Here is a 72,089-nt window from a genome sequence, read left to right as displayed (position 1 = left end):
TCTCATTCCGGCGATGGTGTGATTGGTTCTTTGAGCACAAAAACAGAAGGTAGACCATCTGGTCAAACACTTACCATTTCTATTCAAACTTCAGATGCATCTGATAACACTCTTGCTTCCGAAATTGATGTCGTGTCATCTGACAAAGGCAAGAATGAAAAGAAACCAGGAAGAAAGAAGAAGGGGAAAAACAAGAAGAAACAAAATAATTCCCCTCAAGAGAAATCATCTAATTCCTCTCCTTCGGCTAGGAAACCTCGTTACCCATGTTTGATTTGTAACGATGAGAATTTTACGTGAGATTGTCCTCACTGCTCCGAAGTCTCAAAGCTTCTGAAGACTTTTAATACATCTGTGGTATTGACTGATCCTTTTCCGAACCTGGAGACACATATGGTTGCTACAGACCATGCTTCCACTTCCCAAGTGCTTATGTTATTTACCTCTAAGCCGAAAAATGATATTTTGGTGTCAACACGAAGTAAAGATTATGGAAATCAACCGTCATCGTTGAATAACGAGGCTAATCAACCTAATCCTTTGACTTCGACTTCAAATGATCCTATCCACCACCTATGTCACTATAGTTAACAATAAAACCGCCTATGGGAGTTGTACATAAATCAACATTTAACCCTTGAGCTCGAGTTGCACAAAATTATAATATAGTAGAGGATTTGGTTCAGTCACCTTCTGCTATGTCTACGCTCAAGGTAATTCAAAACTGTCCCTCCCAAAAGCAGGCTTTGTTGTCACCAATTGGTGGAGTCGATCCAATTGATTCCAATCTTGTGGTTTTCAACCATGCGGGTTATATGCCACAGTTACTAGCATAGTTAGCATTCATGATTCAAGTAAATGCCTTGAATAAATTTGTTCATCGAACCATTATTGATGAGGGGGCATCTACTTGTATAATGTCTATGAGTTGCTGGAAAACACTTGGCTCATTGCCTTTGTCACGTTCACCAACAACGTTAAAATCTTTTGACAGTCACATGTATACGCCTTATGGGATATTGAGTAATCTGGAAATCAAATTAGGAGGAAAAACAATAACTATTGAAGTTGAGGTTGTTGACGGACCCCTTGACTACAACATTTTGCTAGGAAGACCGTGGGTTTATGCTATGGCTGTTGTGGTTTCAACATACTTTTGTACGATTTCATTCCCTCATAAGGGTGGAATCATAGTTATCGACCAACTCGCCTTCTTCGCCTCTAGTTCACAGGCTACTGGTAGCATTCCATTGATACATGGACCCCTGCTATCTCTCCAAAACATTGGTGTAGGTCTCTTTAAAGATTCTTCCCTAATGGGTACTTTTTCACTACCACCACCATCAAACTTGGTGGAAGTGGCAAAAGTTGAGACTTGCAACATGATATCTTCCACTTCATCTGACTTAAGGAAGATTACCAATAGTTTTGAAGTTGATAGTAGTAATGAAATCATGTCGCTAAGCCCTATTGAGCTAGCATAGCAATCAATATTTCTGGCTTGTGCGACAAACCCAAATCCATCTTCGTCAATTGTATGGGTATATCGTTCATTAGAATATGGTACTTCCTCCGATCCTTTTTCACGTATATTTTCTAGTGATGAAGGAATCATCCAATCAATGATGATAGAAGGAGAACCATGGGAAGATTATCATCATCGTTCCCATCTTCCAGATCACATAGAATATTATTGAAATGAACTTAATCACCCTTCAGTTGTTGATTTCCTTTCGAATTATGTTTTCATAGATATAGTGGATTCCGAGCGAAACTTGTAAAATATAGAAGAAACTATTTCTATCAATATTTCGACCAAATCTAACATTGTAGAAAACATTTATGTTGGAAAATCTTGTTCTCCATCAGAACTTGATATTTACCGTGCTCTCTTTCGTGAATTTCAAGATACATTTGCATGGTCATACGAGGAGATGCCAGGAATTGACTCTAGTATAGTTGAACATGAAATCAAAATATATCCTGATGTCAAACCAGAGCGACAGTGCCTCCGTCCTGTTCTTTCGAAGAAGGTAGTTGCCATTAAAATAGAAGTTGAAAAACTTTTGCATGCTGGTTTCATTTACCCTGTTCATCTTACTGATTGGGTTTCCAATATTATTCCTATCATGAAGGCACAAGGGACAATACGAGTGTGCGTCGATTATAGGGATGTTAATCAGGCTTGTCCAAAAGACAATTATCCCACTCCCTTTATCGACTAGATTATTGATGAATGTTTCAGATGCGAAATATTCTCATTTATGGATGGTTCTTCTGGCTATAATCAGATCAATATCCGCTCAGAGGACCAATCTAAAACTTCTTTTATTTGTCCATGGGGCACATTCTCTCCTTTTTGGTTTGAAGAACGTAGGGGCAACATTTCAGCGGGCAATGAACTATGCCTTCCATGACATCAAACATATTGTTCAACCATACCTTGTTGATTTACCTTCTCATTCATGAAAGCGGTCTGATCACCCGCAACATTTGAGAGCTATATTTTTATGGTGCCGATACTACAAAATACGACTCAATCCACACAAAGGTGTGTTTTGTGTTGGTTCTGGTTATTTTCTTAGATTTGTAGTGTCTAAGGAAGGAATTCGACTTGATCCACTTAAGGTTATGGAAATCCTTGATTTTCCTCCACCTTCCAATCTACTACAGTTACAGAGACTCCAAGGGAAGGCTAACTTTCTGAGGAGGTTCATTCCCAATTATGCTGAAATGGCAAAAGGATTTACTCATCTTTTGAGAAAAGGGGTACCTTTCCATTGGGATCAGGTTGCGCAAGCTTCGTTTGATGCTCTTAAATATACCTTGATTAGAGCCTCATTAATGTATTCTCTAAATTATTAAAGTGACCACTTCCAGTATCTTTCCACTGTAGATACAACCATTGGAATGGTTTTAGTCCAAGAAGAAGATGGAATTGAACATTCGATATATTATTTGAGCCACAATCTCAATGATACAACATTTAAGTACTCTTACATCAAAAAGTTAGCTCTGGATGCTGTTCAAGTAGTATAGAGATTTCGCCACTATATCCTGCTCCGAAAGACCACTGTCATTTCGGATTTCAACCCTATGACATATATTTTGTCACATCAATTGCTAGGGGGAAAATACTCAAAATGGATCATCATTTTGCAGGAGTTTGATTTGGAATTCATCAAATCCAAATCAAAGAAATCTCTAGTCTTCGCCAAGCTTCTTTGCGACCTTCCCTCGAATACCATTGATTCAACATTAGAACCATCAATTCTGGACGAGTCTCTGTTCTTGATTTCATCATCTGACGCATGGTATGGAGATATACTGATTTATCTCTAGACCCGAACTTTCTGGCCAGATACCTCTTGATTGTAACAATGACATATTCGATACCAAGCCAAAGATTATCTGATCGTTGGCGACACTCTTTACCGTCGTGGTATCGATAGGATTTATGAAGGTGCCTCAACTCACGAGGAAGCCGATAAAGTTTTGAATGATTTTCATTCAGGTGCTTGTGGTGGACACTTATCTGGTTATGCTACCGCACATAGAATTCTCCATGCTAGTTACTTCTGGCCTACTATATTCAAAGATTGCATAATTGTTGTTAGAAGCTGTTATGCATGCTAGATCTATGACCGTAAAGCTAGATTACCACCTCCACCATTGCATCCTATCGTCATTGTTCGACAATTCACTAAATGGGGCATTGACTTCATGACATGTAACCCCACCTTAGCAGGGGGGAATGGTTACATTATAGTCGTCGTTGACTAGTTTACCAAATGGGCCGAGGCGATTCTAACATTAAACAACAGTGGCAAGACGGCTGCTCTTTTCTTTTTCAACTACGTGGTTGCCCGGTTTGGTGTACCACAAGCTATAGTTACAGATAATGGGTCACATTTTTGCAATCACATGATCGATGAGTTGACTGCCAAGTTAGGACTTTCACATGATAGTTCGACCTCTTATTATCCGCAAGCGGCCATCAACAAAGTCCTGAAGCGAATGATTCAAAGAATGATAGGGGTTCATAAACGAAACTGGAATTTAATCCTGTACTCTGCCTTGTGGGAATATCAAACCTCAGTGAGAAATGCAAATGGATTCACACCCTTTCAATTGGTGTATGGTCTGGAGGTAATCTTGTTGATACAATGCGAAATTTCATCTCTCAAACTCGTGATTGACCTGTTACCCGACACTTCTGAAGAAGAAGCACATTTCTTGGAACTTATCCATCTGGATGAAACCTGTTGTGAAGTTGCATTAGCTAACGAAGCACATAAGAAACGAATCAAGGCGTAGTATGATAGAAATGTCAAGCCTCGTGTTTTCTCAGAAGGAGATCTAGTCTTGCTTTACGATCAAGAAGCTGATAAACTAGAAGCAGGAAAATTTGAACTGCTTTGGATGGGTCCTTATATTGTCAAGCATGTTTTGGAAAAAGGTGCCTACAAGTTGGTGGATTATGATGGAATTCCATTGTCATAGCCCTGAAATGGGTTGTATCTCAAACATTACTATGCTTAATTGAGTGTAGTAAAAATAATTGTATATATGATTTAATTGCATGTGTGTGTGTCAGTGTGTCTTTTAGAGTTTTTATGTCGTTAAGTAATCCGCTTTGCATTTGTTCCAAATGTCGGAACCTTTGGGACCATTTTTTGGTTACGCGATGGTGCTAGTCGTAGTACGCAGAACCTATATTCTGCAGCATTGGCCATTTTCTCTCCAAGTGGCGAGTTAGTGAGTTTTCAAGGGAATTGTATCAGACGATTAATGAACAATATTGCTGAATATAGCGCATTGATCGAACTTCTCTCTGATGCCATTTCACTTGGCATTTGCCAAATCATCATTAGGTTGGACTCACAACTTGTTGTACTACAACTAACAAACATTTATACTGTTCAAAACCCAATGATTGTTCGTATGTTCCTTAGAGTTCATCTTTTGGAAAGACATTTTGAGTACATTCAATATCAACATATTTCCAGAAACTTTAACACATTAACCGACTCATTAGCAAACTATGTGTTAAACAAACGTTTGCAACACATGTAAAAGTAAATTTTCAATACACATCATTAGTTGAATAGGGTTGCACATAACCATATATATAAAAACTCTGAAAGTAAAATAGATAGATGTTTTAATTTTTTTTTACAAAATTTGTGTCCAAGACATGTTTGGTCATCTGACCTAAAAACTCAAAATGCATGCAAAAAACATCCTAAGTATACCTAGTGATGCTCATGATAACAGGTCACAGCCTGAGCTATCATACGCAAGAGCCGCATCCAACGGCCTGTGTTAGGTCCCTATACTACTAGTGTAACCCATTATATTTATTAGTACAACCCCCTTATTATATCATTGTGCCCATGTAATCCCCATATTGTTATTATTGTTCCCCATAGAAGCCCACTATTGTTATTATTGTGCGCGTACATTATTATTGTTATGTCGGCTCTGATTATATTATGACCCCTTAGACTCCTATATATAGAAAGGAGGTCTTGTTAGTATCATCCAAGAATTGTTCATTTATGTAATGTAAAGGAGGTTTCCTCCTCAAATAGGCTGAATTATAAGACTTTGATCTATCTTTTCTATCTTTTTGTGAGCTGGTTTCATAACATTTGGTATCAGAGCTTTGGATTCTAAGGTTTCGCTGCTCCAAACAGGTCATCATGGAATTTTCACTATAACGTTTTTTCTGCAATGTTTTAGAAGCTAAAAGAAACAACCATTTGAGAGGAAATCGCTTTGAACCTCGAGTCCAAATTTCAGATCTTGTGTTGCTATATTTGTGGAGATATGATCTGAGGAAGTTAGGGTTTTTGCAAGCTCTAGAATTTCATCTAAAACAAGGCATCATGGAATTTTCACTATAATGTTTTCTCTACGAATTTTCAGAAGCTAAAAAAACTCATTTGATAAGAAATTAGTCTGAATTTCTGATCTTGGTTCACTATATTTTTGGTGATACAGTCTAAGACATTTAGGGTATCTGCAGGCTCCTGAATTACATCTTAAACAAGTGACCTTGGGAAAATTGTCATAACTTTCTCTCTGAGCATCAAATGGAAATTGCGTAAGAAGTTGCAGAGAGAGGACGTACTGTAGTTTTCTGTGTATCAGTTTTAGGTCATAAGGTTGACACAGTGACACGTGGCACTTCATAGAAGCTTGCTCTACTGAACCAGTGTATAATACTGTCATCGTGGGAGATTTGAAATAAATCTTCCTTGAAGAATCCAATCTTGATCAGACTTGTGGGGTTAGAAAGAGGACTCAGAGGGCTACTGCAGGATGCAATTTCAAAACTTAGAGATCTTAAATTACATAGTTACAATCATTTCAAGATCAAGCTCCTAAAATCAAGAAAAGGCAATATGAGGAAGTTTGATGGCAAGGATCTGGTAAAATGGATACTATAGATGGAGCAATATTGTGATCTACATGAGGTGCAATTGTTACAAAAGGTACATATTGAACCTTCATATTTTGAACCAGATCAATTTTTATGGTATAAAGGGTTTTGTTCTGGTAAACCACTTTTTACGTGGTCAATTTTCACGGAGGAAATGATAGCACATTATAAAGATACAAAAAGAAACACCTTCTTTAGCCAATTGATAAATCTAAAACAAAAGTGGTCAATGGCAGAACCTATTGAGGACTTTCAAAAATTGAATATAAGGAAAAATGATATTCTAGAGAAGCAGAGGATTGATGTCTCTATAGGGAATTTAAAGGATAACATTCAACATGAGGTTCGTCTTTGGGAACATGATTCATTGGAGAAGGCATTCAGGTTGGAAAGAAAAGTGGAAAGAAAAATTATGGCAACAAGGAAGTATACCCCTCACAACTATAAAGATGGAAGTGTTGTTTCTCCTAGCCTTCTACAACCTACAAGGTTGACACCACAACAATTGGAAGAAAAAAGAGCAAAAGGGATTTGTTACAATTGTGATAACAAATACATTAAAGTTCATAAGTGTGCTGAGAAGAATTTATTTTACATTGATTGTGGAGAGGAGAAAGAAAAGGCTCAAGAAACATCAAAATAAGAGGATATACACCAGGAACCAACCCTAGAGAAAGAAGAAATGAATCCGACCATATCTTGTAAAGCATTGGCAAGAATTAACACTCCTCAAACTCTCAAGATAGAAGGACATAAGCCCCAAGGGATAGCTCAAATGGTCGAGTTCCCGTTGCTAAGCACTTTCCCAGTTGGTAGGTCACGAGGTGAAATCTCCTCGACGCCCTCGGGGTTAGGCCTGTTAAGATTGGCCGACGGGCAGATCCCTTCAGGTGGAACTGCCCCGATATTTACTGTGGATGTAGCAACCACTCAGTGACCGTGAACCACAACTTAGAAAAAAAAAAAGAAAAAAAAAAAGATAGAAGGACATATCAAGAAGAAAAATGTTCAAGAAGTGAAAGATCACATCGAGCATCAAGAAATGAATATGACCATATCTTGTAATGCATTGGCAGAAATTACCATTCCTCAAACTCTCAAGATAGAAGGACATATCAAGAAGAAAAATGTTCAAAAAGTGAAAGATCACATCGAGCATCAAGAAATGAATCTGACCATATCTTGCAATGCATTTGAAGAAATTACCACTCCTCAAACTCTCAATATAGAAGGACATATCAAGAAGAAAAAGATTCAAGCAGTGAAAGATCACATCGAGCATCAACAACAAGTTCTCCAACTTTTAAAGGATAATGCCACTTTGGTGTAGAATCGAATGAAACAACAGGCAGATCAACATTGCAGTGAAAGAAGTTTTGATGTAGGCGATTGGGTATTTTTACGACTACATCTCAAGCTAGCTATTTATGAGAAAGAAATGTTGGAAATACTACATGCACTTAAGAAATGACAACCTTACCTAATGGGAAGACACTTCAAGGTAAAAATGGATCATGATAGTCTTAAATAATTTTTAGAAAAAAGATTATCTTTAGAAGAACAGAAAGGATGAGACACACTGTAGACACACTGTAGACACACTGTCAAGAAAGGATGAGGATGTGGAAGCATTATTTTGTGCTATTCCTATTATTAAACCAGATTGGGTAAATGAAGTAAGGGATGAATGGAAGAAGGACGAAGAAGTGTGTCCACTCATTCAAAAGTTGCAGAAGATCCTAGTTCAAACAATATTGATAGAACTTGACGAGGAAGGAAAAATCATATTGGAACCTGGAGCAGTCACAGAAACAAGAACCCGATAGCTACGAAATCGTTCAATTTTAGAGTATCTCATCAAGTGGAAGAATTTAATCGCTAAAGATTCCAGATGGAAGGACAAGAATTTTATACAGAATCATCAAGAACTACTCAAGCATTGAGGATAACACCTTTTGATGAGAGGGGAATGTTGGGTCCCTATACTACTAGTGTAACCCCTTATTGTTATTAGTACAACCCCCTTATTATATTTTTGTGCCCATGTAGTTCCCATATTATTATTATTATGCCCTAGAGAGGCCCACTATTGTTATTATTGTGCCCTTACATTATTATTGTTATGTCAGCTCTGATTATATTATGACCCCTTAAACTCCTATATATAGAAAGGAGGTCTTGTCATTTTTATCATCCAAGAATTGTTCATTTGTGTAATGTAAAGGAGGTTTCCCCCTCGAAGAGGCTGAATTCTAAGGCGTTGATCCATCTTGTCTATCTTTTTGTGAGCTGGTTTCATAATAGCCTGGAACACAAATAATATGTCGTTGCAGCCTCATAGGTAACTCCTCGATTCAGACATACAAAATACCAAGGGTTAATCCCTCTACATGATCCCACAACTCTGTGAGTGTCTTGACCAAATCCAAATCCTGGAGAACTGCTCTCCCAATATTTCTCCACGCTGGCCCACCTGCCTCTTTTTGGTGCTTCATAGGTCGAACAATACCTACATATGCATGCATGAGAATGATTTTAGTTTAGTCTTGGAACATAAAAACACAAAAACATGTAGAAAATTAAAAATCAAAAAACATTTTGGTCAAAAACAATTTACCTATAGCACCCCATTATGCACCCACTGGTAGACTCAACTCTGGATCTCCATGAAAATCCATCCCTGAGTATGGATTCTCCTCGATTACAATGTGTTTTCGATCGAGCCAACTGAAGAATGTAGTGGAAAATGTAATCGATGACTAACCAACATGTCTAGCCATCAATTCGACCCCCCTCTGCATCTGTGGATCTCTAAGACCAGCTACACCCAGTGTTACATGTTGTGGTAATGGAATTCTTTCTAAGGTAAAAGCAATTAAGAGCGATCCATAGCTAAAGTTCTTTGTTTTATCGCTCTTTACCTTTGTCAACTGCTCTTTCAGTGAAGAAAGTACTGCCTCACACCAATTGAATAAAGTTGGCTCAAGACACTCAAGTGCATATTGCACATATGATCTATTCGCCAGATGAAGCGTCACACTGCCTGCCAACTTTGTGATGGTGAAAATGATTGTTATCAAAGGAAAATCATGGATATCCTTGATGATTATCTTTCTGTCCTTGCTAGGATGTGTACCTGGCCGACATAATTGTTGAACATAGTCCCTCACTGACTCCCTCCATGGGAAGAACCGATATGGGGGCACCACATCTCGACAAACCTTTAAGAAAGTAAACATCATCGATCACAATAGGGACAACTTTGTCCATTATGTGAAAAGCTTGATTTGTCGGATCCCATGCATGAACTAGGAACTGCAATAGTTTTGATTGTTGCCTCATCCCGGACAACTTGAAGTATTTGAGCAACCCACAGTTTTTGAGGGCCTCAACTGTACCTGGATCATTTAAGAAAACTATGTCTTGTTCTTCATGCTCTCTTTCTTGCTAAGTAATAGACATTCTGATCCGATGAAGCCTGAAATAAAACCATAAGCTTAGTTAGGATCCTTTTCATGCAAAAAACTGAAGAAATTTTGGGTCAATTTGGTGAAAAAAGTTTGTGAAACTCACCCAGCGCAGCCCAAGAAAGGAGACACTGTGCTGTAGTGCAGAATCCCTTCTATCTGGGTACTCCCTAGCGCAGTTTTTGACATGCGAGCCTGCACTGATCCCAGGGAGAAAAATTCAAATCCTAGGGCCCCTAAAAACCCTAAAAACTTGCATGAAACAGTAAAAGAATGAAATGAAAAGAAAGAGGAGGGGTAGATCTCCTACATGGTCCGGACGACACGAGAATTGATCTACAGAATCTCTCACAATCAGCTAATGAAGATTGAGGTAAAAAACAGGGTCAAAGCACAAACTGAATGGTAAATTTCAAATGGTGAAAATGACATGGTAAATTATTGTTTTATGTTTATTTAATGATCATTAAATGAGTAAACTTTTGTATTTACCTATTTTTACCAATGAAACAGGTATGTTTAATCTGTTTGGTGTTGTTTTGAACAGATTTACAGCTGACTTATAGAATTTGACGTGCATGTTCATTATTTGTATTTTGACCACAGAGCATACTTTTATCTCTTTTTCGAGCTCTATTAAACATCGAAAAAGGAACCCCCTTGGAGTCGTCTTTAAGCTCTTTTTAGACTCTCGAAATGTGAAAATATTGTCGAGTGCTTGTCCTTTTAAGCTTCTTAATGGATTGGAAATGACATCTACTCATTATAAGTTTAACCGTTTTTCGGGCTGAGATAGATTATTTACGAAAAAGGAATACATTGACCGAACATGGTCAATAGGTTCTCTCTTGTATTGTTTTACGCTTTCTTGAAGTTGAGAGACAAATCTACGAAAAAGAACTTGTGGAGTTTTCTTTTTGTCCCTTTACAAACTCTCTAAACATGAAAGGATCGGGTTATCATTGTCGTTAGACTCGTTAAAATATCAAATAGTGACAAACTTGTCTATCATGGCAAGATTGAGTTTCACCTTCGCTAAACTCCTTAAAATATCACATAGTGATGGATTCACCCGAAGGGTGGAATTATACAACAAGCATATGTTATCCTTCTCAATCTTGATAAAAAATAAAGAGGTACTAGTCAGCGATGACTGGGGAAAATGGGAAAGAGGGTAAACCACTTTATGGCAACAGGTCACTCTTGAACATGACACTTTCACTTCATCATTGTGATTATACGGGTTGGGTTATCTACTTGATGGTCATCATCCCTTGGTCTATCATAGCAACCATTACCTTTTGTTTTGGGTCAATGTTGCCAATTCATTTAGTGTCACCGACATGTTCAAGAGAAGTCACTCAGTTAAAATTCATCCTTTGCAATACTCATAAACCTTCATTTTCAAGACCGCCATTCCTGAACCTTGTGTCATCAGTCAAATTCCATCTCCAAAATCATTACACTCGTTTCGTGTTGTTGATGTGGGATACATCAAGGCCCTCCTGCGATGAGTCGCTTCTTGTTGACATCAGCACATCATCCAAGAAGTTGACTTAGAAACACCCTTCCAGTACCTTGAGGCTTGCATACATCAATGGCAAGTTTCTCGTTTCTGGTGATAGTTTGACATAACTGGCCTTCGATCGAAAGAATTTGTATGGTGTTTGACATCAAAACATCCATTCACACCATGCAGAATGTACTACAGTACCTTGAGGATCATTATCATTATCGATGATTTCTCTCGCGTCTGTTAACGACTTACATCATTGACTGGTAATCAGACGATGTCTTCCCATGTTCGACTTCAGATCACATATTCACATGGTTAGACTCATACTTGAGCGAATGATTGAACGAGATAGAAGACCTCGGATCTAGTTTCATCCATCTAGGTTGTGATTTCAAGAAAGTACCAAATCAACCTTACAATGGATTTACATTGATGGTCATCCTGTCATGGGTCTATATCTATAGACAATTACCTATGTACTTATAATGAAAGTTTATATGATGAGCATGGGTATGCCTTCCCTCAGCGATTCATGAGAAAAAATCAAAATATCATGATATTATGTATTGTAATCGATGCAGGTCACCATCCACTTCGGAACCTCCTCATCACATCGTAAAGCATATCACTCGACATTATTATTTTCGACTTCATGCTTTAGGGGGAAGCTATTATAGATCCATTTGGGCACATCACTCCCATCATTTAGATCTGTACCATTAGGGCTCATCAAACCCTAATTCAGTTGCTACGTGCCCTAGACAAGTCATCACTTTGAATGCCTTCTTCCCTGAGAGTTTATTGGCCTGAAGCCCTCCAGAATTGTCTCCTTGAGGACCAACACAGCCTTGGTCAGGGGTAAGTGCGCTTCAGTGCAGGTAGGCCCATGTCAAGGTGTTCTGCAGAGCACCTAGGCCCACTTTGACCTGCACTAGGCAAGTTTGAGCAAAATCATCATAAGGTTCTGGGAATATTCTTATCTTCTGGAGCCATCTAGAAGATTCCCACATTTATCATCTCCTATGAGATCGAAACTGGATAGGGAATGAGTTAAGTAACCTCCTATCCTCTCATCCCTTCCTCCATGGAAACTAAATCTAAGTTTCGAAGGCCATTCAATACCCTCATTTATTATCAAACCTCCTCCATTTTCCTATAAATTGAGCACTCATCTAAGTGATCAGGGGATGGACTTTGAGAATTTGTAAGGAGATACTGTTGGTGTGAGGATTGAGATTGTAAGTGAGTAGTGTTACACTACCAGAGTTTTGTGCTATTGATGTGATGTTGGTTGGAACCCAAGCTGGAAGAGTGACAATGGATCAGACTTCATGGTTGTAATTCTTCCTTCTACTTAATAAAGTTATTTACACCTTTTTCTATATGCTTATCTCAATATATGATGTTTATATCTGTGAATGTATCTGATTCCATTTACTTATATTCGATAGATCTCTTGCTTTGATTGGTTCTCTATCTTCTGTTTATGCTTGCAGGTACTTTTTGAGCGAGTTAAGTTTAAGAAGGAGCGACGGGAGCCATACAAAGGAGACAAAAGGAAAGCAAAAGAACAAGTAGGTCCTTTGATTCCCTTGTCTTATTTATCGTCTATAGAAAAAGGATAAGCACTTTAAATCTGTTGTTCTAGGTATAGCTACCTACCTAGGGAATTAGTATTTATCCGTAGATGCAAAATTCCTCATAACACCTGGGGCTCTTGGCTCTGCCTTTCCCTCTACTAGTTGTTCCATCAGTTCTCTATTTTCTTTTTCTAAAATTTCAATTCTTGACAACAAGGATTGGGTTTCGCTCTTACCAGGTGAAGAAGGTTTCTCTAGCTCAGCTTGCTCCTTGTCCTTCTTCTCTGCTGCTTCTTTATTCTTCCTTGACATGGATGGGGACTTTGGGTGCCCGCTAACCCTTATCCTCTGCTTCGGCTGCCTATCACCAATTGGTTTGTCAACTGATCTCTTGCCAACCCTTACTGCTAAGGGCCTGGGTTGCTCCTTTGTCACCACTGGAGCTTCCTCGGACATCTCGGTTTGCCTCCTGTGGGTGGTGCTAGGCTTCTTCCTCATAAATTCTTCTCAATTCCTACCTTGGCGGCTCAAGGCGTCCAACACAATGAGTTTGATAAGACCATGGTTGGTGACACACATTTCTGGATGTGCAGCCATTTTCACAGCCACGGCCATGTGCCTAATGTTTCCCATCAAGAAGTAAGAAAGATTGATTAGCTGTTGATGCCGGAGGTGGTTTAGCAATGGAAAGTGATAATTAAACATAATTGTTTCCCTTCCCTAGCAAGTAATGTACTTGATGAGGTAGAGGTAAACATTAGCCCATGGCTGTGGGAGTGATAGTCTATCAATTCCCCTTCCTTTCTTTACCAGCAACTCTTCTTCTTCGAGGAAATCTCGTTTCAGGGAGGGGTCATTGACCTTCTTGATGAACCACCTCTTTCTTTCCATTGGTAATCCTGTCACTCTAGAAATCACCTCTTCTATGACCTCCAGCTTCAACACTCTAACTTCTGTCTGGTTTCTCTCCAAATTCTTTGCAAATTCCATGGAAACACTGTCGTCTGATACCTCCAACCTCCAGAATATTTTGAACCAGCTTGCGTTCTTGAAAATATGGCATGCTTCAGGGAAATCCTCCAAGGCTTCTGTGGACCCTGGCTCATGCTGTATTACTGCTCCACCCATTTCTTACGCAAATTTATTGTTGTTTCACCTCCTTCTCCCTTCCTCTAGATGCTCCAGGGTCGTCGACACACAACTTAGTTGTTTCAACCTGCACTGTTATCTTCCAATTCTCTGAGCACTCTGAATGGGGATTCAACGCTTACAGTAGGGGTAAATGGTAGGGTGGTAGGGTGGTGCAGGTGAGGATTTCGAATTGGGATTTTGCACTTATGATTCGTACTGCATGGTCAATTTTCCTTATTAATTGTGAGTCATGAGAGGTCTCGTCGAACGTACTCTTCCCCTTTTTGGCATAATCGGCATTAAGTAATAATAAATACCGAGTCATCATGCCTTAATTGTAGGACTTTTTAAATAATCACAAATCATGCGATATTCATGTCACAGCCACCCTCGGCCATCAAAAATCATGTTAAGTTTCCATAATTACCAAATAAAGCGAATTCAATATGACCTTTTGATGACATACATGGGTGACGTGGGGAGAAGTCATGGGTGACGCAACGCGCGAACTAAGCCCCGGCAACGAGACGTGCAAATTTAATTATGATGACGAGGACCCCGGTGATGCCTGCTATTTATTTCAAATAAAATATCTCATTTATTTTTTAACAGTCGTCGGCTATTACATGTGTAACAATCAAGACGACTAATATATATATTATTTTGATTTCTACCAGAAAATAAAGAAGAAATGATCATGTAACAACACTTATCATAAGCTATGCTTTGAAATAACAATGGTTGTTACAGAGTGTGTAACAACCACCATGAGTTGGTTTTCAACTGCTACAAAAAAAATGTGTGTCTATGCCTGGGAAAGGTTTTCACAACCATATTATTATTATCATTATTAATATTTTTTTTTTGAAGGTGTAATAGCCGCCAACCGTAGTTGATTTTCAGCTGTTACACTTATTGGAAAAGTTAAAATTTTTGTAGCACAGGGGGCTTTCCCCTGTTCATGTAATCTGTAGATCCGAATTTGTGACAATGTTGGCAAACGAATCCCTTGAAGCAGGTTTGTGATATAACCGAAGACGGTGCCCATTTGCAAGAAATGGTGTCCTCGCACTGTCAATGGTCACCAAATTTACAGTCCCATTGTAAAACACTGCATCTATCTCATAGGGACCTAGCCATCTGGTGCAGAGCTTACCCTTGAAGTATTTAAATCTTGAGTCATATAAGAGAGCCCAATATACTTTCTGGAAATTCTTCTTCTTGATGAATCTGTCATGCCACTTAGCTCTCTGCTGTTGGATAATCTATGTTTTCTGGATAACAACTAACCGTTTCTCCTCCAATTCATTGATCTAGTTCAATCTCTGCTTTTGTGTTGTAGCCAAGTCCAAATTGACCTACAATGTTGTTATTAGTGTCTTGATTTCAAATTCAATGGGGAATAAAGGGATTTTACCATACAAAAGTTCATATGGTGAGAATCCAGTGGTATTCCTCCATGTAGTCCTGCATGCCCACAACATTTCTGGAAGTTTATCAACCCAATTTCTTCGGTAACTTGCCACAGTCTTAGTAAGGATCCCCTCAATGACTTTGTTAGTTCTCTCCACTTGGCCATTTACTTGTGGATGATAAATTTTTGTGATTCTATGATGGATTTTATATTTTTCAACCAACTCATGGATATTATGAGATGTGAACTGGGGCCCTCCGTCTGTGAATATCTATATGGGTATGCCAAACTGGAAAAAGATGTCTTCAAACAGAAAATCTGAGACAACCTGCTCCGTCGCTATGGTTAGTGCCTATGCCTTAACCCATTTTGTGACATAGTCAGTGTAGACCAAGATGTAAGATTTCTGTCTGGATGGGCAATTAATTGGTCCCACAAAATCTAAAGCCCACTTCTCAAAAGGTCCTAAGAAAATTTGGGGCTGTAATGACATCTCATCTGATTGCAGGGGTTGGCCCATCCTTTGACAACTATCACATCCCTTCACAAACTTCTTGGCATTCTAAAATATTGTTGGCCAATAATACTCTGTTGAAAGGACTTTGTATCCTGTCCGTTTTTCTGCGAAGTTCCCTCCACAAGGTTCTTTGTGACAAGATTTAAGGATGTCAAAGACCTCATCTTCTCTAACACAACATCTAATCTGGAAATCTGGTCCAGTGTGATGGGGGTTCCCATTTATCTAGGTATATGCAACACTTTGTTGTATAATATTTCTTTTCTCCTTGGAGGACAAGTACTGTGGAAACTTCCCTACAACAAGATAATTGGCTATATCTGCATACCAAGGTGAGTAAGTAGAAATAGCGAAAAGATATTCATCTGGGAAAGAATCCTCAATGGGAATGCAATTGTCATCAATAATTAATCTAGAAAGAAAGTCAACTACTACATTATCTTTTCCAGTTTTATCGACAATAGTGATATCAAATTCTTGTAACAAAAATAACCAGCATGTAATCCTACCATTGGTAATTGGCTTATTCATTTAAAAACAAATGGCATAATGGTTAGTGTGCACAAATACTTGATACTTGGTGATATAATGTCAGAATTTATTGATGGCATGCACGACTGCTAAGAACTCCTTCTTGGTCATTGTGTAGTTGAGCTCCATCGGGGTTATATTTTTGCTTATGTAGTAAATAGCATAAAGTTTCTTATCCTCCAGTTGGCCCAAAACAACACCTACAACAATATCAGATGCATATGTAGCTATGTGAAACGACAGTTCCCAATTAGGTCCTTGCAATACCGGAGCTACTGATACACAACATTTCAGCTTTAAAAAGGAAAATAATGGCGATGCAATTTTTGAAATTTTTTCTATAAATCTCTTGTAATGCCCTGCATGCCCCAAAAAAATACGTACCTATTTTTGCATTTTGGGGGTTGGAATATTCAAGATTACCTCTATTTTTGCAGTCTCTACCTTGATTCCTTTAGTAGAAATGTAGTTTCCAAGCACGATCCCTTCAGTCAACATCATGTGACATTTTTCAGTGCTCAAAAGTTTTTGTAATTCTTCCTTCACCACCTCCTTTAGTGAAGGGTTCATATGACATTTTGGTTGTCTGACTGGTTTGCAGCCATCCTTCAAATAAATACGGTGAGTGCATAGGTTAGGGTGGATCCCTTTCATATCCGTATAGTCCCATGCAAATGCCTTTTTATATTTCTGTAACATCTATAACAACAATTATTTTGCTCAGTAATAAGGTTGGGGTTAATATTAAAAAACTTTCCAGATTCTATCTCAATTGGACTAGTGTCAATATTCAGTCTGGTTCTCATTGGTTCAAAATCTATATCTTCCACCTCTTCTTCCTCATTCAAATTCATAGCAGAAGCGACAGAAAGTGAGTTACTAATAAAACCATTTATGACATCATATTTTTTCTCATCCTTGAAATACTGGGCTTTCCCAAGAGTGAGGAGTGGTAGGGAAAGATCTGACTCAGGCTCAAAATCATCCCACCAAGGGTTATATATATCCATATTTGGTTTTGGGGGGTAAAGGCTAAGGTTCTTTGTTTCCTGGTTGTCCGAGATCACCATAGACTCTGATCTACAGCCTATAAATGCATTTTCAGTGGCCAGCCAAGGTCTCCCTAGGATCAAAGGATGTCCCCCCAAATAAGCTTTGGGTTGCAAGATAAGAAAATCAGCTGGATACCTCCAGGAATCTATTGTAATCACTATATCCTCCAACATCCCCTCGGGTTTAAAATGAGACCTGTCTGCTAATTCAAGTACAGTAGGAGTATGTCTAAGTCCCTGTAGCTCGAGAGCTACAAAGAAGTCCTTTGTCATTACATTAATGGCAGCCCCGAGATCGATCAATGTGTTGGCTATGGGTTGATCGTTAATGTAGATAGTGACTGTAGGATTTCCTGGATCATTATACTTAGTTAGGAGAGGCAGAGCAGACATTAATTCAGATAATTTCTCCATCACATGTATGGTGGTAGGGTCTTTAGGCTTCCTCCCAGGTTTCTTGATGCACAAATCTCTCATTGTTTTAGCATAAATAGGTACTTCTTTAAGGGCTCGTAGCAAATGAACTCGTACATGAAAATTTTGCAACTCCCTAAGAAAATAAGACTCGGGCTATGAGGTCATCCTAGGTTTGACCAATCTCTGAGGATATGGAGGGTCCTGCATTACGATAGTTGAATCAGCTGTTACAGGTGTATCAACCTTCCCCGAGTTGGTTGTTACAGCAGTAACAGTTCTTTGCGGGTTGGCTATTACAGATGTAACAAATTCCTCTATATTGGTTGTTGTAGGTGCAGAAGCCATCTCAGAGCCTCCAACATCTCTTTTAGATGGTTCACATTCCTCCTCTGTAATGATAGGGTAGTGACTTGGTTTAATTACCTTGCCCATTCACAATTGTATTTCATTAAGTCCCATGGGGTAATAAGGTAGGTCTGGAAGGTAGTCGGAGCCTCTATGCCCTGAGATGCTTTATTTTTTGGGTTTGGGTTAGGTTGCACAGGTAGTTGGGGTCGCACAGGTGGTGGAGGAGTAGGAGTTTGGAAAGGAGGTAACTGCAGCTGTTGTTGCATGGGTAGTCCAGGCAGAGCTGAATTTTGGGCATTTCCTCTCCAATTCTGGTTCCAAGGATATGGTTGATGTTGAGGGTATTGAACAGAAGGAGATGGAGACCATTGGTTCCAGGGTGAAGGAAACTATGCCGGAGGAGGAGTAGGATATTTCCATGGATATTGTTGAGTATTATATGCATTGTTCCATGAATTAAAAGAGGAAAAGTCTTGAGACATACCTGGAGGTCGTGGTTGTCATGGCCTCCTTGGTGCAATGAAATAAGAGGATTGCACTTCCTCGCTTGACTCTCTGAGTACTTCCTTTAATCTAGGAAGCTCTGAAATTCCCATGTGGAATGTTCCAGCTTGAAGATATTGCACAAGCTAATTCTCTTCAATTCGCATTCCCTCAAGGGATGTTTCTTCCGACAATTCAGATAGAACACAACCAGAGGTGTGTTAGCTTCTCCTTGTGTCTTCTTGATCCGCGTTGTCGTTATCTGGGTAGAGAGAGTACTGAGGATATCGGTCTTGAAATTTTCAAACAAATTCCCGATTTTTGCTTTGGTTACTCTCCCTATTGCAGACTTTTGTATCCGGGAGGAGGCATCTCGAACTGCACTTCTCCCCTTAGACGATCCTCTAGAGAATCTTAGGCAGAGCTTTATAATTTTAGTGAATGGTTCTTGCGATATATCCCCCTTTCCTAATAGGTTCAGGGTATCAAGGCAATCATCCCTCATTCCTCTGATAAATATAGTCCTCAAGATCTCCTAGTCTAGATCACTATGTTTAGACCACTGCAGATTATAGTGGAATCTCTCCATATAATATTCCAGGCTTTCATCCTCCTTCTGTGTCATTCTAAGGATATCCTCCATTAAGTCCCTGGTTCTGCAAAAGTCTTGGTACTTTGATAAGAACGTCTCCTTCATGTCATTCCATGTTCGAATAGAAGCGAAACCCAATCCCATGAACCATCTCAACGCTACCCCTTTTAAAGTAGTGGGAAATAATTTTAATTTCTATGCATATGAGGTATAATCATAACTTCTGCATAAGACATCAAACTCAAATAAAAAGGTGTTTGGATCTTCCACAGTCATCCCCTGGAAGGATGGTAAGGATGATAGAGGAATATTTTTCATAGGAGCTTCACCTTTGATATCCCTGATTGGGAACTCAAAGGTGGTGATAGTAGCATATGTTTTAGCATTTTTGTCATTTCTGTCCCCCATGACTAGTCCTTCTAACCCTTGTTGTAGCAGACGTCCTTCAAACTGTTCTTGTGATGGTATCGTAGATGTGATTAGTGGCTCAGATGTTCTTGGGGCTGGTTGTTTTACCGCACTACCTGTATCTGGGTATCTATAAACCAATAGGTGTTCTTCTGTCCCAGGTAATCGATGTCCCCCCTCACTTTCTCCTTGCCCCTCGGTTGTCAACTTCTGGCTACTAGCTTCTCCCCCCTGCCCTTCAATCAGATTCTTGGTCTTGGTGGTATTGGTGCTAGCTTTAGAATGATATGGTCCTGAGATAGAGGAATCGTAGGTTTCTGTTTTGTTATGGGAGTAACAGCTTTCTGTGGCCCTGTTTTCCTTGCATCCCTTTGAGAGCTAGACTGTTCCGTTTCTGCCTTAGAGATTAGTTCTTGGCTGAATGTTTTCCTTCCCAAATCTACACTCTTCCTTTCCTTTTTACGACCCATTTTTCCTGTGACTAATTAGAGTGGGGGTAGTTTTGGTATCTCTATAATTTCTACAGTTGCACACATGGACCCTATGTGTATTAACTCACACCCTAAGTGCCTTAGTATTCGACAGTGGTGAGCCCGCCTAGGTATGTTAGAGCGATGCATAGGTTCTTACCTCTCATCTTACTACCTAGCGACTGAAGAGTTGAAGATACACTAAACAAAACACCAAAATGTCCTAAGTTCCCTAGTGATCACAATGGTGATCCTGCCCAGGTATGTTAGAGTGATGTGTAGGTTCTTACCTCCTGTCTTACCACCTAGCAAGTGTGGAATAGGAACATTCAACATCAAACAAATAAGTTGGCTAACTGTATCATCAACTGCCATCCCTGGCAACGGCGCCAAAATGTAGTGTTGTTTTAATCAATCCTAATTGACCGAGACTGCAACATTTAATTGTCAACCCATGGTAGGTTTTGCTGTTTCAATGGAGTTTGCACTGTTGTGCCGATACACCACAACCAAGAATAAGAAAATGCAGAAAACAGTAAAAGGTGTCGCTAAACTAAATTGTTGATCAAACCATTCATGTAAACATAAAAACAATCTACATAATTAATCACACTTCGCAACTATTAAAGTAAAGGCACGCCACACAAGAACTAATATCTACTCCAGCTGGTTACTACCGTTCTCTTGATTAACTCAGTGTAACAACATAATATAAATAGAAACAACAACGAATGTAATCCACGATTTGTACAACAACAAAAAGAAACCATAAATCAATTAGCTAAAATATAATGTACACTACCTCTATCACTGTAATCCTTGCCAAAGAGGAGGACCCTTCCTCCTCAGCAGGGCGCATGAGTAACACAAAAGTAATTAACGTATCGGCTGAAGAGCAGTAACAACATCACTGTGCTGATTAATATTAAATATAAACTCAGAATTATAGAAGCTGAGTAACAATACTTTTATATATGTCGTAACCTTGTACATGAAAAATCGAGTTCATTTAGAGTTATTACATCCCAAAATTAGAAAACAGATCAGTCATGAGAATCTCACGATTCTCATGCTGATAAAAAATAAAAGTAGTTACAACCTATTTCTAAATACAAATACATAGTAGTTAGGATTGCAAATTTTTGGGTATGTTGCTTCCAAAATAAACAATCCCTACTACCGACAGCTATTGTGTGGAATAATACCCACATTTTCCATCTTCGGCGCAACAACATCGGGTGAATAACAGTTCGGGATGTCATGGAATCACTGGCGGCAACACTTTTGGCGAAACAACGGATTCTTGTATCAGCGTGTAGTGTAACAGCATCTTGTAACAACATCCAATATATAACAACAACCTGTAACAACATCCAATGTGTAACAACATCCTATAACATCATACAATGTGTAACAATGAGCTGTTCTACCATTTTATGTAGTTAATCCGTGCTGCCTGTCCACTTCATAGCTTTGTTCTCGCGAGCCATCACCTGAAAAGAGGAAGAGCTTCCCAAATACTTCTTCAATACTCTCCCAGCTAGCCACAAAAAGGAATAAATCATCACATTACTCAGTAAAATATGGAAAAGTAACATAATGGTAGAATATGTTATAAAGGTGAGAACATAGGGGAAATGGTCAAGTAAAGTCGTAGGCCTGGAGGACAGAAGCGTTAGAGTTGGGAAAGAATGTGCAGAAAATAGGTAAAAAACCACACCCAACACATACATAGCATAATTAATTCTAACATAAACAATGTGACAGATCAAGGAGTATCACACTAAATGAGTAATGATTTACACACTTATGGAAAGAAAACACATAATTTATTATTAATAGAGAGTAAGGGAAGTGTACAACCACTTAATCCTTGATGTTGGAAGCCTCCTTTGCATAAGTTTCCAAGTCCTAGCCAAGATGTTCAAGCACTGCTTTCTCCTTAGAAAAATGGGCAGCATTTAGGCATAGTTTCAGCATAGGAAGACAACCAAGCAATAACCAACCAGAAGCTAACCAAAAGTAGATGGTAGGGGTTTGATTTATAGGGAAGGAGAGGCAACTGAGGATCCATAAAAGGAGGGAGAGGTTCCACATTTCAAGGAGAAGATCCGTGAAAGTAGGATCAAGAACTAGGAATGGGAGGTCTCGCTCTAATCCTCATTCAACTACAACCAACTCATTGTTCTCGAGACTTATAGTAGGAGAAGTGTCTCCTCCGTTTTAGGAAAATCTGCCTGAAGAGGGCCAATGTAGATTTTCCTATCTAAAGGTGCCCTGCCAGTGCTAGTCACTAGTTAGACAAAAGGTTACCAACGCAGGTTTGTTTGCTAAAAGTAGTGATAGTCTTACAAAATAAGGTTTAGGAAAAGTTCTTCAGAATTTCTTCAAGGCAAGTATTCTTCTTCCTTCAAGGATGGTTATGAACATGTTTCATGGTGAATACATTGTTTTTTATATCTTTTGTCACTTTGCAACACTTGCGACATTGATGACACAAAGTGTGACACTTAGGATATGAGACTTAGAGTGCGAAAAAATATTGTATAACATGGTGACATTCCAAGAAACCCACACTTAGTGGAGATATAGGGTTATGTTGATTCTATGTAGGCAATCGTTTTTGCAGAAAGAAAGGATTCCTCTAATCCTATGGGAGGATCTAGCAACAAACTAGACAAATAGGTGCAAACTTTTCTAGTTTCTATGAGAAAATACAAAGGAAGATAGATGAACTACCTCACCTGATGCTAACACCCGTCGATGTCATTCTCAAATATTCTCGTAGGAGAAGCTTCTCCTCTAGTTTAGAAAGAACTGTTTGAAGAGGGCCAGCGCGGATTTTCCTATCAAAAGGCACACTAACCAACGCTAGTCACTAATTAGACAAAAGGTTACCAGTGTGGGTTTTTATGCTAAAAGTGGCATTGGGCTTGCAAAACAAGGTTTTTGAAAAGTTATGCAGAATTTATTCAAGTCAAGTATTCTTCTTCCTTCAGGGATGCTTCTGAACATGTTTCATGGTGAATACTTTGTTGTTGACAACTTTCGTCACTTTGCGACACTTGTGACAATGGCGACATAAAGTGCGACACTTAGGATATGAGATTGGGAGTGCCAAAAAATAATTTATAACATGGTGAAATTCCAAGAAACCCACACTTAGTAGATATATAGGTTTATTTTGATTCTATTTAGGTAGGGGTTGTAGAGAGGAGGAGATCTACAAGTGGATATGTCTTTTGTTTGTTTGGTGGAGTAGTGAGTTCGATGAGTAAGTGACAAGTTGTGGTTTCTTTATCCACTACAAAGGAAGAGTATATGGAAATTACTCATGCATATAAGGAGTCCATTTAGCTTATGAAACTACGTTTTAAAGTAGTTCTATGGTCAAGTACACAAGGCCCTCCTCATTTATGCCCAAATCACTCTATCCTGCCATTAAAATCCATTGAATAATCGAACACAACTCAAACAACTTAAAAATATCTCATCCATTACAAGACAAAAAATGCATTCATTCACAAATTGTTCCACTTCATTTATCTTAACATATATTGATTATATCATCATAATACAAAATTTACAATAAAACCCCCAAATTTGGTGTAATGCTATGCTTCCAAACTTAGATTTTATTTAAAACATTATTTTAAGATGATCTTGAAGGCTTCATTATTATATATATTCTATCAATTTAGCTCCATCTTAACTTAGAGGGATCAATTTTTTTAAGGTGCTAACCTCTTTTAGAATGAAAAGAGATATGATCCCTCCCGACGCATGGTAGATCTGGAGTTAATATGAATCTAAGCTATATATGTGTGTGTGTGTGTGTTTTTTGTGATTAGGAGAATCTGATGCAACCATATGGCCGCCAACGCCCAAAATTGCCTTATCTCTAAGAACACACGCTTAGGAAACCTCTCCCAACTCTAGTCTTTATTTCATTTTTTGCTGCAATTAGACTTCTTTCTGACTTTTCCTTAAAACCCACTCTAGAAACTAAATTTTAAATTAAACCTTACAGACCTTTCAAACTTAGCGCTTTCAACTAACACCTCTGCCCTTCACCTCTTCATATGACCGCTTTACAAGGTCCAATGCTCCATCACATGTGCTTTCTGCAATCCTTCATCAATGTGATAATCAACCACTGTCTACACAATCGCTTATCGCATCGCAAAACGCTCATCGCGATTTTGGCGAAATTAAGGTTCATCGTATTTCGCTGATTGCTAAATCGCAAACAAAGGGTCACCGCAATATCATCAATAAATGGGTCATCCCATTTTCCGCTGATCGCACTCTTGGATCGCAATTTTGGCTGATCACAATCACGCTCCCTTTTCTGATATGCTATAAAGACTTAGGACTAACTTGCGATCTGCGATGAAGGGTTTAGGCTCAATGCAAAATTGGATATTTGAAGGTAATGCACAGCGCTTCAACTGATAACCCCATTTATGTATAGATCCCGTCTACCATGAGTAGCACAGTGTCCTATGCATAATCACACCGCCAAGAGGAAAACCCCTCTTCCTTTTAGAAACACAACGCTTTACTAAAACTGCATACTTTCGCTAAACTTCTCTGGATCTTCGTCAATCCCAGGGTTCTGGCCTCGATCTGCAAATTTATTTACAAAATTTTTTCCAGGAATCTGACTGTTCCGATATCACCCATCTGATTCTTCTTTAAGAACTATGATTAGGTGAAATACTCACTGTACAAATAAGAAACTAAAAATAGAACTATTTAACACAGGCTTTCGCCATCACAATCTTAACTAATTCAGGTGAACAAAAAACGTGAACTTCACACAAATAGCTATTAAACACAATCGTTTCTGAAATTAAAAGAATATGAAAATAAAATAGAGTTTTTCCACTGGCCCTTGATGGCCTGATTTACATTACATTTTCCTCACTCTTGCTCTCTGTTCCCTCTCTTCCTCTCTCGAATCATCCTCCAGAAAAGAAAGGGAAATACATATATATCCTATCTAACAATCTCCTTCCACAAATGAAGGAATTTACTTTATATTTAGAAATCAAATCCTATCCTAACTGAATAATCTAAACTACTTGGCTTGATCTCCACGCAGGGAGGATTAGCTTGCCACTTATTCCCTTTTCTGTTCAGAATTTGGCAACAAATAACTACTTAATAAAAATTAAGTAACCAATTTTGCCTCCAAACCCTCGTTAGCCACAACATGTGAACACACCATCACATTGCTGGCTAGGTCTAGATGCTTCTGCGTCAGAATCGACAATTGGATCAGTTTCGTACTCATGTGACACGGGATAGATTCCAACCACTACCACTATAACTCATAGGTGTCTACATAACCTCTTCCACGGACACAGATTATTTGAAAAGATTTCAACTTAAATCACTTCAATCATAGCACTTCAATTTACATAAATTTGTGAATCAAACTACTCCTTACCCCATAGCAATCTAAACTAATTATATTATTTTTGCAAAATTTAATTATTAAACTTTATAAAAACACAACCTATATATATTTTTTTAAACTTAAATCAATAATTTTCATTTTTTTTTGACATACCGTCAACTATTAAATTATAATTATGTATAAACCATTCCAAAAACTTCTTTTCCTATCACGATATAAAAAAAAATGTCCTCATGAATCTTCTAGGAGGCCCTCATATTCATGACAAACAACAAATTATGAATGTCGGTTACCAATAATACCATTTTAGCTAATTCCGTCTTTTAATAACTAATCATTTAATATAAAAAAGTGATTCGATCCCAATGTTAAAGTGGGTAATGATTATCTCGTCAGGTAATCCTTAGTGCAAAATAATAATATATGCAACTTACAAAGGAAATGAATTAAAATATCATTAAATGTCTCTTTTACAAATATGGTCATGGGTGTTAATGCTTTGATTTCATTAAGTTATTGTGAAAAATGAGTTTGCAATGATTTTATTCATGGGCGTTAATGCTTTGATTTCATTAAGTTAATGTGGAAAATAAGTTTGCAAAAAAATTATTCGTTTCAAGTTGGTATCAGCCCATATAATTATTATTATTTTGGTTTTATTCGATGGATGTATATGTATGTATGGGGTAATTTGATTAAAATTTTAAATTTATATGATATTATATATTTATAAAAAAATTTAAATTATATTTAAAAAATTAATTTCAAATTATATATTATTATTAAATTAAAATATAATTAAAAAAATATTTATTTCAATTAAATGGTTGGCCTTGATTTAATTTATATATATATATATAGCTTTTATTTATGAGGTTTAAATAGTAATTTTGAATTTCTACGAGAGAGATATATTATTGCACTTTAGTCTAACTTATAGATGAAATGACATTTTCATGTTATTTTTTCTGTTTAATTTTAACCAAAATTTGACAAAGATTTTTAAAAACTTAAGTTGTTTAATCTGTAGAATTTGAGTGCCCAATAGGTTTTTCAGGGGGTTGAATCTATTTATGCATTCAAAAATGTTTTTTAAACATCAAAAAATTACATTCTTGATTGAAAATATATTGCCAGATTCTCGTGAAAAAAACTATTTCGTCGATAAGTTAGACTACTACTATTTCACTATGGTTCTTGTATATATTTTTATAATGAATAAGTCTACCATGGTTCTTGTATGTATTTTTATAGAGTTTTCATAATAAAATATTAATTGTCACAATAATATTTACTTAGTTAAACTTATTAGCTTAGAAATAATTTAAATGTTTGGAAAAATTATTGTATTAAAAGTTTATAAATAATGTAATAGAGGAAAAATAAATATAATGTGTAAAAATAAGTTTATTTGTAATAAATATAAACTTGTATTAAAAGTTTATAAATAACGTAATATAGGAAAAATAAATATAATGTGTAAAAGAAAGTTTATTTGTAATAAATATACATTTTTATTTGGAACAAATTATAAAGGAAAGGGTTCTGGGGATGGGCTAGATGTCACTTATGCATGGAAAACATAGAAACAATTGAGTATTACAAAATAACTGCAATTTGGTTTAAAAATTATGTGATAGATTGGCTATAATTTTTAGAAAAAAACCTTCCACAATGTCATATTAAACATATATTGACAACTCTTTCGAGGATTTATTGTATTGGAAGTTTGGAAGGAGTGAAATAGAAGAATATTTAAAGATGGAACTTTGGGTCTGAGCATTACATCATGGGAAAAGTAGGAGAAACAATTCTTATCACTCCTTGGACAACCCAAGATTGGGAATGTAACTCAAAGAATGCAATATTCTTTCATTCTTAGGTTTAAACTAATCTTTTTCAAGTTTACATCCTTCCTTCCCTCAAGTCCAGAAAAATGCCCCCCCACTCTTGTGGGATTCTTGAAGCTAAATTTTGACGGAGCCTCTAAAGGTGACCCCAACCATGCTAGCTATGGAGGAGTATTCAGAAATGGACATGGTCAAATTAGCCATATCTATGTAGGAGCACTTGGTATTAACACAAATAAGGTAGCATAACTTCATGCTTTGGAGCAAGGCCTAATCATAGCCAATATGCTCAATGTCCAAAAGCTAATAATAGAAGGGGACTCCAAAAAATACCATTTCAATGATTAAAAAACTCCAAAATGGTTCAAGGCCAACAAAAGTCACCAATAGATGGAGACTCATTGCGAGTTTAGAGAGAATTATAGGATTGTTAGACACGATTACAACCTCCATACCAATCCATGTGCGAAGAAACAAAAGAAAACTAGCTGATAGTTTGGCTAAGGCAGGAATAAAATATAAAAAAGAAGTTTTGGATAACAATTGGCAACAACCCATATTAGACTAGCTTAAAACACCATGTCAAGAAATGACAAACCAAGACTATATTCCACATGGATGGTGTTTACATAAGGGGGCACCCTCCTCGGAAAGTTATGAGAGCCATCCATTTAAATGAGGGTAGAACATAGTTACTGATCAAACGAGAAAGTGAACTTGTACTCGTTTTTTGGAGGTAGAAAAAATCACCCGATTCTGAAAAGTGGTGATGTCAGAATAAGCTTTTTTTTTAGCATATTTTTGACACTTTAAATTTTCTTTTGTGTCAAGTATGAACATTTTTCTTTTTTTTAATGTTAGTGATTTTCATGCTGATTTTGAAAAGTTCTGATGCAGCATCAACCCCTTTTTTTTAGAGGGTTTATTTTTGACACTTTAAATTTTCTAATGTCTTCTTCTTCTCGTAAGATTTTTTTAAGTGTATTTTTTGTGTTTTCATTTTTCTTTTCAATTTTCTTTGTAATGAAATCTTCATTTTTTCGCGTAGTTAAAAAAATAAAAAAATGGTCAATATTTTAAAGTTACTATTTTCTGTATGTTTATGTAGTGTTAATTAATATTTCAATTGACATCAAATAATTGTCACTAAAACACAATAGTTTTAAGCATTTCATAAAAAAAAACACATTTTCTATATAAATATAATGAAAAGAATACACATTTTCAGAATTTTTGTAAAAAATGACATGTCAAATAAACGATTTTTATAGGAAGATCCTAACAGAAAAACTTTAAAAAATAGCATTTTTAATGAATTTTATGTTAAAAGATAATAGTAATCATAGGGTTTTTACCAAAAAAAAAAATGATTCACATAAAAATTATAGTGAAAATCAGATAATACAAATATTGAACATATAACAACAATAATCAAATGTTCATTCTTCTCATAAAATCTCAAAGTCAAAACATTACAAATAAAACTAATGAAGATCTCTCAAAATTGAGTTTGAATTGCAATCATTACTTAAATGTCATCAACAATATCATATAATCCATGCTCATTGTCTTCTGCAACTTCATTATTTTCTTCTTCCAGAATATTTCCTGCTTGAGTTTCCTCATTTTCCTCGTCTACTAGATCTTTCATGTCTGCAAATCTCCCAAAGTGTCCTTTTCCAATCATTCCATATAGTGGTGGTTGAGGTTCCTTTGCCTTTTTTTCCACACGTGATTCATTAAAATCTCCTTTCCTCAAACCAACTTCATGCATTTCATTTGGAAGAAATTGAAGAGCATTAATTCTTTGTTGAATAAAATTGCATTGTAGAGGGTCTCTTTCAATTGCTATGAAATTTCTTCCTTTTTGTAGGCAACATGCTAGTGTTGTACCTAATCATCAAGCACAAAAACAATAAGTAAGTAAATTAGTATAAACACATAAAAAAAATAAAAAAAAATATTAAAATTCAGTTTTATATAATAAAACTTACTTGAACCTGAAAATAGATCCAAAACCCAATCTCCTTCATTTGAACATAAATCTATAAGATAGTTAATCAATGTTTGTGGTTTTTGATAAATGTTAACTATCTCTCCTTTTGCATCTTTATCCTTATATGTTAACTTTTTTACAACAACATCATGAACCAGTATTTGGCTATGACTCTTACCATCTACTTGTTTAAGAAGAATGGACTTATAGTTATCATCTTTTGCCCAACATTCAACATGCATGAACTCAAAATCACTTGTAATTGACTGATCTTTAGAAATTTGATTTTTGCTTGTAACACAACATAGTAAAAGTTCAATCCACTTGTACATACAAAAAAATTACATTAACCAAACATACAATTTCAACGTCTTACCATGTAAGCTGCATCCTTGAGTTTGATTTTCCCTTGAAGCTTGTTAATAACATTGCAAATTGTGTGTCTAAATGAAATGTCCCAAATCTCCAAAGTGGTGATGTTGCGACTTCTTGAAAGCCCGTAACCACTTTATTAAAAGCTTGATAAGTGTAAGGCTCACTATCGTATTCAATGTTTGGGAAATTGAAACCATGAGGAATGTCTGCAATAACCAGGGCATATTCCCTTTTAGGTATGTGTTTTGCAATGTCTTCACAGTCACCTTGTATTATTTGATATTGGATAGTCGTCAGCCCATTCCAAATGAAATGAGTAAGAGTAGGATCAAGTTCAACATTCCTAAAACGTTGCTTTCTCAGCCTTTCCAACTTAATTTTTTCAGTGAAACTTTTGAAAGTATTTGGTACTCCATTCGCATCCTTCTTCGACATCTTTAATGAAATAAATAAATATAAGTATAAGTAATATAATAACATAAAAAATTATATGAATAAAATGAATGTAAAAATCAACATACCGTTTTGAATGCAAGATAAAAATCTTTAAGTGTTGCTGTAGAACTTGATTCTGGGTAGTTGAGTACAACATCATTCCAACTCTCTTCATTCAACACTTTAACCATATGTTATTGTATTTTCATATAAATCTTATGACTGAATAAATAAAGTGAAAATTATTAATATAATGATATGTATAGCAAATAATACCAATAACAATATGTTATATTTAAAAGAAAATTATAATCCAAGAAAAAGAAAAAGTAATTCAACAGACTTACTTTTGAAATTCCGAGCACATTTCCTCCAATGATAATTCACCTGACTTCACACGACATAATATTGATTTGACTAGTTTTTCATCTTTCACACCTTGCATTATTCTCCATGGTGTGATAGTCATATCATCTAGAAGTTTCTTCATTTTAGGACCTGCCTTATTGTTGGTACATATTATGGGTTTAGACCTTTTAACCTTCTGATTTTTTATGCCAATATTCTCCCACAATTCGAAAATGTCATCAATCAATTCCCATATCTCCCCTGTTCTAAATGTCAACTGGAAAATGTTATCTATGCCTCTGAATAGTTCTGAATTTACTTTTCCACCTTTTGATTAGATGCTATCGTCAATTTGATAACTTGTTTCCATACAACACTCCTTTCGAAAACTTAAACTGACATTAAGCTTATCCCCATCACATTTAAAAAAAAAATCATTATGAATAAATCTGACCCTTTGAACGAAAGTTATAGACATTCTATACTCATTATCTGCATTATGTTCCCATGCCAATAACTTTGCCTCTGTTTTTGATGCATTTCACTGTTTCAAAAAGATAGTTTCCAGGATATTCCTCGATCAATTGTCTTTTGGCCTCTGCTGGATGGTTCCCTCCAATTACATAATATCTGTAGTCAAAACATCGTGTCCTATCAAATGCCTCCTTATTTGGAACTTGATTTGGATCAACAAGAATCACGTAAGACACCACATGTGCATATGGATTGTACCTAAACAATGTTTTCAAATTATGGACATGTAGGTGATGTGCGTTTCTAATTTGATATTGAGATTGTCCTTCATCTGGCCTATAGAATTGGGTGACATTAGGCTCAAATATTTTGCCACCATTAATTAATTTATTCTTCATCATGTGATTCTGAATGGCATTTTGTTTTGTTTTCATAATGCCATCCTCTAAATCAGCACCTGGTATTATGATTTCTTTGTTGCCTTTAGAACTTTCACTTTGTTCTTGATTATTGCTTATGATTTTAATAGATTCGCCAACTTTGATTTCTTCTTCTTCCTAGTTAACATTTCTTCTTCTACAAACATAATCTTCTCATCATCAAGTGGAAGAACGACATCCATGGGCATTTTTCTTTGCAGTGTTTTATCTCTTTTCTCCTTTTCAACAATAGTTCTAACCTCCTCCTCACTAATGGAAACATATTTTTGAGCTTCAGTATGAGCTACAACTGCCACATCTTCAAAAGAAACATGTTTACCTTTGTTAGCTTGACCCACCGTATGGATTCTTTGTTGATCCCCTCCATGTACCATTGTAGTGTTATGGATTGTTGATCTTTGCCTCATTCTCTTTTCTTGTTCTGACTCTATATGGAAATTGTTGATGACATTCATAATATTTGGTTCCATATAATAAATACCCTCCAACATCATTGAAAGACTCTCAACAAAATCCTAGCAAAGAAAATAAAATATGTCAATGATCAATCATTTATAAAAAATTTAAGGATCATTACAATAATACATTACACATAAATATAAATAAGCATACTTACAATGTTATTTGAAATGTTGGATGAGATTTCTTCACACTATGGTGTAGGTTCTTGATCTGTGTCATACTTGTACTTTTCAAGATGATATCTAACATTTTCATGTGACTTGGGCAATTTTGCAATAACATAAACAATGTTTGAATTCGACACCAAACATATGTCTTGTACTCTGCCTATCACCTCATATGGTTCACCCAAATAAATCATACCATAGTATAGATAGAGATGTGTAATATCATGAGATTCAACATCCTGAACATGCCATGTATAATTTGTTTTATTTATTTATCGTGAATTCATCCATTCAAAAACAATCTTTGGTGCACTTGATGGGCGAGTTGGTTGACTTTTACTTCTGGTATGTTCAACAGTTTTCAAAACGTGTCCACCTACAACTTTAGGTGATGGAATTGTTGCCTTTGTTCCAGACATATTTAGAGAGACCTTCCTTGATGCCATCTTCTTGAGAAACAAATATATATATATATATATATATATACATGTAAATTAATTAATAAAAAAACCATATATATTACTTAAAAATTAAAAAAAAACAAAATAAAAAATTTCACACTATAATTGTTATTTAAATATAAAAATAAATATTTAAATATAAAAATAAATTAAATTATATGTAATTTTTAAAAAAAGTTATAAAATTTATATCTACGAATTTATAAAGAAATTATTGTATACAAAATTTATTTATATATTTTTGAAATTAATAAAAAACAAAATTATTAAATATATATTAAGAAAAAAACAATCTTATATGTTTTATATCTACATTTTTATAAAAATATAATTACATACTAAAATTTTAAATTATTAAAATAAAAAAGCCATCCCCATACACACACACACACATATATATATATATATATATATTAAAATTTCAAATATTAAATCAACAAATTTCATATATAAAAAATAAAGAAATAAAACAAATTATATATTAAATTTTAAATTATTAAAATTTAACAATTTATATCTATATCTATCTATCTATCTATATATATATATATATATATATATATATATATATAAAGATATTCAATTAAAAAATAATAAAATCAAAATAATATATATAAAATCTTTAAAGAGTTTAGACTTCTGTGATCCATACTTGATCGTTCAGATTTGTTCCTCAACTTGTCTTCACGATGAATCACACTAGTTGGTTCGAAACGGGTCGACAAATAATTCTCTATGTGATTTTGCTGAAATCTCTAACAACCATATATAAAATCTTTTTATATATATTTTTATTATATTTAAATTTTACAGAAAGTATTGATGATGATGATGATGATGATGGTTAATGTCCACTGAGACCAAATAATGGTCTATTGGACCTAAAGAAACAAGTTATCTATTCTGATTTAAGATTTTATTCCTATGCTCAAAAAGCTTGGAGAGAAGCCTCCCGAGCTCACTATAATTTTGACATTGTAAAAGGCTAGGAAGGTCAGTATTGTAACAAAGATTGTGAAACTGAGATCTAATGTGGTTATACGTGGGGCACTCTAAGAGGAAGTGGTTTTCATCCTCGATGTTCCTATTCTCACATATATGGCAGATCCTTTCCGTCCATGGCGTTTTAGGAACTGCCCAACGACCTATTTCACTATGGAGCTCATGAGAATTCGTTTTAATCTTTGCTATATTAATTTTGATCTTCTAGGGTGGGGTTGATGACTTTCTTATAATAACTTAATTTTCTTTTAGCTGCTAAGTCTTTCTCACACCACATTTTTTCTTTGAACTTAGAAGTAACAATATCTTTAATGTTATTTATGTTTTGCAATGCATCATTTTCGTTGATCTCCCAATAGTTTAACTAGGCCCTTGTGTCTTTATGCCACCCTCGATTGAGCCTTAGGTGGTTTTGGCTAGAATTTAAAGCTAGCTTAGGAAGTCTATGATCGTCTATGTTACTGATTTTGTGCTTGTACAACAGAAACCTAAGCATAGCTAGGCTCTCAATAGGGGAAAGACCTGCTTCTATAAGGAGAATAGGATAGGGTGTATTACTTTTAATTTTCAGGTTATAAGTTATAAAACGCTTCTGGATTTGCTCAATCTTTCTCCATGATTCTCTGGAGATGCTGCAACCCCAAACCTCACAGCCATATAAGATAACAGGAGTGACTAAAGTTTCAAAGAGGAACTTCTTTTTATCCCACATTACAAGGTTTGCTATTTTACAATTATTTTCAAGACCAAAGTAAGCTTTCCACCCCCCATTAATCCTTTTCTCAATGCTATGGTTCCAGTTGAGCTTGTGATGAATATCAATTCCTAGGTACTTGTAAGAATACACTTCCTCCTATGGTTTAACAATTTTATATATAAATGTTTTCTTATTATTTCAAAATTTGTTAATAAAATTATTTTAAAATTTTATAGTAATTTTATAATTACAATTTTATTAAAATTTTAATTTTTTTTTAAACATATTATATTAATTTAAAAAAATAATTTGATTTTTTTTTTAAACCTATTATATTAATTAAAAAAAATCAATTTAAATTTTTTTATTAAACGTAATATATATATATATATATATATATATATATATAATTATAATTATAATTTTTAATTTTTAATTTTTTAAAACATATTATATAAATTTTAAAAAACATAAACAATTTTAAAAAAATTAATAATTTTTTTTGTTTATAATTTTTTAATAATTTTTTTTTTATTAATTTAATTTGTTTATTAAATAAATTGAAAAAAAAAAAATTGTAACGACCCCGCCATTTGGCCGTTGGCCGGGAGGCCAGGCGGGCGGAGGGGAGCTGCTCTTCCCTCCCCGGCAAGCAGCCAAAGGGAGGGCCGACAAACAAACAATGTTTTTCTTTAGTTTTTAAGAACGAATAATTTTTTTTTTAAATAAAAAATTTATTTTAATAACAAAAAAAATATTTATATTAATATTAAAAAAATTTAAATTATAATTTAAAACAAAATAAAAAACAATTCAAAAATAAATTTTAATTTTTAAATTAAAAAACAATAATTTTTTTAATAAATTAAAAATTAAAATAAAAAAACAAAACTATAAAATTAAAATTACAAAATTATAAAAATTAAAAATACAATTTCAAATAAAAAACAAAGAAACAATATATATATATATATATATATAAAAAAGTAAAATTATAATTTAAAATAGAAACAAAGAAACAATTAAGAAATCAAAAATTTAATTTTAAATAAAAAAATAAAAATAAAAATAAAACAATTAATTAAAAAAAAAAAAAAATTTAGGATAAAAAAAAATTAAAACACCAATAAAAAAATAATTAGAAAAATAACATTATAATTTTAAGTTTAAAAAAATCACTAAATTGTTGTTTTTATAATATTAAATAATAAACCAAAATAAATTATTAATTTTAATTTTTAAAATTATTTTTTATAACTAAAAAATATATAAGAAATAAATATAAAAGAAAAATAAAAACAAAATTCTAAATATCTGTTTTTTAAATTAAATTTTAATTAAAATTTTCTAATATTTTCAAAAATATATATTTTAATTTAAAAAAAATAAAAAATAAAAAAATAACCAACAAAGAATAAAAAAATAACAAACAAAATAAGAATAATAGGAATTATTATTATTATTATTTAAATAGTGGTTAATAAATATAGTTTAAATTAAAATTTTAAAAATTATGAATATATAACAAAAAAATAAATGTAATTTTTTGTTTTCATGCCATAATTTTAATGCTCCTAAATGAAATTAAAAAAAAAGAATAGAAAAAAAAATAACACCCAATTTTCTTTTCAAAAGCCTAAAAATTTAAAAAAATTCCTAATTTTTCTCTTAAAAATCTTAAAAATTTGTGTTTTTTTTTTCCTTTTCGTCCCTATAAAAATGTAATTTATTTATATTTTATTTTATTTTTTATTTTTATTTTTGTGGTTTTTCCCGTAAAAACACAAATTTCCTCAAATTCATCTATAAATAGTAGAGATAGAAACAAAACTAACCTTTAAAATGTGTAGAACTCCTGTTGAATGTGCTATCTATGACAATGCAAATCCTTCCCAGCTCCTCCGCAAAATCGCTCCAAACTTTTTAACAAGACCCAAAAGACTTGATGTAAGGACCTCCGGTCCGGGTCACCTTCACCATGCGAAGTGCATGCGAAGAGCATGTGCGAAATGAGGTTGAACGAGCCTTGGACGAGTTCATATAGGCGTTGGGCGAGCGTTGAGGGGGCGGTCCCACGAGTTGGGCGGGCCGAACCTCCTCTTGGGCGAAGACTTCACTTATGAACGAGTCGGCTGGGCGTTGGGCGTGGGCCGGCCGGGTGACACAACCCGCCACCCGTTCATATACATAGGCGAATGGTTTATGGAGACAAGCCATCATTCCACCACGCAGTTCTTCTATGAGTTGGTTGGAATGCGAAGTTGGATGTAGGTGTAGAAGTGCGAAGGGCGTAGGCGATGTGCTCGCACTTCGGGCAAGTTGTTCAGAAAAACTCATGTGAGGGTGTCGGGTGGAAAAATCGGGCGAGGACGTCGGGCAGAACTCGGGCAAGGTCGTTTAGATAGAACTTGGGCGAGGTCATCAGGCAGAACTTGGGCGAGGTCGTTCAGGCAGAACTCAGGCGAAGTCGTCGGGTAGGAAACTCGGGCGAGGTCATTCGGGTGAACCGGGTGAGGTCATTCGGGCGAGCCGGGTGAGGTCGTCGGGCGAGCCGGGTGAAGTCGTTCAGGCGACCTGGGCGAAGTCATGTGGTGGGCCCATAACCCTGAAGGATTTGAATTTTTCGAAGGCTTAATCTTTGTGCTTCACAAGTCCTATCCAACACATCCTGGAAAAATCGTCAATGAATAATATAAAGTATTCTTCTCCCTGAGGTGACCTTTTCCTAGATGGACCACATACATCAATATGGACAAGTTCAAGTGGCCTGCTAGCTGATCCTTCCTTCTTAGGGAAGTTAGTTATGGTTTGCTTACCAAACTGACATGACTTGCATATTGTATTGTCTGGAATTCTGATGTCTGGAAGTCCACAAACTGCCTGGTATTTGCATGCTTTCCTTATTTCTGAAAAGCTTAGATGACCCAATCTCCAGTGCCATAGCCAGTGTTCATCATTCTTGCTTAGATAGCATTGATGTTGTCCTTCTTTGAATATGTATAAATTATTTGGAGTTCTTATGCCTCTGATCACTATTTTTCCTGTATCAAGATCACGAACACTACATCCATTTGATCGAAATATTACCTCAGTTCCATGATCGCACATCTGACTGACACTCAATAGATTATGATTTAAGCCATCAACATACATAACATTTCTAGCTTTGACCTTTTCTTTCAACTGAACAGAACCTTTACCTTTTATGAGCGAAGGGGTGTCATTTCCAAATGAGACCTTCTTCTCCTTCTCTAAGGCACTATATGATTGAAGTTTTTCCTTATCACCCGTCATATGTTTCGAGCATCCACTGTCGATGTACCATTGATTTTCCTGCCCTTCCGCATATAAGGCTATACCACATCTTTCTGGTTGCGGTTCTTTCATTCTCCATGTTTTGGCACTTGAGGCTCGTTCCTTCTGAGTTGTTTGCCGAAACCTGCTCCTGCATTCAGAATCTTCATGATCGAAGTTGTTACAAATAGAACATTCAATTTCATTTTCAAGGGCATAAAAGTTCTTGTAGGTCCTTTTCGTGATCCTAGTCATACTTCTTTGTTTTTGAGCTTCTCTGGTCATGATTGTCTTATAGGCAACACATTGAGCTGCTTTGCGACCAAAGTTATGACAAGAGAAACATTGGCCATTGAAGAAACTCCTGTGATTATCAAATCTACCAGCCAAATGATTGTAGTTTCTATTGACATCCATTCTGGAGGAAAATTGAGAAGGTTTTACCTGTGGTTGGTTGTAGCTTCTGTTCATCCTTAAAGTAGATTGCCCCCGATGAACCTGGTAGTCTTTGTTCATTCTTGAGGTAAATTGTCCCTGATTTACCTGGTGAGTAGCATTGTGCCTTTGTTGTTGATTGTCAATCGTTTCACTTCTCTTTGCTGCATCAAGATAACTTTTGGAAGTGGATGGCTTCTATGCTTGAGATGATTCTTCATTATATCCCATACCTGTCTTGATTAGTGGAGAACGCTGCACTTTGATAATCTCATCTAGAGTTTTAGATCCTTTAGTAAATCTAAGATTAAGAGCTTTTGTTTTCTCAATCTCTTTTCTGAGTCCCACAATTTCACATTCTAACTTTTCATGATGTTTTTCCTTTTCAGCAAGTTGAAATTGCAGAGTATCTATGATCATATTCTTTTCTTCTAAGCAAATTTTGAGTTTAGAAATCTCTTCATAAAGACCTTCTTCATCTATAGCATCCAAGAAATCATCATCTTCAAAAGCCATTAAAAGTCTATAATTGTTACCTTGTTCATCTTCATCACTATTTGAAAGTCCATCACTGTCTTCATGAGTGTAATAGCTTTTCTTATTTACATTCTGTTTCTTGTTCCATCTAACAGGTTCCTTGCCTTTGTCAAGCTTATGAGGACACTTGGCAGCATAGTGACCGACTCTTCCACAAGAAAAGCATTTGAAAGGTAACTTACCTCTGAATCTTCCAGCACCCCGTTGAAGGTTCTTAACAAAATTTGATTCTTCCTCTTCTTCTGACATATGTCTTGAATCATAGTAATCTCCTTTGCCTGAAGCCTTGAATGCAGCTTCTCTCCTGTCCGATGGTCCTCCTTTCCTCATTTCATAAGCAGTTAGAATTCCGTGCAGCTGTGACATGGTAAGGTTCTGTAGATTCTGTTTTTCTTCTATTGCATAAACTTTTGATTCAAACTTAGAGGACAAAGATCTTAGAACCTTTTCAACCACAACAACCTCTTTTATTTCTTCACCCAAGTTTTTCATACAATTAACAATCTCATCTATACATAGGAAATAGTTAGCCACACTTTCATCATTGTACATTCTGAGATTTTCATACTGAATTCTGAGGGTTTGAAGTTTTGCTCGTTTTACCTATTCATCTCCTTCATAGCTCAGAACGATCTTGTCCCATATTTCTTTTGTGGATTTATACTGCATAACCTTGACGAATTCTGATTGAGATAGACATCCTAATAGAGTATTGACAGCCTTTGCATTTGTTTCATATTGCTTCTTACCAGTCGGATCTGTAGGAGTTGCTGAAGGAAAAGTGTACCCTGTATCTATGATATCCCAGACTTCTGTACCAAGAGATTGAAGATAGGTTGTAACTCTTACCTTCCAATAGACAAAGTTGGTCCCATCAAAAATTGGTGGCCTGATTGATGCTTCTCTCTCATAGTTGCTCATGATGTTAGATCTTCCTTCAAGCGATCAAGCTTCTTCTGAAGGACCTGCTCTGATACCAATTGTTGCAAATAATACTGAGAGGGGGGGTGAATTAGTATTATCAAGTCAATTATTTTCTTTTTCAAACCCAGATCATATACACTACTTCAGTTAGTTAAAACCACGTATATATGCAACTACAGATAAGGAAACCTGCGTATACCATGCAGACTTATAATTTAATTTATCTTACAGATGTTGATCATTAATCTGTGTATTAGAATCAAATAAACAGTAACAAGAAACAGTGAAATAGAGCAGAAGACAATCACACACAAGAACACAAGATATAAGGTGGAAACCCAATGTGGGTGAAAACCACCTACTGCAATTCGTCTCTATCTTCTTTTAATTAGAAACTTCTTTTTACAATGTTTTTGTACTGGTGCAGTCCTTTACCAGTACGCAGGCTGCTACCTGCAGAGAGCTACAACCCTCTCTCGTTCTCCAGCTTTTCCTGGAAGGGAGCTACAACCCCCTTAGCTCTTGTACTAGCTGGGATACTAGTACGCAGGCTACTACCTGCAGAAGGCTACAACCTTCTCTTTCCTTCCAGGGACCACATTTCATAAATTTTCAGGCTGGATCCATGAACATCAATCAATCATCAAGAATTTCTGCATCAAACAATCTCCTTTCCACAAATTAACACTGAATCAAATAGGAACTTCTCTGACAACTGTACCTAGAACACAGTAACAGTAACCACACACCAATTCTGAACCTAGAACACTGCAGCAATAAACAGAAGCAGCTAGAACACAATTCAAGAGACGTACGCTACTTCAATAACCAGAAACCTGCGTGCATACGCTTCTGTGTTTGGACCAACCTGAGTATACACTGTTTTTACTCACAGAACCAACGTGTATACGTGCCTTCACTTCACTGAACCTACATACAAATCTATAAAGGATAATTCACTCTTTCAAACATTCAGACATTAGTTAACCCAGATTACCAGATTTATAGATCAAGCATGCGCCACATATAACAGATCAAAATCATACAAAGATACTATTATTCAAGCCTTAAGATTTTGACCCATCAATAGAACTTATCCTTCTCCTTGCGCTCAGGTTCTTCATTCAGATCCAAACCTACACCATAACCCAATCACCAGTATTCCAAATCTAGCACTTTATCAGATATTCAATATAATTCAGATGATCCTTTGCCAAATGATCTCCTTCCTCTTTTATAGTCTTAGCCCTTTCACAATACCATGGTCCAAAACCATAAAAAAATCAATACCATGGACCCAATACTTGGGATCAACACTTCTGATGAGATACCATGGCCCAAAACCATAGGTTCAATTACCAAGGACTAAATACCATGGACCAAAAGTAAGTTCTCCCACATGTACGCGCTTTTCCTTGCGTGAAAGTGTGTGTATACGCATACGCGCCTTTGGAACGCCTAACCCGTGTGTATACGCGTCTTCGTCTAGGTGAACCTACATATATATTTTCCTTCATTCTGAGATCCTGAACTAAGATCTGTCACTAGAGTGAGTTGCCATCAAGGACAACACCTGTGCCATAGCGCCAAACTTGTGCCATAATGCCAACAATGTGGTGACCCGGGTGAAGTCGTGTGGCGACTCGGGTGAAGTCATTCGGGTGAACGAGTTTGGGTGAACGGGTGGATGTGCGGATGGACAGCTGGGTGAAGGCGCGCCATGCACGCCGAAATGAAGGTTGGAACTGGATGTCGTGAATGAAGAGTCGGGTAGGCAGGACTATGTGTGGTCCACCGAACGGAGGTCGAGTAGGATAGCATGATTTGGATGTTTATTGACCAAACGAAGAGCGAGTTAGGTGAATATGTGCGGCGAGGTGAATGAAGGGTTGGTGAGTCGTGCGGCGAGCGTGTAGAGGCGTCGACGAGTTGGGCAACTGAGTTTGCCGAAGTTGGAAATTTGGCTAAGTGTAAATTTGGGGTTTCCTAAGATTTAACTTGTACTTATAAAATAAGATTATATATATTGATTCAGGCAGACTCATATTGCAGGGAGTTGCCCCTCCCTTTATACTATTATGCATTTCTATTGTATAATGTTGTTTATGTGAATGTTATGGGCTTTCACTGTATAAAGGACAAAGGTAATACTTGGTAGTGAAAAATAAACTAAGTATGGAATGTTAGGCGTAGTCTACAATTGTAAGTATTGGTGAAAAGAAAACAGTTGGTAGTGCCGCATCTCGCTATAGTGTGGTTGGAAGAGTACCGCCAGCGTAGGGGCATGACACTTGATGTGATGTGATGAATAGAAACGATGAATTTTATTTTATAGCAATGATTGTGGGAATGATTTATCATTTCTTGAATGTGGGATTAAACTTAAACTTAAAATAAAATAATTTATAGTTAATATTATAGCTTTAGGTTAGTTTTCATTCATTATGAGATAGAAAAAAAAATATTAACTATAAAAATTAATTTACTTACATAGTTGGTGTTAAATAATTTAAATAGAAAAAATATTTTGAGTTTTTATCAATATTTTGAATAAAAACTAGGGTGAAATTTTCCAAAACCAAAAGTTTAGTAATATGTTTTCAAGTAAATTATAGATGAAAATTTTGGAGGGAAAGATTTAAAAACGAAAGTTTGGAGGGAAAATGTTCAGCGAAAGTTTTTGGAGGCAAACGTTGGAGGGAAAAGTTTCGGCGAAAATTTTGGGGGGGAAACTTTAGAGGGAAATTCTCAATCTCTAAATTATATATTGTCATTGGGAGAGAGTGCATTTGTATCATTGGACATCTTCTGGTTGAAGGTCATGGATTCTTCTGATAATGAAGTTTTTCTTTCTTCAGCATCGACATCTTCGTCATGCAACAACTCTATTCATTTTGATGAATGTAATAGGAATTATTTAACTATGAATAGAGAGTCAAATTTTCCACTTGGTATTAATCATAAGGATGATGAGAGCAACATTGATGAAGGGAAGCAAAAAGAATTTCCTGTGAATAGAGAGTCAATTTTTCCACTTCCTTCTAATCCTAAGGATAATGAGAGCACCACTGATGAAGGGGGGGATGAAGAATTTCCAAAATCAAAGTTTCCACATGGTCCTAATCCTAAGGATTATGAGAGCAACACTGATGAAGGGGGTGATGAAGAATTTCCCGAGTCAAAGTTTCCACTTCCTCCTAATCATAAGGATTATGAGAGCACCACTGATGAAGGGGGAGATAAAGAATTTGCAGAGTCAAAGTTTCCACTTCCTCCTAATCATAAGGATTATGAGAGCACCACTGATGAAGGGGGGATGAAGAATTTGCAAAGTCATAGTTTCCACATATTCCTAATCCTAAGGATTATGATAGCAACACTGATGAAGGGGGGATGAAGAATTTGCAGAGTCAAAGTTTCCACATATTCCTAATCCTGAGGATTATGACAGTAGCACTAATGAAGGGGGGGATGAAGAATTTGCAGAGTCAAATTTTCCACATATTCTTAATCCTAAGAATTGTGAGAGCACCACTGATGAAGGGGGGCATGAAGAATTGGCAGAGTCAAAGTTTCCACATATTCCTAATCCTAAGGATTATGAGAGCACCACTGATGAAGGGGAGGGCGAGGATGGACAATTTCCAGTAAATAGAAATTCAAAGTTTCCACTTAGTCCTAATCCTAAGGATTATGAGAGCACCATTGATTTGAAAATGGGGTACTTAGGATTCTTGTCTAACTTACAAGAACCTCTCCCACTTCCAAAGCTTAAATTATTCCCAAGTCTTTATGATTAACCAATGTAGAATTAATAAGAGCTTGAAAATATAGGTGTATGCTTATGTTTATTTTTGACTATTTATGTGCTTTAAAATTCTGTTGTTTATGCTGATATAACATACATATAACAATAAACAATGTAGCCATTAAAAAAACACATAAGACAACACTTTAATTAGGAGTTCACCCAAAACTCTTGGGCTACGTCTCCGTGAGCTCTAGTAAACTCGACTAGGCTCTCTGGGGATTATGGTATAAGTCCTTTTACAAGCTCCTGGCTCAACTCCATTGGTTTACATAAAACAAAATGGGTTTAGACACCATCTTATCCCTGGCTCTGAAGCTCTCGGATTCCTGTCTCTAGCTCTGGTTCTAGCTCTGGCTCTGGCTCTGGCTCTGGCTCTTGGCTCTGGCTCTAGCTCTGGCTCTGGCTCTAGCTCTTGGCTCTGGCTCGTGGCTCTGGCTTTGGCTTTGGCTCTTGGCTCTGGCTTGTGGCTCTGGCTCTTGGCTCTGGCTCTTCAGCTCTGGCTTCTTTGGCTCTGGCTTTGGCTTTTTGCAACCTTCAGCTCTCTGGCTTTTCACTTGATCTCCAAGTGACCCCAAAGGCTCCCTCAGCTGCTATATGCAGTAGCTTTTTTCTCTCTTGCTTTTGCCTTCTCCTCTCAATTGAGCTCTTTGGGCTCCCTTGAGGCATTTTACTGGCTTTTCGGCTTCCCCAGCTGTTTTCCTGCGTTCAATCATTCCCCTGTAGCTTTGTGGCTTCTCTGTGTTGTCTGTTCCACTGGCCATCTGGCTTTGCGGCTCTGTGGCTTTCAAACACCTCATTGTCTACCAAAAGCACCCGCTTGTAGCGTGGAATGATGATTAGGATCCGTTACAAGGGATCAGGGCCGTTTTCCAGTCAATAAGCCGAAAATAGACAAAATCCATTACATAGAGGTTTTCCTGGAAAATACACTATCGGGTGCGATTCTTGGATGTGAAATTCCATTCAATCGCCCCTAAAATCCCTATCGGGTCCGCCATTAGGCATTATATCACATCGCGTAGGCATATTGGGTAAAATCCAAATTAAATGGGAAATCATTGAAAAACCCGTCAAAATCCTTTTTATTGGATTTCAAATATTATCGCATCCACCCTAGTATCGCATGGAGTCTTCCTTGGGTCGCTTTCACAGCTCCACCATTGATCTACGAGATCTCTGATCCAATGGTCAACATGTGATTTCAGGCGGCTTAATGGTAGGGAGGTTACCTACCCGAAAATTCGGTTTTCCTCTCTCCTCTGCTAGCCATGTGGCATTCATTGTATGGGATCGGGCGGAGCCGGCCCAATACCTCTTACCACTCGAGGCCTGCCCGAAATCCCTCTTACAGAACTCAAATTTTATGAATTGTTCCTTTAATTCCCCTTTGGGTCAGGCTTTTATTACTTTCCTTTGTATTTCGGTTTTTACACCGAAACACGCTTTTACACAGGAAAGTCCCTTTATGGCAGAACTCAAATGTTATCAAACCGTGCCTATAGAGTCCATCAGGTCGAGCGTTATTGCCCCTTGTACATCGTTGCGATGCGACGTTGTGATGCGATAAATTGCAATCGCAAGTCGCATTGGCCCGGGAGTCCGACCTTTGCTTCGTGGCATCACCGATACCAATTTGCCGATCCGATCATCAGCAATAGGCATATCGCATAATCGCAATTGCCGAGTTCGGGATCCTGATATTGCATACATACCTGCTTCCAAACCGATACATCGGATCGGCCGATCGGGGTTTCTTTTGCTTTCTGCTTAAGTTCGCTCTTGGACCCTCTCCGATGCGATGTCCCTTTATAAGGGTTTTTTGCCCATTTTAGGGGATTTTGCCTCTTTTTCTAAAGAACAAAGGGCATCTTCTTTCTGTGATAACTTTTGCATCCCAAGTCCATTTTTGCCCATTCAAGTTGTAGTAGATTTAGAATGAAAAGATATCTGCGATGGGGCTATGTCCAGGAACTTCCTTGGACTTTCATTTTTCTTTGTGAGGAACACTTAGTATTAGGAGCTTATTCAAAATCCATTTTGGATCATGCCTTCCCACTCAAAGAACTTTTGGTCTCCAAAAGACTGATATACTAATCTGAATAGTAAATGGAGTAACAATAGCCTCTTCTTTCAGCCTCCATACACTTGCCTTGCATAGTTCCTCTAAACCAAAGTCTCTGACCACTTCCCTTCCTGGATGGGCTGGTCTTCCTGGGAAGAACTGTCTTCCTGCTTGCCTTCCTGCAGAACTTCTGCTAAAATGGTCATAGAAGGTAGTTTGAACTTCTCTGCCTTGATCATTGATCCAAGGTGGCTCAAACCAATGTGAAGTACATCTGCTTCACAAAAAATTTCATTTGTGTCTGTTTGACAAGCTGTCAACAAAAACTGTTAACAACTACAGAAATAAAGACAACAACTGGATGGCTTAACCTCCTGCTTCAACAAAAGAAACTGTTTTCACATTTTGTAACACCTCCATGTCTTACATCTGCATACAAATGATGGGTTAGATAACAAGCCCACAAAAAATTCCTTTAAAACAAATGACCCTTCAAGTCAAGCATGTAGAAAAAGACCATTAGGACTCTTTTTCAAAAGATGAAATACTTCATCATTATCTCCATTTGGAGACCACATCAACTTTTCTCAAGTCAATATCACATCACATGCATGTCAAAGCAATCAGCCCTGCAAGTTAATTACACGTACATGATTAAATATAAGGACAAGATCAACATCCCTGTGTTCATGCACAACATTCTCATGCATGCATTTCATCCTTCAACTTTCGCTTAAGCACGCTGTACTTTCGAAGCTGAAATGAAATATAATGTTGCAACAACAAAGTGAGTCTCTTGCTCAACTTCTCCATTCATCTACTTGGTAAAATCCTGCAACTTGCATTCCATTAACAAAGAAATGCAAATAGATGCATCAATAGACATGCAATCTTAATTGGATAAGAACTCTAACCATTTCTTACCAATCCATTTCAAAGGTACTACCTTTGTCTGCACATCAGCATCCACATGTGAATCATCCTGAAACACATCAATCATGGAATCTTCCTTTCCATTTCTGCCATCTTCTTTTTCCACTTTCTTTAGCTTTGGTGGAAGCATTGTTGGATTCAGAGTCCAACATTTTGCAGCAAGATGTCCTTGCTTATGGCAGTAGGTGCACTGCATGTGCATCCTCTTGAAAACATGATTTGTCTCTTTTCCAATGGACCTTTGGCTTCTTACTTTCTCTCCTTCAAAATTTTCCTGCCTCTTTCACCTTTATTGCCTTCATGAGGAGGTGAAGCAAATGAAGAAGTGGCTCCCTTTGGAACACCATCAATCTCTTCAAGGCTGTCAGAGTCTCCAAAACTCTCTGGTTCAAGTGTGTGCTTCTAAACACCTGCATCCTGCAAATGATGTTTCAAGCCATTGCATTCCTCTCGAATACAATCTTCACACTCTTGAGGTGGAATACCTGCAATGCAACTCCTTCTTGGCGCTGTTTCAATGGTCTTCATGGAAGCTTTGGAACTCTCTCCATAAGCTTGTCCATAGCCAAGACCCAAATACTTAGGCCTTTCCTTAACCATTATTGGTTCAAAAATACCTTGTGCATGTCTATCCAAGCCTTTTCCTTCATAGCCCATCTTGGACATTAGCTTGGAACCTATGCCTTTGGTATGTTTTTCAAAAGAACCAATATAAGCATTCCTACAGGAAATTGAAGACAAACTAGAATGGTTTACCTCTTCTTCAAGCTGATACTTGACCAATTCTTCTTGTGCAACAAAGAGCTATACCTCCTACTCATGCATCCTTTCCAGGTTCATATTTGCAATAGAAGTTTCCTCTCCATTTCCTGCAATTTGTCAGAAAGCATCTACTTCTCTAAGTATGCTGCTCTTCCTTCCATCCTTATACATTTCTCTCACCATATCCATCATGGTGGACAAGTCTTGCTTCATGTCTTCATCAAAGAGTCTTGTGATGAAGAAAGAAGAATTCAAGGACTTACTTGTAGAAGTTGTCGTCATGCCAATGAACAAAAGAACTTCAAATAAGATTAATAAAGAGCTTATTCAACAACCTTTTGCAACAAAACCCTTGTGCTCCAAGGATTGCTTTGAGGTCCTTTGGGATAGAAGAATACCTTCAGCCCTTCTTCCTTCTTGTCCTTCCTGGATTGAGTATCATTAGCTTTCCCTTCACCTCTGCAAACCTAAACAATAGTCAGTCTGCAAAACAAGCATACAATCAATCTCTGACTGTTTAAACACCTTTCAGACAAGAAATTTTTGCTCTTTCAATCAAGCATTCCGATATAACCTTCTTTGAAGGTGTGGTTAATCAATCTCAGGCTCTGATACCACTTGATCTGAAAATGGGGCACTTAGGCTTCTTGTCTAACTTACAAGAACCTCTCCCACTTCCAAAGCTTAAATTATTCCCAAGTCTTTATGATTAACCAATGCGGAATTAATAAGTGCTTGAAAATATAGGTGTGTGCTTATGTTTATTTTTGACTCTTTATGTGCTTTAAAATTCTGTTGTTTATGCTAATATAACATACATATAACAGTAAACAATGCAACCATAAAACAAACACATAAGACAACACTTTAATTAGGAGTTCACCCAAAACTCTTGGGCTACGTCTCCGTGAGCTCTAGTCAACTCGACTAGGCTCTTTGGGATTATGGTATAAGTCCTTTTAAAAGCTCCTAGCTCAACTCCATTGGTTTACACAGAACAAAATGGGTTTAGACACCATCTTATCCCTGGCTCTGAAGCTCTCGGCTTTCTGGCTCTGGCTCTCGGCTCAAGCTCTGGCTCTGCCTCATGGATTTGGCTCTTGGCTCTGGTTCTGGCTCTAACTCTTTAGCTCTGGCTTCTTTGGCTCTGGCTTTGGCTTTCTGCAACCTTCAGCTCTTTGGCTTTTCACTTGATCTCCAAGTGACCCCAAAGGCTCTCTCAGCTTCTTTGTGCAGTAGCTTTTTTCTTTCCTGCTTCTGCCTTGTGCTTTTTCTCGCCTTCTCCTCTCAATTGAGCTCTCTGGGTTTCTTTGAGGCATTTTCCCAGCTTTTCGGCTTCCCCAGCTGTTTCCCCGCGTTCAATCATTCTCCTGCGGCTTTGTGGCTTCTCTGTGCTATTTGTTCGACTGGCCATCTGGCTCTGCGGCTTTCAAACACCTCATCGTCTGCCAAAAATGCCTGCTTGTAGCATGGAATGATGATTAGGAGCTGTTACAAGGGATCGGGGCCATTTTCCAGGCAATAAGCCAAAAATAGACAAAATCCATTACATAGAGGTTTTCTTGGAAAATACACTATTGGGTGCGATTCTCAGACGTGAAATTCCATTCAATCGCCCCTAAAATCCCTATCGAGTCCGCCATTAGGCGTTATATCACATCGCATAGGCATATTGGAGAAAATCCAAATTACATGGGAAATCATTGAAAAACCCATAAAAATCCTTTTTATCGGATTTCAAATATTATCGCATCCACCCTAATATCGGATCGGGTCGCCTTGGGTCGCTTTCACAGCTCCATCGTCGATCTACGGGATCTCCGATCCAATGGTCAACATGTGATTTCAGCAGCTTAATGGTAGGGAGGTTACCTGCCCGAAAAGGTAGTTTTCCTCTCTCCTCCACCAACCACGCGTCATTTACTGTATGGGATTGGGCGGAGCCAGCCCAGTACCACCTACCGCTCGAGGCCCGCCCGAAATCCTGCTTACAAAACTCAAAATTTTATGAATCGTGCCTTTAATTCCCCTTCGGGTCCGGCTTTTATCTCTTTCCTTTGTATTTCAGTTTTTACACCGAAACGCGCTTTTACACAGGAAAGCCCCTTTATGGCGGAATTCAAATGTTATCAAACCACGCCTATAGAGTCCATTGGGTCCAGCATTATCACCCCTTGTACATCGCTGCGATGCGACGTTGTGATGCGATAAATCACAATCGCAAATCGCATTGGCCCGGGGGTCTGACCTTTGCCTCGTGGCATCACCGATATCGATTTGCCGATCCGATCATCAGCAATCGGCATATTGCCGAGTCCAGGGTCCCTATATCACATACATACGTGCCTTTGACCCAACACATCAGATTGGCCGATCGGGTTTCTTCCGCTTTCTGATTAAGTCCGCTCTTGGACCCTCTCCTATGTGATTTCCCTTTATAAGGGTTTTTTTCCCATTTTAGGGGATTTTGCCTCTTTTTCTAAAGAACAAAGGGCATCTTCTTTCTGCGATAACTTCTGCATCCTAAGTCCATTTTTTCCCATTCAAATTGCAGTAGATTTAGAATGAAAAGATCTCTGTAATGGGGCTATGTCAAGAACTTCCTTGGACTTTCATTTTCCTCTGTAAGGAACACTTAGACTTAGGAGCTTATCCAAAATCCATTTTAGATCAACCACTGACATAGGGGAGGATGACGAATTTCCACTAAATAGAAATTCAAAGTTTCCACTTGTTCCTAATCCCAAGGATTATGAAACCACCATTGATGAAGGGGAGGATAAATAATTTCGTGGAAATGATAATTTTACTATGAATAGAGAGTCATATTTTCCACTTAGTCATAATCCTAAGGATTATGCGAGCACCAGGATGAAGAGTTTCTTACAAATGATAATTTTAGAGGCACAAATATCAATACTGCATTTTCTCTAAGTGAGTGTTTCAATGGTGGTTGTGGTGATGATGAATTGAGTCCTCCAAGGGAGGTTTTCAAAAGCAGGGATGAAGATGGTGAATAATTTCATCTGAGTCAAGATTTCAAAAGCGTAGATGTTGGTAGTGAAGAATTTCCTTCACGTGAGGATGGTAATGAATATTTTCCAAGCAATGATGGTGATGAATTTTCTAACTATCTTCGTCAATATAATATTCCTCCTACTGATGATGAAAATGTTTTTGCAGATAATAATGAAATGAGGGAGACATTGCAGGCAAATATTGTATCTAGGAGTAGGAGTAGGCCTTTTCATATCAATCCAAAATATTCCAGTTATACAAGGGACAAGACATAGTATCTCACAAGTAGAAGTTTTGTTGGTGATTTGATTTCATGTGAATGTTTTCGAAAAGATTGCTTGAAACGTATGGATTTCAACTTTGCTTTGGAGAAAAGGAAGAAATATTTGTCAATGAATAAAAGCATGTAAAATTCATTTTTAGTGGGTTGCATGCAATCTACACTGGCATGTTAGGATTATCATATTGGGAATGTATTGATCTGTAGAAAGGCTTTCAAAATGTTGCATTCAATTGGTAATTTTCGTTTGTAAAGACTCCAAGAAAGACTGTAAAAAGACCCTACATACTATTCAGAAGTACGTTATAAAAGAGAGGTTGGACCATCAGCCAATTACTGCAATGTCATGGATGAAAGACTTCATTTCAAAGCATGGAGAGTGTATGCCAAATAAAGACAGAATACATATTCCATATAATTTCTCAAGGTGAGAAATCTACAAATTATAAAGATAATATACAGAAGGTGTTGAAGGAGATGGTAATTTTATCACATATTCATATTTTACAAGGCTATGGAGGAACAAATTCAACAATGTTCGTATTCCCAAGAAGACAAGGATGGCGATTTGCAGTACATGTGCTTCTCTTAAATAAAAAAGAGATAAATATAAAGGGGTTGAAAGAGGTATGCATTCATAACTTTATTTTTAAAAATTAGATAGTTATTAACTATGAAAATATATTTTGTAATAGATTTCTTTTATTTTGTGTGTAGATTCCATTGTCAAATCACTTCAAGAGCATCGCAATCACCAAACAAGTGAAAGACAAAAAATGTATAAACATAGAAAAAAGTGTTATGATAATCCAAATAAATATTTGGGTTTGATAATTGATGGTATGGAACAAAAGAAAACACTTCTGCCACATTTGGTCCACACAACAAAAAATTTACAAAAAGAAAATTTTATTTAGTTTCACTTGGTTGGATGTATGGTTTTTAACGGGAAGATGTTGCCAAGGGTTTACTTCACAGCTCCAAATATTCATAATGATGCAAATCTAACCATAACTGTAATCCATGATGTGCTTTCTCATTGGTTTGGTATTCTTCCTGAAGTTTCGTATTTGCAATTGGACAACACAAGCTGTGAAAATAAAAATCAAGTTTTTTTTGGATATCTAAACATGCTTGTTCAATTGGGAATTTTTAAGAAGGTAAAGGTTGGTTTCCTTCTTGTTGGGCACACTCATGACCATATTGATCAGAGGTTTAGTCATTTTTCAGTAACATTGAGGAGGAAGAATGTTGGGAGCCTTCCATCATTAATTGAATGTATTAAGAAAGCATATATTCCAGAGCCTGTTTTTCATGTGCTGAAGGAAACTATTGACATGCGAAGGTTTATTTTGGGATCGCATGGTGAGGATAAATTCATTGAAAAACTTAATGACATTAGCTTCTAGCATCAATTTCGTATCAAAACATTTGATGGAAAAACACTTATATGGGGCAAGAAGTATTCAATTGTTGCAGAATGGGGGCCGTCGTCAGGTTTAGCATTTTTGAAGTTCATTCCAGATGATCTAATATTTGCATCAAAGATAATATTATTACAATCAGTTACTGAACTCAATAATGCACGAAGGCATCCGAGAGAGATAAATTATTCTGAATGTTTGGAAGAAATAAAAAGTGTATTAGAGATACATATGACTACTTTGATGTTGTTGATTCAGTTTGGTGGGAGTATTTTTTCAATGATCAAAGTGATATCATCTCAATATCAGGAAATGAAAATACACCTTTGAAGACTTCATTTATTTGGCCTCAAAATATGCCAAATGAACAGGAGGAAAGACACATTGTTGAACAACAAAAATGTTAAGGCATTATTAGTTCTCAACAGGAAGAGGAAAGAGAAATATATATTGGTTCTAGAAGATTGCATGCACAACGTGAAGCCATGGAAGACCTTTACAGGGGTTCTGTGTAGGATATTAAGGAGGGTTGCATGATAGCAGTATTAGAAGATGGAGATCCACTTGGCTATCCATTTTGGTTGCGAAGGTTATAAAAGTCATTAAAGAAAATGAAGATATTACAACTGTTGAGGTACATTGGTATGCCACAAATACCCACCTATTCAATGGTGTGTACAAGCTAGAGATGGTAGTTGATAAACAAATTCACAGAAAAAAAAAGAAAGGGTACAAATATAAATCGCCGCTGCACAGACCTATTAAAGTTAGAGGATGTTGACATACTTGTCTATGACTTTAATTTAACAAAGAGAGGAGCTCTTCGCTTGAAGACCCTAGATATTTTAAAGAAGTTGCTACCAAAAGGAACAATGTTGAGATGGAAGTCTGCTAAACCTAGTCGTAGATCTAGAAGACTTTTGAAACCTAAAATGGTGGGCATCATGTTGACTCAGATAGGGCTTTAGTTGATGAAATAGAAGAATATGGGTAATCTTCATCTGCATCCAGTCATTCATCTGAAGATGTAGATTCTGATGGTGTGCCAGATGCTATGGATGATTTTGAATAAATGTCTAAGACATTTTATGTAAATGAAGTTTGCATGGTAACTTGAAATAAATATTTTGACTTCCATGATCTTACATGAATTTATGAGTAATTTCTATGTTTGTTGGATTTAATGTTTTAATTAAAATAAATCCATGTCTTTAGAGATGTTTGCATGGTAACTCGAAATAAATAATTTTGACTTCCATATGATCTTACATGAAGTTATGGGTCATTTCTATGTTTTTTGGATTACATGCTTTAATGTATGTGATATTCAACCTACGAAAGTTGATATTTTGATTAAAAGTAAATAAATATTAGAAATTAATGTTGATTTTAAAATTATACAGTGATATTGTCATGATATTATTTATTGTTATCATTTGGTATAAGATAGTTTTAAAATTGTTGAAATTTTAATGCCTCATTAAAAAGAACACCATTTTGATTGTTGATTTTTAGGTTTTTCTTACAATAGGATAAGTTGTCTTGGGCTAAAATTTGAAAAGAGCTATAGTTTTAGCCTTTGAAATAAAAATTACTCTTGGGATAATGAATCTTTCATTTACTTGTTCATTTTTAAAAATTGTTTTAGTCATATAATTTGTCCATAATTTCATGGTTGAAATGTGTTACAAATTGAAGGTTTTTAATTACAAGGTTGAAAATTTGTCAAAATGTTAAGGTGTTTATGAATTATGATACTTTATCTTTAATGCTATGGTTGAAAACAATTACAATTTCAAGGTTTTTTAGAGTCAATATATTTTATCTTTAACTTGATTGCTAAAAATTACTCTTGGAATAATGAATCTTTCATTTACTTGTTCATTTTTAAAAATTGTTTTAGTCATATAATTTGTCCATAATTTCATGGTTGAAATGTGTTACAAACTGAAGGTTTTTAATTACAATGTTGAAAATTTGTCAAAATGTTAAGGTGTTTCTGAATTATGATATTTTATCTTTAATTCTACGGTCGAAAACAATTACAATTTCGATGTTTTTTAGAGTCAAGACATTTTATCTTTAACTCGATTGCTAAAAATTACTCTTGGAATAATGAATCTTTCATTTACTTGTTAATTTTTAAAAATTGTTTTAGTCATATAATCTGTCGATAATTTCATGGTTGAAATGTGTTACAAATTGAAGGTTTTTAATTACAATGCTGAAATTTTTTCAAAATGTTAAGGTGTTTCTGAATTATGATATTTTATATTTAATGCTATGGTTGAAAACAATTACAATTTCAAGGTTTTTTAGAGTCGAGATATTTTATCTTTAACAACATGGATGGAAATAGTTGGAATTATCAGGGTTCGAGACATGATATTTTTATCTTTAACATCATGTCCGAGAATTGTTGGAATTTTACAGTTTTTTAAAGTCAAGGTACTTTATCTTTAACTCCATTGCTAAAAATTACTCTTGGAATAATGAATCTTTCATTTACTTGTTAATTTTTAAAAATTGTTTTAGTCATATAATTTGTCCATAATTTAATGGTTGAAATGTGTTATAAACTGAAGGATTTTAACTACAAGGTTGAAAAGTTGTCAAAATGTTTGGGTGTTTCTGAATTATGATATTTTATCTTTAATGCTATGGTCGAAAACAATTACAATTTAAAGGTTTTTTAGAGTCAAGATATTTTATCTTTATCAACATGGATGGAAATAGTTGGAATTATCAAGATTCGAGACATGATATTTTTATCTTTAACATCACGTCCGAGAATTGTTGGAATTTTACAATTTTTCGAAGTCTAGATATTTTCTCTTTAACTCCATTGCTAAAAAATGTCAAGATTGTAACCTGTTTTTTTTTTTTGTTATTCCAGAATAAAGAATTTTTTTAAGGGTGTTTTTTTCATCCATTAAAAAAAAAATGGTTTTTACTTCCATTTAAAAAAAATGTTGAAAATTTAACCTAAAAAAAAGAACATCGTTCTGGAATAAACAATTTTCATTTTTGGGTTGTTTTTTCATTTTTTTTTTTGGGTTTTTGGGCTCGAGTAGCCATTTTGAGGTAATATTTCCCATTTCATTTGTAACTATGTTGTAGCAGGATGCCCTAAAAATGGTAGCTTGCATGGGAACTCATACATCACACCTAGGGAAACATGAAGACTAGCCCGTGGGAGATTGTAGAGCACTTGAATATGATTTTGAAAAACCTAGGTGAAGGACGATCCGTTCGACATTTGTCTTGCAAGGGGATTTTAGAGGAAATTTTGGAACTATATGGAGAAATGTCTCAATATCATGACATAGGATGCATAGTCGTTGATTTAAACACCTTGCTCGATGCCTGTTGCATGAAGATTGTCAACCATTCATGAGTTACTGAGAGTTTTTTTGAAGTTTATTTTCTTGGAAAGAAAACAAATCAAACAGGAAGTTAAGGTGGGCATACCCAAGGAGGTTTTGATGCATGCAAGGGTTACACTACTTGTCAATTGGAAACTCCTATGTAAGGGAAACACCACCTCTAACATATAAGAAGCAGTGTCCATAATCTTAGGTTCAGTCTCTTAATCATTTCAATTTGGATTGTGCTTCAATTCTAAATTTCCTACTTGTAGTTTTGAATTTAGGATTTATGATTTTTGGTTTCTGGTTATATTTCCCTTCTCTAGGGCGATTACTTTTGGGGTATATTCGTTTTTGCCTAGTGAATTCGACCTTTTTCTTGTTCTCATCACTACTATCTTTCTATCCTTCCTTTCTTGATTATCCTTGATCCAACCATGTTCTATCTCTCTGTGTTTGATATTCCCTATCATTGGTTCTCTATGCTTTTTCCTATTTTAATCTTAGTTTTCCTACCTGGCCTTCGCAATGTCCTTCTCCCCTCCTAGTGACATGATATTTTATTTCCTTTTCACTCTTCTAACCTAAGCTTTGACTCTATGAGTAAGCATCGAATCTCTACTCCTCTACAGAGTGGAAGGAGATGATGATTGGGTCATTCCCCTACCTATAACAATAGTCCTCCTTCTACCAATTAAATCTAGGCCCATGCATTAACATAAGAAGGAATGGAATGTTATAGGGATATCATCCCTACCACAATTCAAAGGGACATTTCTAATGTAGAGGAGTAGGTTAGGCACTCTACACATTATATTCTAGATAAACAAGTGATTGAGAAATCATGGATTGAATTTTAGATGTGGGGGACTCCGCTAGAGCTAGGACCAAATCCTATATGTATACCATCAACCTATACTGGAATATCAATACTCTCATGGTAGATTCCTCATTGGTAGAGTTGATGCTCAACAAGAATTGGTTATTAGCATGTTAAAACTAATGGAAAAAGTTGACAGGATCAATAGGAAGGTCACAACCCTTGCCAAGTGTTGAAATGTAGCAAGCAAATGCTTCACTTGATTTTTTCCTTAGTCAAATGGAGAAATTCGATTTTCCACATCAACAGGATGACTTGGATTGCAGTTATTTGGAGTGACATGGCTTTGTCTCCTAGTTAAGTCAGTAAATTTGAGGTATAGGCCAAAAGTAGAATTGTGCAAAATTTAGCAATCTAGTGGAGTTATTATTAGTTAAACTCAGTTAACTGAGCTCTAGTATTTAGTGTAGTCAATAGGAGTTCATTTGGCCAGCTATAACAATTGTTAACTCACTGATCTCTTAGTTAACTAATCAATTTACTAAAAATAAACCCAGTTATGCATGGAATTCAATTTTTCTAGTTGGAGTGGAGGAAAAGGCACATTGTAATTATCAATTGTATACTAGTTGAGTGTACAATATTTTTGCATTGAGCAGGTGGTCAATTCCTTTAGGATTTGTGCAAGGAAATAGGGAATTCTACTATTTTTAGGGTATAATTTCCCCTAGGATTGTGCAAGTCAATAGGAGGAATGTTGAGGCCTAAATTGGCTAAGTGTTGGTCATAGAAGGTCAGTGAGCAGGAGATTAGAATTGCAATGCAAGGTGTGCTTCAGGATTGAAGCACGACATTATAATTGATCCATATTCTCATATGAATTAATGAAAATCATCAAGGGGATTTTCCCAGTCGGGTTCCCTTATAAAATCATTGTGTTCCTTGTGTTTTGATGGTTGCTTGTTATTGCATGTGTTTCTATCATGTATTTTCCTTTCCATAGAATAGTAGAAGAAATTTATGTCTTTTGATTTTAGTTCGGTTTCATTAGAATTAGAAAATTTCTTACAATTTCTACATGGTATCAAAGCATTAGAAGACTACATAGAAACTTTGATCCAGATCTTCTCTCACATAAATTTCGATTTGAATAGTTTTAGGTGCAAATTCTCTTTAATGTAGGAAAAATGACTTTCAACGGATTAAGGCTGGAGTATGGATTGGAGGGAACCTCAATTTTTGTGCTTGGAAAGACATGATGGAAGCTTTCCGGGATGACAATGCAGTATGGGAATATACACAGACTAATATTTCCTAAACCAACAACATGACATGCATAAGCACTTTTGTAGTGGAAGAAAGACACAACAAAGGTCAACAAGATTATTCTCGAGGGTGTGTTGAGCCTCAAACTTGCATCTTCCTATACACCCTCTCAGCCTTCTTTTTCCCACTTCATCCATCAAGCTGTTAAATCATTGCATTATAGTCTAAAAAGAGCTTCTGACTTGGTTTTCTAACTATGCTTATGACTGTTGTTTGGTTTAGATTTTTGTTCAGGCAGCTGCGGAAACTTGTCAGTTTCCGCAGCCAATACAGGTTTCCGCAGCCAGCACAGGATTCCGCAGCTATTTTGTTAAAAGCTATGCTACAGGTGTCCGATGAAGAAACGAGCCACATGGGCAAGCTACAGGTGACGGGTACATGGAACGTGTCCCTTCAAATCTGCCAAATCATCCATAGAAGGTCACGGTCAACAAGGGTCAAAGGCAAAGCCAACCAAGGAATTTAGCGGTGGCACGTCTCTGTTTGGAGCACGTGAAAGTTTACGTGGCCCAGTTCTCAGCCCACAGAGACATCGGCACACCTGGAGATCATCCCTGTAACCCGAATCCAACAGCTACCACTCCGAAGATTTAATAGGCATGATGACAGTTACGCTAGATCTCGGCTGAGGAGATCTACGTGTCTTTGGCAACGCAGTTGATAGCATAGGATTCAGTTAGTCAGTTTCAGCACTTTTTCATTATAAATAACGCGTTGATGAACGCTGTAAAGAAGCTTTTTGGAATGTAATTTTTGAACTGTTTTCTATTATCACCCCACTGTACTCTGTTTTATATATGTTGCTACTGCTTTAATATATGAGAAGACTACTTTCTTAAGCTCGTTCTTGTGACTGTTCGTTGACTGGCTGAGGTGGTAGAGGGCCCCTGCGCACTAAAGCCCTGTATAGTTGTCATTTAATTTTATTATGTTTTTGTCTTTATAATTACTAGCTTGTATATAACATGTTTAACTGCTGTTTATATTTTCACTTTTGTTTTCTTATCGCTGTCAGCTGATCAACGTTTTTCTGCAGGTTTTCTTAGGCAGCTCGGGCAAATTTTCATCTTTTTGATAGCTATTGACATATGAGATCATCTTGTCCTTCCGGCTAATTTCCACTTTCTGAAGTTTAATTCCAGCACTGTCCTTTTTCAAGTTGTGATTTGCTTATTTCTTTTTTTGCTACTTAGACATCATACTACTCATTTGTTTATGGTTTCTTTCTATAGTCAAGTGACTCTATTAGTAAGGAATTAGAATATTACTTATTGTAGTGTGATTTAGTTATCATATTGCTTAAACTTGTTCATGATTGCTTCCCACAAGGTAGATTGAGCTGAAGGGTAAAGGATCTGAAGAGTTGAAGTAGTGTGATTAGTTTCCTTTATGCAATTTAATTTCTTGCCACTTAGTTATCATATTGCTTAGACTTATTCATGATTGCTTCCCATAAGGTATATTGAGCTGAAGGGTAAAGGATCAGAAGAGTTGAAGTAGTGTGATTAGTTTCCTTTATGCAATTTAATTTCTTGCCATTTAGATATCATATTACTTGACTTGTTCGTGATTGCTTCCCACAAGGTAGATTGAGCTGAAGGGTAAAGGATCTGAAGAGTTGAAGTAGTGTGAATTAGCTGCTTTGCTTTTAATTTGAGTTGCTTTAAGTTCAATTTTTACTTTCTTTTCATTCAACAGCAAGGATACTGGGCCATTGTCATTAGTTCACTGTTTGATACATTTACTTCCTCTTAAGAATTGATTTCATTACAGTGGTTTTAAAGCTTTCTCTTTGATCACTTTTAAGTTTTGGGAAATCACTGTAGAAATCACCATCACCATCCACACTTAACTTTCATTTTCGCCATCACACATTAGGAAAAGATAAATCCAAAAACAAACTAGAAAACTCAAAAACGACAAAAGACTAAGGAAATGGTTATCTAGTACATATAGTACACTTCACTTCATCAGTTTACGAATCCCGGATTGACATTTTAAATAGCAATTTAGAATACACTAAATTGACCAAACATTTTGGCGCCGTCGCCGGGGAAGTGAAATTAGGTAGCCAATTTCTTAAAAAGAAAAAAACAAGAAAATTTCAAGGAAGAAAAATTGATAACCTCTCGAAGTATGCTCTCCTCTTGCACTTAGTGTGATCTGGAGGATCAGAAAAGAGAAAGTTATTGGTTTAATAGTTTCTTGAGTATGCTCTCTTCTTGAACCTAGAGTGACCTGGAAGATCAGAAAGAGAATTATTAGCCCGACTTGAAGAAAAATAAAAAAATGACATGCATAGAGCAAGAGATTCTAGGGGAAGGTTTTTAGCTAGAGCCAAGAGTTCGATTTTTACAACTCCTTCTACCTCAAGGATTAGACAAGAGACACCTCCATCATCTCCAACCTACACTCCTAGCCCTAGGATTCCCGGAATTCAAGAGACAGTAGTTGAGTTAGGAGACTCTTCCTCACCATCCATTGAATCTAAATTAGGAAAAGATTCTTTCTTTTCTTCTAGAGGGAGACACATTATAATTGAAGAAGTAGAATCACCTAAGGAATAAGAGGGAGAAATTCCTCCTCGATCGCCATTAGTAGAAGAACCAGAGGACTCTGAAATCTCTGAGAAAACTACCATGACAGAAGAGGGAGTTAACGGATTTGGTAGAGGTAGAGGTAGAGGAGGAGGAGGAGGAAATAATGGAGGAGGTAGAGGTAACAATGGGGGAAATAGAGATGGAGATAACTCATTTGGATTTCCTATAGTCGATGAGGATTCTTGAGCAACAATGAAAAATATTTCACCATCTGTCCTCCCAAACTTTCATGGGTTAAGAAATGAAGATCCTGAAACATTTCTATTTGAGTTTGAGGTCGTGTGTCGAACCTATGATTATCTGGAAGACTCTCAAAACTCAAATTGTTTCCTTCAACATTGAAAGGAGCTGCTTTGAAATGGTTCATGGGATTACTCACTCAATCCATTAGGACTTGGAATGATATGAAACAAACATTCTTGGATAGATACATGGATTATTGTATGCCTACCAACCAGAAGGATGAAGTATTTAAAATGGTACAAAAAGAAGATGAAAACTTGGAGGATTTACTTGAAAGATTCCAATACAATCTGAAGAGAGCAAAGATGAGTAACTTAGATGAGGAGACCTTGAAAGCCCTTTTATTAAAAGCCATTATAGATGAATGGATAGATATTTTGAACATGTTGGGAAAAGGAGACATATCTCAACTTCCACTTCATGACATAGCAGAACTGTGTGTCCATCTCTCAAGAGGAAAATCTAAAACTGGAAAAGGGCCTAGAGATCCTTCTCTCATCAGAGCAAACAAATCTGCAACTGGATCAGTAAGTAGGGCTGAGATTGGCAATATTCTTGATGAATTCAAAACTGATATCTTAGGGAGTCTTAGTGAGAAACTAGACACTCTTAAGATCCACAACAAGTAGAAAGCAGAAGCTGAAGCTTTAGCCATCTTTTGCCCAAAATGTAGAAAAAAACATGCTCTCAGGGAATGTCCATTGGATGCAAAAGTTATAGAAACATGTGTGATCTGTTCAGAGAATCATGAGACCAAGGATTGTCCTTCAATTCCTGGGTTCAAAGCTGTCTTTCAAGAAGATCCAAATACAATTGAGTCTCTCTGTTTTGTTGCAAGGAGACCTTGGCAGGGGCAACAAAATCAAGGGTTTAACAACTCTATGAATTTTCAACCCCCACCAAATTGGAATCCTTGGCAACAACCTTGGTCCCAACCTCAAAATCCTTTTCAATCATGGGTACAAGGTATGCAAAATCCTTATGGGAGATTTGCTCAATTTTATCAATATCCTCCATCTTTTCAAAACCAACAGGCTCCACAACTTCCAAATCAAAACCCACAACTATCATTGCCATTTCAACAACAACAACCTTCTCAACAAAACCCAAATTCTCAACTCTTGCTTCCATTCCAACAGAAGTCAAATCAACTTCCTTCTCAGCCATTGCCAAACCCCAATAATAAAAATCCTCAAAATGCTTACATGATAGAAGGTCAACAATTTCTTGCCTATATGATTGTTCCTCTCAATGATGTACAACTCATATTTGGTAGAGTTTTAGATAAACCTTCTATAGATGCCCAAAATCAAAGCATTTCTGAGGAAGAATCTCTTGAAGCCAGTAAGGGTTCTGAAGCATCTCTTCAAAACCCAAACACTCGAAAAGAAAAAGAAGAACTAACCCCTACAACTCCTATAGTTGAGCAACCTGTATCTTCATCCACACCTCCTTTTCCTGAAAGATTACAAATTGACAAAGGGGTGGAAAAACAAATCTTGTTGCCTGACTATGATTTTCTAGATGAATTGAAGAATGTCTGTATCAAGATTCCCTTGTTACAAGCCATTAAAGAGATTCCTATTCTAGCAAAAACAATAAAGGAGTTGAGTCTTAAAAGACTAGGAAGGAAACCTAGAGACACAAGAAGAATCCACCTGGTAGGGAAAATTGCAGACATCATGATGGGAAAAATTACTATGCAAAAGTATGTAGATCTCGGTAGTCCAATTGTCAAAACACATATCAATGGGGTTGAAATTCCAAATACTTTGATTGATTTAGGGGCTGCTATCAACATTATGAGTAGACAGACTATGGAACAACTGAAACTTCCTAATCTTCTCTTTACACCTACTTTACTGCAACTTGTAGATCGATCAATTATTAAACCAGATGGTGTATTAGAAGACATTTCAGTCTCCTTAGACTCTTGGGAATATCTAGTGGATTTCATGATTTTAACTCCCAAGAGTAATTTAGGAGGACATCCTCTCATTTTAGGAAGACCTTGGCTAGCCACAGCCGATGCTTTCATCAGTTATAGGTCTGGGGATATGTATATTTCTGATGGTAATTCGACAAAGAAATTCAATCTGTATCCTCCAGCAAAAGCAATCACAGAAATAGGAGATAATGAATGGATTGATGATGAAGATACTATACAACCTGTCTTTACCATTTCTGAAGTTAGTGAAGATAGTCAAATTCTGAACACATTAGAAAATTTTGAAACATCTTCAGAATATGACCACACACAATTTCAGTTAGATTTTGACATTGAGTATCTATCATCTAGACAAATGTCTCTTTTCTCTATGGAAGAATTTGGTAGTTCCACCATTGAGATCTTTCCAGGAAAAACATTGAATATCAACAAAAATTTGGAAAGATCACAACAGGAAGAACTAACCAAAATCTTGCAAAAACATTCTACTGCATTTGCATGGGAGTATACCGATATGAAAGGCATTGACCCTAAGACTTGCATCCATCACATCTATATTGAGGAAAACAGTAGACCAATCAGACAACCTCAGAGAAGGATGAATCCAAACCTTAGGGAGATAGTGAAAGAAGAGCTCCAAAAGTTACTTAATGTGAACTTCATTTATCCAATTTCAGATAGCCGATGGGTTTCTCCTTTGGTTATAGTACCTAAAAAGAATGGTAACTGGAGAGTATGAATTGATTACAGGGAATTGAATAAAGCAACTTTGAAGGATCACTTTCCTTTACCCTTTATCGATCAGGTATTAGATACTTTAGTAGGCAAAAAGTATTTTTCATTTTTGGATGGTTTTAGTGGTTACAATCAAATTCAAGTAGCACCTGAAGATCAGGACAAGACCACATTTACCTGTCCATGGGGAACTTTTGCTTATCGAGTACTTCCTTTTGGATTATGTAATGCACCCGCAACATTTCAAAGGGCAGTACTAGGAATCTTTTCTGATCTAATCCATGATTGTGTAGAGGTTTATATGGATGATTTTACAGTTCATGGTAATTCGTTTGAAGAGGCATTAGAGAATTTGGAAAAAGTCCTTATAAGATGTAAAGAAACAAACCTATCATTAAGTCATGAAAAATTCTTTATGATGTTTACTGAAGGGATTGTTTTAGGACATCATATTTCAGGAGATGGGATTAAAGTTGATAGATCAAAAGTTGAAGTCATCTCCAAGTTGCCTATTCCAAATTGTCAAAAAGATGTTAGAAGTTTTCTTGGATTTACTGGATACTATAGAAGATTTATTGAAAACTTCACCAAAATAGCATCTCCACTCTTCAAATTACTTACAAAGGATTGTGAATTCAAATGGGATCCTGATTGTCAATCTGCATTTGAAACTTTGAAAACAAGAATATCTGAAGCACCCATTTTGAGAGGTCCAAATTGGAAACTTCCTTTCCATATTTCTACAGATGCTTCAGATACAGCTCTAGGAGCCGTGTTAGGACAAAAAGATTTAGTTCCTTATGCCATTTACTACACCAGTAAAAATTTGACTCCCACTGAGTTAAACTATATTGTGACTGAGAAAGAGTTCTTAGCTGTTGTTCATGCAATCAATAAGTTTAGACACTATATAACCGGCTATGAAACTTTTGTCCATACTGATCATTCTGCAATTAGATATTTTATGAATAAACCTGTTACTAATGGTAGAGTTACAAGATGGCTCTTACTTTTACAAGAATTCAATATTACTGTGTTGGATAGACCAGGGAAACAAAATACAGTAGCTGATTTCTTGTCTAGAATCCAAAATACTAACGAAGATTCTCCTGTAGAGGATAAGTTTCCAGATGAATATTTGTTTGCAGTAACTACTAAGAATCTTTGGTATGCAGATATTGCTAACTACTTGGTTACAGGGTAGCTACCTCCACATCTATTTCCTGGTGAAAAAAGAAAAATTATTCAGGAGAGCTCAAGTTATTCATGGATTTCTAATGAATTGTTTAAAACAGGGCTAGATTGTGTGATCAGAAGATGTGTTCGAGAAGATGAAATGCCTGACATCCTCAAGGCATGTCATGATGAACCATGCAGGGGACACTTTGCTGACAAGAGGATGGCCTATAAAATCCTTTCTTTAGGATATTATTGGCCTTCCCTTTTCAAAGATGCAAAACAATATGTCAGAAGGTGTGACAGCTGCCAAAGAGTTGGGAGACCGACTCTTTCAAATGAAATGCCATTACAACCACAGGTACTCATCGAACCCTTTGAAAAATGGGCTTTAAATTTCATTGGACCCATTAATCCACCATCTAAACAAAAGAAGTATATATTGGTATGCACTAATTATGTCACTAAATGGGTAGAAGCCAAAGCATTGCCTTTTGCCACTGAAAATTCAGTTGTTCAATTTCTTTTTGAGGATATTTTTACTCGTTTTGGTGTCCCAAGAGAAATTGTGACAGATCAGGGAAGTCAATTTACATCTAACTTGATGGAGAAGCTGATGGAAGAATATAAAATCAAGCATAGAAAATCTACTCCTTACCATCCGCAAGCAAATGGCCAAGTGGAATCTACAAACAAAGTTCTTGAAAGCATCATCACCAAAACTGTTCATCTACACAGAAAAGATTGGGCAGAAAGGCTTCCTGAAGCCTTATGGGCTTACAGAACTACATGGAGGAATACAACAAGACATTCTCCCTATGAACTTGTTTATGGGAAAGAGGTCCTACTCCCCATTGAGTTTCAAATCAAGACTTTCAAGATGGCAGTCCAGTTGGGGATGAATCTATCAGAAGCCCAAAAGCACAGAATGGAGCAGCTAATTGAGCTAGATGAGATCAGACAAGACGCAATTTTAAGGACTGATCTAGTTCAACATCAAAGAGCAAAGTGACATGACAGATACATCAAAGAGAGAAAGTTTCAAGAGGGAGATTGGGCGTTACTGTTTGATTCCAAGTTTAAAGACTTCAAAGGAAAATTTCAGACTCGTTGGCTTGGGCCATATGAGATTGACAAAGTCTTTAACAATGGAGCGGTAAGAATCAAGACTATTGATGAATTTCAAACTCCTCTCATTGTGAATGGCCACCGATTGAAAATCTATCATAAGCCACTCTCAAAAGAGGAATTTGTCAAAATGTTCTAGGAGAATTCTGTAATAAGGCTGGTGGAGAAGAATCCTTCTCCCCCATCAGCCTAGTCTTTGTTTCTTTCAGTAAAAAAAAAAAAAAAAAAAAAAAAAAAAAAAAATCGTATAAGCCTGAAAACCAATCATAGATTGGAAGTCTTATACAAAAAATGTAGAGTGAAAATCAGGGACACTTGACACTCTATATTTTCCAAAAAAAATCTCCTCTCCTTCTCTTTCCATCTTCACTCCATTTCATTTTCTATCTCACTTCACCTCCATCTCATTCTCATTACCATTTCACTTCACTCCACTTCATCTTCATTTCATTCCACTCATTCCATTTCACTTCATCAATAAAAGTCCCTTTCAGGACTATTTTCATTCAGTTAGTTCTTCTCTAACTATCTTTGTGCAGTCAAGGGGGTGCTGTCTCAGTTTCCGCAGCTGGACACCGTTTCTGCAACCAGAAGCAGTTTCCACAGCCAGAAACGATTTCCGCAGCCAGCATCACTTTGTTTTCAAATTTACAGCCAACTGTTAGTGCCATAATCATGAAATGCAGGTGTAATTGAGCTAAAGACATGGGGCATCTCCAAGACATCAAGGAAGAGCAATTGGTTAGAAGCCTTGAGGAAAAATTGACAAAGTTTCCGAAGGTATGATCAAAAATCTTTATCAAATAACAATTCAAGTCATAATTACGCATAGTTATCAAACCATAACAAGTTCTACTATGTGCAATGATTTGATACGATAGCTCCACTACCACTCCTATTCCACGATATCACTCCACACACCTTGCATTCATTTCTCCAACGGTCTCATGATTATTCCGAGTTTAAACTCAAGACTGACTGCACTTCCATTTATTACCCGTACTCTTGAGACGTGACCTATTGTGTTACGGTTCTTCTTAGCCGTAGTTTTCGCAGCCGTCTATTGAGACGTGTAAAAATTTCATACACAATCATCAATCCGATTCCATTCGTTTACCATTCCACTAATACCATACCTCTCGCATGCATCCGCATTTTATTTTGAACTTGTTCATTGCTGCTCACCCTCTGTTCCTCCGGTAATTCGGGTATTGCCACTACAGTTTGTTCTCCATTTCCGACTGCAGCCACTACAGTTTGTTCTCCATTTCCGACTGCAGCCACTACAATTTGTTCTCCATTCTCGACTGTAGTCACTACAGTCATCCTAAAACCCCGACTGCAGTCACTACAGTCTATCCTAAACCCTGTAACAGAGCCGTTTTTTTTCTGAACCCTCACACGCAGAAGAACTCTCAGTTGGAATTTAAAACAGCAGATGGGAAAATTACTGAGAGCCGAGCCAAAAGGACTGAAATACTTGGAGGGTTATCCTCAAACTAAGGAATTGCTGAAGAAAGCCAGATGGCTACGATTTATTCAAAAGTTTAAAGGCCATAACAAGGAGGTGACCAAAGCTTTTGTGCGGTCTTTTGATGGACAAATAGTGGAGATTGGAGACTTAAAGTTTACAGTGACTGAGGCCACAGTAGCAGCTGCCACAGGCCTACCTCAAGAAGGTGAAAGGTGGTTTAAAAATAGAAGTGTGGACGATCAAATATGGAGAATCATGCTACAAAACCAAGGTATGGATACCACCGTATTTACAAGAGGCATCCTTGTTCATGCACTAAAAGAGGAATGGTCTAGTCTACTGTTAGTCATCCAGAAATTTATCACGTGTGAAGGTCGTTTTGGTTCTATGTATATGTATCATGCTAGACTTATGATGAATTTCCTAGAGGGTCACACTCTTAATTTGCCTCATTTTCTGTTATTGAGTTTGAAAAAGATGAGTTTTACAGTTCAAAAACACATAGGCAACATTGAATCTCATCTCTACCATCATGGATTCATAAAAATTCTTATTGAGGACCAGTTAAAGAAAACTAAGGATACTTGGGAGCAATTTTTGACAAGAAACTACTTCCAAGAGCCGTCTGAGGCCTCTGGAAGCAGTCCACCAAAGATTCCAAGGAAAAGTAGGAGGAAAGAAAAAAACATTACAGTCCAAGACTCCCCTACAATAGAAATTCAAGAAACTGTCCAAAAAGAAGAAGAAAATAGAGCTAAAAGTAAGAAACAGAAGAAAGAAAAAGGCAAAAGAACCATTCAAGAAGTCTATCCATCCCCTGAGCAATCCATAGAGGAGGATTATCAACCTTTGTCAGAAATATTAGTACATCTTCAAGCTGCTGCTATAGCAAAGAAAAAGCAAAAAGGAAAACAGAGTGCGCAAGAGAATACTTAAGGAGGAGCACTAGGCTAAAAGGAAAAGTGAATAAAAACCAAGAAAAACAGTCTCACTTTATTGATTTAGGTGAAGAGACAATTGAGAAGTCTCCAGCCCAGCCAAGCATTGAATCAAGTCCTCCACATGATGAAAGCCCTTTTCGGCCGAAAAGAGAGAACAGTCCTCCTCCTCCACCAGATTTTGAGCCTAGTCCGAGAAAGACACCTGAGGTAGATCCTAATCAGTAAGAGGCATATAACTACCTGGAGTCCTTAGAACAATCAGCTGCAGGACCAAGTACCACTCTGCCACTAGATGCACAAGTTTAGTCTTTGAAACAGGAAGTATTTGAACTAGAAGTCCTAAATAGGCATATCAAACAAGAAAATGAAGCACTCAAAGAGCAGAGTAAAGTAGACAAGATTGTCCATGATAACACTATGCTCCATTTAGGACTGTGGCAAAAGAAAAACAGGAAACTGAAGAGGAGGTGCAAAAAGTTAAGCAGAGCATTGATTAATCTCAAGTTCAAATGTCTAGTCAGGAAACCAAGGATGATGTTAGCATCAAAGAAGAAGAAAAGAGGGCTAGATGTCCTAGCAGAAGCCTCAGAACATGTGGATTAGAGGGAAATAACTAAATTTTGGTTGCATGAGGACATGCAACACCTTCACAGTGGGGGTATGTTGAGCCTCAAACCTGCATCTTCCTATACACCCTCTCAGTTCTTTTTCGCACTTACTTCATCCATCAAGCTGTTAAATCATTGCATTATAGTCTAAAAAGAGCTTCTGACTTGGTTTTCTAACTATGCTTATGACTGTTGTTTGGTTTAGATTTTTGTTCAGGAAGCTGCGGAAACTTGTCAGTTTCCGTAGCCAGTACAGGTTTCCGCAGCCAGCACAGGATTCCGCAGCTATTTTGTTAAAAGCTATGCTACAGGTGTCCTATGAAGAAACGAGCCACATGGGCAAGCTACAGGTGATGGGTACATGGAACGTGTCCCTTCAAATCTGCCAAATCATCCATAGAAGGTCACGGTCAACAAGGGTCAAAGGCAAAGCCAACCAAGGAATTTAGCGGTGGCACGTCTCTGTTTGGAGCACGTGAAAGTTTACGTGGCCCAGTTCTCAGCCCACGGAGACATCGGCACACCTGGAGATCATCCTCGTAACCCGAATCCAACAGCTACCACTCCGAAGATTTAATAGGCATGATGACAGTTACGCTAGATCTCGGCTGAGGAGATCTACGTGTCTTTGGCAACGCAGTTGATAGCATAGGATTCAGTTAGTCAGTTTCAGCACTTTTTCATTATAAATAACGCGTTGATGAACGCTGTAAAGAAGCTTTTTGGAATGTAATTTTTGAACTGTTTTCTATTATCACCCCACTGTACTCTGTTTATATATGTTGCTGCTGCTTTAATATATGAGAAGACTACTTTCTTAAGCTCGTTCTTGTGACTGTTCATTGACTGGCTGAGGTGGTAGAGGGCCCCTGCGCACTAAAGCCCTGTATAGTTGTCATTTACTTTTATTATGTTTCTGTCTTTATAATTACTAACTTGTATATAACATGTTTTTAATTCACTGCTGTTTATATTTTCACTTTTGTTTTCTTATAGCTGTCAGCTGATCAACGTTTTTCTGTAGGTTTTCTTAGGCAGCCTGGGCAAATTTTCATCTTTTTGATAACTATTGACATATGAGATCATCTTGTCCTTCCTGCTAATTTCCATTTTCTGAAGTTTAATTCCAGCACTGTCCTTTTTCAAGTTGTGATTTGCTTATTTCTTTTTATGCTACTTAGACATCATACTACTCATTTGTTTATGGTTTCTTTCTATAGTCAAGTGACTCTATTAGTAAGGAATCAGAATATTACTTATTGTAGTGTGATTTAGTTATCATATTGCTTAAACTTGTTCATGATTGCTTCCCACAAGGTAGATTGAGCTGAAGGGTAAAGGATCTGAAGAGTTGAAGTAGTGTGATTAGTTTCCTTTATGCAATTTAATTTCTTGCCACTTAGTTATCATATTGCTTAGACTTATTCATGATTGCTTCCCATAAGGTAGATTGAGCTGAAGGGTAAAGGATCAGAAGAGTTGAAGTAGTGTGATTAGTTTCCTTTATGCAATTTAATTTCTTGCCATTTAGATATCATATTACTTGACTTGTTCGTGATTGCTTCCCACAAGGTAGATTGAGCTGAAGGGTAAAGGATCTGAAGAGTTGAAGTAGTGTGAATTAGCTGCTTTTCTTTTAATTTGAGTTGCTTTAAGTTCAGTTTTTACTTTCTTTTCATTCAGCAGCAAAGATACTGGGCCATTGTCATTAGTTCACTGTTTGATACATTTACTTCCTCTTAAGAATTGATTTCATTACAGTTGTTTTAAAGCTTTCTCTTTGATCACTTTTAAGTTTGGCAAAATCACTGTAGAAATCACCATCACCATCCACACTTAACTTTCATTTTCGCCATCACACATTAGGAAAAGATAAATCCAAAAACAAACTAGAAAACTCAAAAACGACAAAAGACTAAGGAAATGGTTATCTAGTACATATAGTACACTTCACTTCGTCAGTTTACGAATCCCGGATTGACATTTTAAATAGCAATTTAGAATACACTAAATTGACCAAACAGGGTGTAAGAGATCATGTGGTTTCAAACTTGCATGGAAAGGAGACTCCTTTTGCAATGTGGAAAATTCTCACATATCTCTTTTAGAGCATCAGCGATGCCAGGAAATTGGCTTTACGAGATAAACTTAGGAGAATTTGAAGGAAGAAAAATGAAACCGTTCCACAATATCTATCTATATTCACTTAAGTTTGAGATGAACTTGTAGGAGTAGGAGAAAATGTGCCATCATTAGAACTTGTGAGCTTAGCACTCCTTGGCCTTCCGAAATCCTAACACAACTATTAGGATTCAATTAATGGAAGCGATAAGTTGCTAGCTTGGGAGAGACTTTGAGCTGATTTGGTGGAGGAGGAGATTAGAAGAAACACTAGAGATTGTGTCACATCCATAGTTAAGGAGGAATTTTTTTTTTCCTTGGCAGGAAAGGGAAAGAAAGTCAAGGGAAACAAGGCCCAAGTCAAGGTAGAATCCAACCATAACTAGGGAAAGAAGAAGGACCTCAACAAAATTAAATGTTTTCATCACCATGAATATGGACACTATGCAACCAAGTTTTCGCACAAGAAATCTGGGAAGAAGCCTGTAGGTAGAGCAGGAGGTGATGCTCTTGCATCACAATTCTAATTGTATTTCACCCTGATTGCATGCATGGAAAGTACTATATGAGGAAATGTATGGTACTTGGACTCTGGAGCCTCATTCCATATGATAGGATCTAAGGAGTTCTTCAACAACTTGGAGGAGAAGGACCTACAATTACACATAGAAATTGGAGATGATGGGTGATATAGTACCAAAGGGATTAACGCTATCAACTTTAAGAGGGAGTCAAGATCCCATATTCACCTGAAAAATGTAATGTATGTGCCTCGGCTGAAGAAAATTTTGATTTATGTAGCTGTATTGGAGGACAAAGGATATGATGTGGTGATCAGTAAAGGGAAATCCTTTTTGAAGCATGTTGCTACTAGACAAGTAAAACAAATTGGCGTTAGATTGAAAAATATCTACAAGTTAGATGTGGATGTATGCACTGCATTGAGTAGAAAATCATTACATGTTCAAAGTTGAGATGTTGGAGAACTTTGACATAGGCGCATAGGTCATCTACACCATGGATCTTTGAAAATCATGCAGTAGATCACCACAGGACTTCCAAAATGCACCCTTGACCATCATGATGTTTGCAAGAGACGCACTCTAGGAAAATATGTCAAAGCATCCTTCCAGGGTTGAGATAACAGAGCAGGATAAATCTTGGAGCGAGTCCACTCTGATGTGTGTGGGCCATTTTCTACAATCTCAGTTGTGAAACATAAGTATTATTTAATTTTCATAGATGAATTTTCCCACAAGTGTTGGATCTATTTTATGAAGAAGAAAGATGAAGTGTTTACAAAATTTATTGAATTCAAAGCATTGGTTGAAAATGGGACTGGTCAAAAAACTAAATCCCCAAGAAGTGATAATGGAGGAGAATTTGTGTATAATGATTTCAAATATTTTTATGCCAAGGAATGCACTAGAAGAGAATTGATTGCACCCCAGAACCCACAACAATATGGGGTGGTAGAGAGGAAAAATAAAAGTATTGTAGGGGCTACAAGAGAAATGTTGCATGATAACGAATTTCCACTATATATGTGGGAAGAAGCATGCAATACATTAGTTTATTTGTAGAACCAGATCCCTCACAAAATACTTGGCATAAT

The sequence above is a fragment of the Pinus tabuliformis genome, chromosome 4_2 (genome assembly GCF_031772625.1).
Source record: "Pinus tabuliformis cultivar Carrire ecotype Pingquan chromosome 4_2, CPIR1, whole genome shotgun sequence".
Classification (NCBI taxonomy): domain Eukaryota; kingdom Viridiplantae; phylum Streptophyta; class Pinopsida; order Pinales; family Pinaceae; genus Pinus; species Pinus tabuliformis.
The sequence above is the reverse complement of the archived record's forward strand: the minus strand, read 5'-3'. Positions refer to the sequence as shown.